Consider the following 72,089-nt stretch of genomic DNA (forward strand, 5'->3'; position numbering starts at 1 on the left):
AGGGGTACTTCCACTAAAAAGGGAATATGGAAAAAGAAAAATCTTGTTCTCTCCAGCTGTTCCATCAACAATTATTCTTTGTCTGGTGGATCACATCTGCTGCACAACGAAACAAAATGCACTCCAAAAAGAGTTGTAGTGGATCCAGGAGGAGCTTTACTTCACAAAGAAATATCTCTTATGAAAAGGCCCCTTTTCTGTGCATACCTAATACATTTATTCTTGTCCTCATGATCCAGTGTCCTGAGGCTTGATGCTTCAGAGATGAGCTGCAATGAACCCTTGGTCATCCCTGTGATTGATTGAAAGCTGTTCTTATTCGTTATTGATAATTTTGCTGTTGTGAGGCCTTTTTTCCCTTTTCATTGTGCAGGGGGGACTTAAGAGAAGAACAAAATTACTTGTCTGGGGATCTGTTCTACGTTTACCTTCACTTGACTAAGATTTGGACATTCCCATTTCAAATTTCTAGTGTCTAATGGGTCCTGAAAACCAATCACTCCAGGGGAGTACATGACTGAGAAGGATCTAAATGTCCCTGAAGTTACACAAGCTGCAGTGGGAAGTACCGCATGACATTAATCAGATTTTCAAAGCATTTTTTTTGCGTCTGAAAAGGCAAAAAGGCTCTCCCAAAAATATCCACAGGATTTTCAAGCAAATTAGGTGCTTTTAAACTGTTAATTTTAACTCAAAGTTAAGCACCTGGTAAGGTTTTTGAGTGACCTTCAGCAGTTTGAGTACGTCCTTGTTTCTTTGGTTCCCAAAATACATTTGGAAAGGCAGTCAAAAATAGATGGTTCCATGCTGAGAGGTGGAACCAGAAATGGGATTTTGTGTGATGTGATAATTCAAATGTCTACAAGGTGGACTTGCTGGGAGAGAAAAATACATTTTAAAGAGTTGAAAAGAAATATTATCTGTAATAATTCTGCATCTGTGTTTGGGAGACATTTTCCTTGTGTTCAATTGCGCAAAAGATGACAAGGAAAGCTTCCAGTGGGATTTTTGGGCTTTTAGTCCATAAGGAGGTGGAACTGGACTGTTCACAGGTTATTTTGCTAGGCAACTCTGATGTTCTACTTCTTTTTTGTTTGGCTTGATAGGGGATGAATCACCGGATTCTGCATCATGTTGAGGTGTGAAACCTCGTGTGCAGCTCCTGTTTGTCTGGCTCCTGCAGCCCCCGTGTCTGAGGCTGAGCCCAGGCAAGGCTGGGATGATGATGAGTTACTGCTGGGACAGCCTGCTCTGTGCCTTGGGCTGCTTCTTTAGGTATAACAGGGCTAAAACTCCCAAGCAATTCTTTCAGAGTTGGAATTTATTACCAGCTGCAAAGAGGAACCGGGTGTCTGTGTTTGTCGCTGAAATAATGAACACATTCCAATAATGTTGGAATGGAGCAGCAGTGATGGCTTGGCTTTCCAGCCAGGGCTGCTTCAGAGCATGAGCTGCCCATAAGGACTGTCCTGAGTAATTAAGTGTCTCTGATGAGCATTGGCATCAGTGTGGCAATGCAGAGACTGCTTTACCTTGCTGTACCCAAAGCTGGGTGTGTGGAGGAGCTGCTCACTGCTGTGCCTGAGCAAGTTCTTTCTGTGCTGTTGTAACACAAATAAAAAGGCAATTTTCTCTCATTTTCCTCTGCTGTTAGGAAGGATGAAAGTTTGACAAGAAAGTCTCACAGATATGTGTGCTTAGCTGAAAGATTTTTAAATGTGGAGTCTGATGAAGGAATAGAGATGGAAGCAAGTTTTGATATAGAAGAAAAGAATTGCTGAGCCAGTTTTACTGGATAACCAAGGAGGCAAAGGGTGTGTTAGTTAGAAGGGGGTTTTATGGCTTAGAACAAAAGATAAACCCACCTTGAACAAGAAGATGTTTTTACCAAACAGAAAGATGGCACAGGCAAACAAGCCTGCCAATGTGGCAAGTAGAAAAAAGGTCTCAGAATTTTCCACTGCAAGAAAACTGAATAACAACTTCTAGCTTAAACTGTAATGTACTGACTTTTAGTGATGGTAGAACAGTAACATGAATATGGTAATTACAGTAGTTATGACAGGCTATAGATAATAGTTAAGGTATGGATTGGTTCTACTATATTAAGATGCTCAGCAAAGAAAAGTATATAATGCACTGTAACCAAAAGTAAAGTATATAATGCATTGTAACAAAAACCAAAGGGTCTCCAGGCCTGCCTGCAGCTGGAGCTGACAGCTGTAGGCACAGCTCTGTCACCCACAGAGTGGGTGCTGTAACCTCTTGGATGGAATAAACTGCATTTTGTATACAATAAACTGCATTTTGTATACAATAAACTGCATTTTGAAGAGCTGCCTGGAGGCCCACATCTCTCATTTTGGCTCTTACACTCTACAAAAATAACCTTGGAAATGCCAGCACCAAGAATGGCAGCATGTTTGGTGCCAGGATGGGTGAGGGATCACACAGTCCCTCCACAGAAGTTCTATTGAGTTTGTTAACCTCCTCTGCATGCCCTTAGCATGCCAAGCTGGAGAGAAGTGCTGGAAATTGGAATGATTATGGATGAAAAGCATCAGTGCCTTGGTAAGAAAATGTAACTCAGATCATGGTGATTTCAAATTAGAGAAGGGGAGCAAGGAACTGCTGTGAGTCTTGTTGTGCTTGATGGAATGTTAAATTCCAGTGAGTTCTCCCCATGTGCTGTGGTTCTAAGCCTCACCAAATTACAATGGTGACTGCACTGTGTTATAAACCCTTTCTTTTTTGTAGTAAATCCTGACTTGCATGAGAGAAAAATTCAGTGGGAACATCAGGATGGAGAGGAACCTTTCTGCTTAACTCCAAACTTCTGCACAAGTTTGCATTAAGGCTTCATCACTCCTTGTGTTTCACCTCTGCTCTTCTGCACTGCTGCCTTTTGTAGCTGGAAGGGGAAAGAAAGGCACAACAAACAGGCACAAGAAAGCCCTGGGAGTGAGGCTAAAACCATTTAAAGGACTTTGCAATGTGCTGCTGATGACCATGGGCTGTGTAACCACCTGTTCTGCACTTGCACACACAAGTTTTAAATGTTTGCTGCTCTGCAATGCTGATGGGCACACAGATAACTGCTCATGCTTCTGCTCCAGTCTGGAAATGCCAAATAGCTGAACATTTAAATAAAATATTTTAAATTTGGAGTGCTCTTGTCACAATATTGACCTTTTATTTGCTCAGCACTACGATTGGGGTGTACCACAAGACAAATGGTCTCTTGTTATGTAAATAAGTGTACAGTCAATAATCACAGCCTGATTTCTATCCCTCTTTCCTCCCTTCCTTTAATAAGAATGTTGCCATTGAAAGGGGGGATTTTATTTCGCCTCCATGGTGCAGAAACTTAATTGCCAGGCAGTCTTATTGAAGGGTTAGGTGAAGAACTGAAATACTATTTTGCTTAATTGTTCAGCGTGGATTGTTATTATTAGCTACTAATATAGAGAAAAAGCTTGCCCTGGTAATAAAATACGTGGTACTGAAGGGACTCTACTTTTGTGTGCATTTTTGCTAGACAGGAGCAAATTATTTAAACAAACATTTGCTTTGAGGTGAAAAAAAAACTTCTTAAACTAGAAATAGCTGTACCACTTAGGTAATAATCCAAGACAAATTAGAGGGTGAAAGGAAGAATAGCTGGGAATCTGTTCTGTGGTTACAGATGAGGCTGTCCAAATGAGATTATAATACAGAATGATACATTCTAGGGAGTTTTATTAATGTGGCAGTGGTGAACTCTTGCTTTTTACTGTCAAATTTCCTAGAGGAGAGCCAAGGAAATGACAGGGAAATTGCTGGAAGTGGATCCATGGCACACCAGGGCTCTGCTGTGCCCCAGAGCTCAGTCCCATGGGACACTCTGGGAATCCGATGTGAGAACTTTGCCATTCCTTGTTTATTTTACAATCAAAGTGTGACACAGATTATCCCAAGGAGCTCCTCCCCAGCCTCCAGAGCTGGACTGTTGCACAAATGGGGACTGGAACCCCAATTCTCCTTTCAGTTCTGGTTTCCATGGCTGAGCTGATAAGAGATGGGACCAGCCAAGTTTATATCCTGGAAGGGGTAAAGAAAACCTGAGTGGCATGGACAAAACAGAGAATGGCTGTTTGGTGGGAGGAATTACATTGCAAAGGACCTAAATGCAGGTTCACCTAAGGAAAAAAGTGTTTTCTCAACAATGGGAACAGTCTGCTTTGTTTAAACTTTCCATTCACACTGCTTCTGTTGGCACTAACAAAACATAAAATGTCCATTATCTGAAGGTATTGCAGTTCTGTAGAAATACAGAGTGGATATTGGCAAACCATGGATGAAATTCTGTTGAAGATCAAGAAAATCAATATGAAGTTTGATTCTTGAATCACAAGCAAATCTGGATATGAATTCCCTGTGAAGGTCTTGGTTACTACGTAGTTATGAAATAGGGAGGCAGATGTTTGTCAAATAATTGTTGAATTCTATTGTGATTCGGTAAGTATCTATTTTATGGAGGAAGTTTTAAATTACATTTCATGATAACAGTAGTTAAAGGTTCATGGAAACAGCGTGGTTAATTTTTACACACATTAATTGGAAAGCATTGTCGTGGAAGCAGTGGATGAACATAATTTCCTTTTCCAAGGGAAAGGGTTGCTGCACTGAGAAAAGAGGTTACAATTATAATGACAAGCAATTGAGATGATTTGAAGAGAATCTATTGAAAGTTAAACATTTCTGAAGTTTCTGTATTTTCCACCCATGAGCTGTGGAAGTGCTTTGTGGGCTTGCCTTTCCTCCATAATTAGCAGCAGGTTACATTGCTTCTGCTTGATAAGCCATTAGTTATTAGTGTGGTGCTAAATTTGCCCTAGTACCAAATGACCCAAAGGGGAAAAGCTGTCTGTTTGATTGCAATAATAATAGCTTTTAACAATTGGATTTACTTAGCTAGATGTTAATTGATCCACTTACAACCTTCTGCAAGAAGAGTTTGTGAATGTTACACAAGACTGGAGAGAACTGCAGGCAAAAATCAGAAGACAGCTGGTGAATTAAGGGTTGTGAACTGCCAAGTTCTGTTGAAGGAAAACTGCATTTCCAAAAGGTCTTTGTCAGTGCTGAGCATTAAAAGAAATCCTGCCAATTCTATCTGGGGATGGAGGTGTGAGCCATCACTTCATTACAGTCACTTGTTTGTTCTCTTGCTCTCCTTGGGGCTGAAGAGTGGAAAGACACTTGGAGGGTGTCCATGATTATGAAATCAATAATTAGAAACTTTAAGGAAAAAAGTTTCTGTGTCAAATAATCTTCCAAGGAAAACAAATGACTGATGTGCTGAAATTTGGCAACTGGGATATCCTCAGCCTTGTGTAAGATGATAAATAGCATTTTAAATAGGCAAGGATTTGCAATTTCCCTTAAGCAGAGCAACATTTTAGCCCAAGAACCACAGGTGTCTGATCCTTTCCCTCTCTTAAAACCTTTCTACTTTATTTAATTGTAACCAGTTTTGATCTGTCCCATTCCAAGTAGAAGAAAAGTCAATCCCCATGAACTGGTGGTCTGTCTGTCTGTCTGTCTGTCTGTCTGTTGGGATATCCATTTAGCTATGGACACACAGCTGGCTGGCTAACACACTCTTCCAGGAGAGAAAAGCAGCTTCTGCATAGCCCTGGCTGATCAGACTCAAGTATATTTCCCAGAAACCTCCTTAGCTATAAGTATTACCAAGAAAAAGTAATTACAGGGGAACTTAAATAAATAATTTGATAGCATGTCTGTAATTCTGAGTGGTACAAGAATTTACAGGGACAGGGAGTATTATTCACCTGTTATCACATGGGGGTGCTTAAGTCTTCATGGGTAATATCATCTGGGTACTTTCTGAAGTAAAGCAAACCCCAAAACTTTATAAAATGGAATTAGATGTGCGTTACAGCACATCTGGTGCTACACCATTGAAATGACAGAGTTCAGAAAGTTTGCCATCCCTGCTGTGCAAACTTTAGACTCTACAATGGCTGTTTCTGAAGCTCCTTTTCTCCATGCTGTGTCCCTGCCCATGGCAGGCAGGTTGGATCTCTGCCCATGGCAGGCAGGTTGGATCTCTCCCTGGCCATTCTGGGAGTCTGGGATTCCATGTCAGAGGAGGCTCCCAGCTTTCCTAAGCAGGATTGATAACAGTGCATGTTTTAAAAGAGGCAGCATTTGTTCCATTTACAGGTCTGAACTGCCCCAGTCAGCACTGAGTCCCTGGGGAAGGCAAAAGCAGGGCTGAGGAGAGGATGCAGCAGAGCAGGGAAAGGGATGGTCCCAGTGCAGAACAAGGAAAGGGATGGTCCCAGTGCAGAATGGGGAAGGGATGGTCCCAGTGCAGAAAGGGGAAAGGGATGGTCCCAGTGCAGAATGGGGAAGGGATGGTCCCAGTGCAGAATGGGGAAGGGATGGTCCCAGTGCAGAGCAGGAAAGGGATGGTCCCAGTGCAGAACAGGGAAGGGATGGTCCCAGTGCAGAATGGGGAAGGGATGGTCCCAGTGCAGAAAGGGGAAAGGGATGGTCCCAGTTCAGAAAGGGGAAAGGGATGGTCCCAGTGCAGAATGGGGAAGGGATGGTCCCAGTGCAGAATGGGGAAGGGATGGTCCCAGTGCAGAAAGGGGAAAGGGATGGTCCCAGTTCAGAAAGAGGAAAGGGATGGTCCCAGTTCAGAAAGGGGAAAGGGATGGTCCCAGTTCAGAAAGGGGAAAGGGATGGTCCCAGTGCAGAATGGGGAAAGGGATGGTCCCAGTTCAGAAAGGGGAAAGGGATGGTCCCAGTTCAGAAAGGGGAAAGGGATGGTCCCAGTGCAGAATGGGGAAAGGGATGGTCCCAGTGCAGAAAGGGGAAAGGGATGGTCCCAGTGCAGAGCAGAGCATGGAAGGGGATGGTCCCAGGGCAGAGCAGGCTCTGCTGTGGTGATTTCCCCACTGGCTGAGTCCTTGAGAATGGCTGATAACAGCTGTTAGAGGAGACACCTGGAATTCCAGGTTACCTGCTAAAGCTTTGTGAATTTAACCCTTTTAGAATTTGATGAGAGCTGGTGGTGCTCACTGTACCCAGTGTGTTGATGGACTGAAAATCTGGCAGTATTATTGCCCTCACTAAGGTTTAATCAGTGTTCTGATTTCACCTGCCTGGCCAAGGCTCTCGGTGTGCACAAGAACAGGGGACTATGATGGGCATAAAATATCTGCAAATGATACTGTACAAATGATACTGTACAAAGCAATGCTGGTCTCATCTTCTGTGTGCTGTGTGTACAGTTATAGACAGTTTCTAGCTCTGACCTTACTCTCAGTGTCTCCAGAACAACAACAATACAAAAATGCATGGACAGATACTGGCTAAAGCATTTGGAAAAGCATTGCCCCTTAGCCGTGCTTCTGTAAGCATTGTTTTCTCCAAAATCTTGATCCACAAATTTCCTAGTTTTGAGAAATCAGATTTTTTATTTTTGATGGAACACTTCTAGTATAGATCTATTTCACCAGAGCTAATGGTAACATTCTTACTGACTTCAGTAAATTCAGGATTTAAGTGCAAGCTGCATCCTACAGATCTCATTTTCTTCCTTAAAACTGCAGTCCACCATTTAAAAACAAGGCTAAGGCTCTGAAAGGGTGATATTGAGAGTAAAAGGGTGATACTGAGAGTAAAAAAACAGCTTACAATGTCTAAACCTCCTATTTTATACCTAATAGTCCTTTTTTGGCAGAGTCAAGAATTATGGTATGCACACATTTAGAGAGTTTAGTATCTTTAATTGGCATTTCTAAAAATAGTTTTATTTGCAGTCATTTTTTTCAGTTTCCTAAAAATATTTTATTCCAACTATATGGTTCTAATGTTATCTTCATTTCTGTGTTTGCTCTTGTTGCTGAGGATGCTCAGTGCTAACATTTGGAGAGTTGCTGGCAAGTCAGTAAATTCTGTTGTTCTGTTGTTCTTCACTCCTGGAGCAGCTCACTGCACCTTCTTAAAGACCTGCTTGCATGTGACTCCACACACTCTTATTTCCTAGGAGGAGAAAATAATTAGAAACCACAATTTTTACTTAGGACACAAATGTTACAGACATCTTTTATGAAAAATCCTTTCTTTAAGATTTTTCCTCCTGAGAAGCTGGGAGGCCTCAGGAGCAAAATGTAAACAATGGTTATCTGCTGCTGTGGGATGCAACAGGTGCATCTGGGATTGGTCTCATGTGGTTGTTTCTAATTAATGGCCAATCACAGTCAGCTGGCTTGGACTGTGACAAGACACAAACCTTTGTTATCATTCTTTCCTATTCTATTCTTAGCCAGCCTTCTGATGAAACCTTTTCTTCTATTCTTTTAGTATAGTTTTAATGTAATATATATCATAAAATAATAAATCAAGCCTTCTGAAACATGGAGTCAGATCCTCATCTCTTCCCCAGTCCAAAAACCCCTGTGAACACTGTCACACACAAACATAGATTCATGTGTACATCCAGCTGAATTTGAATCCATGATTTTCTATTAAATTAAACTGGGAGGCTTGTACATATTTTAGCCTATTCTTCATCCCAAAAGAAAACATCTGGTTTGGGTTTGTTTTCTGCTAAAAGGTGGAGCAAGGGAAGTTACTTTGGGATCTCAGATCTTAAAGGGCCAAATCCATTCCTGGTGCATCATTCTTGAATTGCAGTGAATAATATGCAACTGCTTGAGGCCTTTGGCACGGGCATTCTCTGTTTTGGGTACATAAAGAAGTGGGGACGGATTTGCCTCAGCAGCTCAGAATCTCTGTGGTGACAGCTGGGTGTAGCTCAAGCCTGCACATGCAGAAATCAGGGTCACTTCAGCAGCACAGAGCTCCTGGCTACCAAAGATTTGCTCCAGGCCTGTCAGCCAGCAGAGCACAGAGGGTTTGACTGAGCCTGAGCACCCTGGATGCAAAAAGCTGATTCTCTGAGTGCCACAGGAGTGTGGGAATCTACAAAATCAGAGGGTTTTGGGAAAGCTGCAAGAGGCAGGCCTCAGAGACAGCAGAACTGTGATTAGAGCTAAGCAGCAGCCATGAGATAGGTCAGCAGAAAAGCTATTTAAACTGTAGAAAAGCAAGGACAAATAGAACAATGGTCTATGTATTAACACTTGTCCATAATAATAAGCTGCAGAAAAGTTTATCTAGCAAGATATTAGGGAGTTCTAAGCTTAATAAAGGAGCTTTGTGCATTGTGTTTCAAGGCTTACAAGCAGGTATTGCATTCGAAATAAGCAAGCATTGTTTAACCAAAGGTAGCTGTGCTTACAGTGGTTGGATGGAACTACTGTCAATGTGCTTTTGCTTTGTGTGATTGGTAAAAAAACTTATAAAGTGAGTTGTAACATTAAGTTCTGTGTCTTCTGCCTGGGATGTGAGCTGCTGGCATCTTCCCATTGCCATAACCATGGAATGAGAGTGATGCTGGAAAATCAGCTCGAAGCACGTTCCACAGCAGCCCCATCATGTTTGTGGTTTGTACACAGACCCCAGGCAGTGTCACAGGAGCTTTGAGAGTGATCTCTGCATCTCTGTGAGCTGGGCATGAGCAGGGGCACAGTTCCCATCCTGGGCTGGGATTTGGAGGCTGCTGCTGCTGTTTGCCTGCTCACCCATCCCTGTTCCTGAAACTCCTCAGGTTCCCCCTGGGGAGTGCACACAGGTGTGCGCCTGGGGCAAGGTTCAGGTGCAACAAAAAAGAGCGTGGAAGCTCTTAAGGGACATAAGGACAGTGTTCATGCATGACCTAGCAGATGGGATACACTTTCCAGCTCAAGATGAGACTTTTAATAAAGCTCCCAGAATATTTTGATGAAGTTATGCACATTTCTTATGAGGGACTTTGATAAAATGACTTTAAAAAAACCCCTTGAACTAGGTCAATAATCTTAATTGATATATTATGGCTGCTTTGGGCACCCAGAAAAAGGGGAGAGAGAATGATGCATCTGACTCCATGGATATCAGAGGCTAATTTATTATACTATATTATTCTACACATCTAAAAGTGAATCTGCCAAGCACTCAACTCTGCACAGAACTTCAGAAAAACTCATGACTGTGAGCTGACAGTCCTGACACACACACAAATACACACACACACCTGGCCCTGACAGGCCAAGGAAACAAAACACCCTCACTGTGGGTAAACAATCTCCACATTGCATTCTGCTTTGGCACAAACACAGCAAATGACAAGAATTGTGTTTTCTTTCTCTGATGTTCAGAGAATGTGAAACCCAGAAATATTCTTGGGAAGAATTGTGCCTTGCTTTTCTCTGTGAAGAGAATTGTGGGGTTACAACACATGTTGCTTGACCCCAGTAAGAGAAAATGGTTCATGCTGAGTTGGTGGAACAACAGACTGATGCAGTGACTTTGGTTGGGACCTGTTCTCTTCACTCCTGCAGAGGTAACCCAGAAGAAGGAGTGTGCAATAAGGGCTGAGAGATTTGCTGACAGTGACAAAAACTATGGAGCAGAAGCAATCAATACAATAGAAAAGGGCAATAAAACTCAAAAGGAAGTGGGGAATGGTCAAATAAGTCACTCAAATAAAATAAAATCCAAAAAGAACTACAAAGTACAGACCACAGAATGAAATAAGGAAATAGGAAGCGATAAATTCCTAAAGGATGTGGTCCTACTTTCTGCAGAACTGTGAAAAGAATAAATTAACACTTGGCTCATTGTGTAAAGTTCAATAGGATCATAAAGGTATTGAAGTATCCATTCTTTAAAGGTAACTGCTCATTGTATTAAAGCTCTCTCAAAAGGACAGGACCTAGTAATCTTAGCTGGTCAAAAATAAGATACTAAAGGGGACTCTACTGTACTTTTAATGGAGAGAGCTGCATTAACAAGATTAGAGAAATAAAGAGGACATCTTTTGAAATCCATGAAATAACAGAAGTGAGAAAATTGAAAGATTGAGGAGTGGGCTCTAAAATACTTGGCTACTTCTTTTGCATGAGTTAATTTTGGACTGACTTCTGCACACATGGGAGACAGATTGTGGTTTTATTGCAAAGGGCCTGGGTGCAGGGCCCTGCTGGGATTTGGGGTTTATTGCAAAGGGCCTGGGTGCAGGGCCCTGCTGGGAGCTGCCAAACACAGCTCAGAGCAGGCCCCAGAGAGGGAGAGAGGGGGAGAGAGGGTGAGAGGGTGAGAGAGCAAAAGCATAAGAGAGCGAGGTTCCCATTACAATACAATAAATCATCCTCTGTGTTGAATATTCTGATTCTCACTAACCAATCTAGTACAATATACAAATCCTATAGCATTTACATACAGCCTATAAGAATCATTACATTACCATACTGTGCTACATTTTAAACCCTAAAAACTCCTCTTTGGGCCCCTTCTGCCAAGCTGTAGGGTCTGCTCTGACCCTTGGAGCTGTCTGCAAGCAGAGGGTGTTGTTCCATCAAAAGGGGATTACCTTCAGCTGGCCATGACATTGTTTTCCAGTTGTTCAGTAACTGAGACATCTCAAAGCTTGCTTTCATTTCAATCTCGCTTTTAGGTTCCATATTCTCAAAATCTTTTGCCAGACAATCATATTTATAAGGCTTTCCTGTTTCATCTTCCCCAACAGTGTGGAAATACTGACAGGGGCTTCTTGGGGGGAGTGTGCCTGCACAGGAAATTTGGGTATCTTATTTACTGCTGCCTCCCCTCCTCCAGGTGAGGAGGGAACACTTTACTTCTCCCCTGGAAGGAGAATAATAATTGGCTGATTCTGCAGGCACTATTGCAGCTTCCAAAATCCAGGCATGTTGAATTTTCTCTGGTGCCCTGGTCCCACAGGTTAACATGGACTGCCCAGCCAGGTTTACTGGGTGCTGTGGAATCCCAATTAGACCAAAAACATATTGCAGAACCTAGTTTTGATGAACCAACATAGCAGACTTCATTTACAGTGATTTGTCATCTTGACCTAGTTTGATGTGGACATTTCTTTCCTAAAAATTAATTAAAGCAGAAAAATATTCTGGCTTTATTTTGCCCAGAGGACAGCATATCTTACACAGTTGTGACATTTGACAGTATTTCTTAAACCAAGACTTTTTGCTTACATTACCAACATACTGGACAATTTATTTCATTTCCATGATCATGTTTCTGAGCCTCAGCTATGAAGTCCTCACTCACACGGCAACCTTCTCCTGCCTGTGCTGCACCAAGGCCATCTGGGGAGATCTGTCATACCCATCCCTCTCCTCGCTGCATTCTGGAACCAACACTTCCTCAAAATTATGTTTAGTAATAAGGGGCTTGAGGTGCTTCTGCAAGGATTTACTAACTCTGGTGCTGATTTGAACATTAAGAATATATCCATTTAGATTGCTGAATGCTAATAGCACTGCACAGTGAGGAGAAATGGAGGTTGGAGTTTATTATCCCAGCAGGAACACTGCCTTTTACCCACGCTGATGAGAGAGTGAGGATGCTATAAAGAGTTATAGGACAAAAGAACAGGCATCTTCTTTCATGTCCTGGTAATTTAGAAAGATAAAAATGACAATCTGAAAAAACTATCAATTTCAAAAGCTTAATTGCCATTTTAGTTCTGTAGGCTATAATGTAGTGTGGCCTGTAATTATTTTAAGAGAACAATTGTGTATTTTCCCCTTGCTTTTGGGTGCTCAGTTTCACAGCTCCCATACTGAGCATTTTACAGACTGTGAGGGACATTCTGGTAAATGTGTGAACATTTCAGCCTGGTGAGTCTGGACATACACTGAGCACATAAAGAGCACTCAAAATGGTCAGGCTTTGAAAGGGACATAAAAACATAATGGCTCCAAATGAAATTGTTGCTTTAGAAACAAGTCAAATGCTGCACCAATACCCAAATATGTCCAAGCAAGCCAAAATGACACAGCACATTCCCTGCTGTGTTTTATCTAACATTTGAAGGGAGGGGCATTCCAAACCTCTTGCATGATCTTACCAGGTGCATTTCATCTCCTTCAATCCACTGGGTCCAACCACGGCCCTCCTTCTCTCCATTCTGCACACAGAGCAGCTTATCTCCATCCCAAGACACGGTGGTCTGACAAAACAGACATGTTTGGGATTACTGTCATATTCTCTGATATTGTGATTAGTTTCTGTGAAGCAAAACTTATCTCTAATTATGAGTGTATATCTCAGGAAAAGAATGATTGGATAGTGTTGTACCACTTAGGATAATTACCTAAGAAATGAGTTGAATAGAAAATTGCTGCCATAAACTGGAGGGATGAGATAAAGCAAGAAAAAATACCATCAAAACCATTGTGTAAAACACACTCCTCTCTCCCTGCTGAAAAATGCAGCAGCAGAAGGGCCCTTCTGCCTAACACTGTATGTGCAAAAGGAGCTGAAAAGTTAAGATACAGCCTGGTTTTGAATGATTCCCCAGCTACTCTACCTGAGAACAATTCCCATTTCCTGTGGATGAACAAAGCTTTTGAACACAGAGCTGCTTTTCCTCATTCTCAATCTGCCTTCCTTCACCCAGCAGAGTGGTTTGGAAGGGTCAGCAAGTTGGGAACTTTGCAGCATCCTGCAAAAAAGGTTGGGGGACTTCTCCAGCCAGGACTGGCAGAACAAGCCAAGAGTCAGGTGCAGTAATCAATACTGCAATAATCAATTCACCAATATTGTGTGAATATTGGTGCTGTCCTGGGGGTTCAGGAAAACCTGATTTAAACAATTCCTTCCCTGTATGACAGTGCAGCCTGTTCCTCTGGTCAGCACTTACTGACAATTTGCCTTTCCCATCTCCCTGAGACAAAGAGAAGCAATGCTCTGTAAAACATTTACAGAGGGAAGAGTGGTGACAGTTTGTGCTCCATGAGGATAGTTTAACATTAATATTAGCACATGGCCTGTAAATCAGCTTGTTTGAAGGCACTCTGAGGACTAAACAGGGAATTGATGTCTACCTTGTAAAAGGCTTGAGCAGTCAGATATGGAGAGATGAAGAATTCTGATCTGTCATTAAAGGACACTTCCTGCATCCATCCTGTGTAGTTCCTAAGAGAGGAAGTCAGCCTACATTCTTCCTTCTGGTAATTAAGCCCAGTTCAACACTCAAGATCTACCCAGTCCTATTTATTTAATCTGTGTATGTCACAAACAATTAATTCTTAAATGACACCCGTGACAGACACTGTCTTTGCATGAGTGCAGGCAGCAGCCTCCTCCCCTGGGAAGCTTTAGACTAAAGCAGCATGGAAAATGAATCACTCCAGAGTGCCAGGATAGAGAATCATGGGCAAGGCAATGGGATTGATCCCCTCAGTCTGTCTGCACCACATGGGGGCTCTGACAAACAAACTCACGTGTCCTTGCTAAAAATCTCTCTAATTTAGAAAATGCATTCACAAATGCTTCTGTTCTCTTTTGTAAAGTGATATATTTAAACCAAGCAGTAGATACATTTCATGAAACCATATCTTTTTAATGCAAAAAATGCTAATGCAGGAAGGAACAACATATTTGGGTAAAACTGTTGTTAATGTGGTCACCATAAACTAAATCCTCTCCCATGTCTGAATCTGCACACATCCACTGAAGGGATGGAAGATAACAAATAATAGGAGTCAAAGTGAATAATGTTTAATTTATAAATTAACAGTTACAAATTTCTGATTCTAAAAAACAAATGTAACAATGAATGGTGTGTTGTAGATGTGAGGGATACTGTGGAATGAAGCATTTGTATGTGGAACTTTGCTCAGTAACTCCACTTATTTGTATCCCCTGAGTATTAGCTCAGCATAGTTTTATCTTTATTCTAGCTTAATAGTTAAATTTGGTGGGTTTAGATGTGAATTCAGAGGCAAAACACCATGATAAAGTAGGACCCAACTTTATTGGTCCTAATGCTCAAAGTCAGTTGAGAGTGTTACATTGATTTAGTACACTTGGGGGAAATAGAGAAATATTTGTAGCAGCACAAGGAAATGCTAACTTTTTAGCCTCCAAGGGTGACTGAAATTGTTTCATCTCAGAAAACAACACACTTTTTTCCTCAGGATTTTTTTGTTTTTCCAGTCAAGATTAGAAATTGCTTTTTGCAATTTGCTGATAACCACAAAGAGTCTAAACCCACAGACATTGACCAAGCTGTCTTATCAGACAATATTCTCAGGTATCCTCTGCCTTCCCTTTGACAAATATAAAATAGTGAGGGATATGAGTAAACCACACAATTCCTGATTTCTGTATGTAGCTGTTTTGCTCTGAAGGTTATAAAGGGTAGAATACATTGCAAGAGAACATAATGTAATTTTCTTTGTTAGCAGGAACAACCACTTTAATCAGTGGCATCTGTATCCTTTCCTTGGGTCAAACTGTAATGTCTCAATGACTCTTTCATTAAACTAGTACACAAAATATAAAATTCTCTTTTAACTCAGATTAAAACACATCCTGCCACCTCAAATACCTCTACCGAGACACACAGGGAGCGTTAGCTGAGGCTGAACTGCTCCAACATCCCACCCTCTACAACACCTAAACCAGAGCAACACTTGCTTTACAACAGTCCCAAATATTGCAATCAGAACATAAAAACAACGCTCCAGAAATACTGTAGGGCAAATGTTGTATGTATAATCTCTCTTGCTGTATCAGAGAGCAAGGATTTATTTTTGAGGATTGGATCAGGACCTTGCCATGGTATAATCAGGGGCTTGCAGACTGCTCTGTGTGACCCTCTGGCTCTCCTGGCACATGCTCCCAAGATAAACAAACACTTCACCTTTTATGTAAAGCTGCTTTCCCAGCAAAATGTGCCTTTGTGAGGAACCTTGTTTGCCCCCATTTTGGTAATAGCATTACCCAAGGGCTGCCTGGTTACAGAGCTGCTGCCACCTGCCCAGCAGGACTGAAAATCCTGCCCAGGGTGGGCACGGGGCAGCCCAGGCACTCAGCTCCTGCCCCTCATCCTGCTCCACAGGCAGGCAAACCCAGGGGACACTGCAGAGCTTCCAGTGGCAGAACCAACCAGCTGGAAATGGAGCATTTCTCTAAAACTGAACTCTGCATTTTTGAGCACCTTGTGCTACTTGATAATACATCACAGCCATTGTTTATTCCTTTCAACTACACAGTACATAATCTAGTTCACCATAAACAAGCTTGACTCTTGCTTGCTTTCCACCTGCCCACACTTAACCCTAAGATGAACAGTTCCTGGGTCATGTGCATGTAAATCTGTAGGAAAATTCAACAGAGAATGGTGATGGGTGCAATTAGTCAGCAGTTCTAATAATACTAAATATTATTAGTCACTATAGTCTAATATTATTATTAGCCACTTATAGTGACTAATTATTATTTTAGCATTACATTATATTTAATAAAATTTTATTTATTATTTTGTTATTTAGCATTTTATTATATTTATTAACATATTATTATCTTAATAATAAATATATTTAATTAATATATTCAACAGATAATTAATATAAATATAAGTATTATTATATATTAATTAGTCACTTATAGTGACTAATTATTATAATATATAACTATATTATAATGATATTACTATAGCCTAATATTATTAGTCCCTATAGTCTAATACTATTAGTCACCAGCATCAATAATACTAAAGGAATGCCAGAAAAGGGGATGGAGTGAGGTAAAAACCTGGGAGTCTTGCCTCAATTTAACTCTTCCCAAAAAATCCAACCACCAGCACTGCACAATTTTCACATTATGTACACTTTGTTCTTGAGGTGTAATACTAGAGAATGGAGCTCTTCTGGAGAGTGGAAAAGCCTCTGAAGCCTGAGAACACAAAAAATGTTCAAATTTTCTTGACTTTTATGGTATGGTTTCTGTAGTCTTTCACTTTTTTGTACTTTGATATTCTCCTTTTATTACTTAGGCATCCACATACTTTTGTTAGTGATTTAATCTCTGTGTTATGAAGTTTTAAATTCATATGCATAGCACTGCCTAAATCTTTCTGAATATTAAAGGTGGAGGAAATGATAATTAAAGTATTCTCATTACTGTTTTCAGTTATGAGACAAGGTAACCCCTAAACAAATTCTACATATCTGCTATTTCTTTAGTAGCAGCAGCTGTAGTGAAATGTTGCACAATTTCAGCTCCCAGTGGCAAATCCTCCTGATACACAGGCAGAGACGGTGACTTTTGTAATTTACTGAAACAGTCATCAAACATGTGAGCAGAGTCCTTTGCATTTCCCATTGAGGTCCAAGTGCAAAGACATTTGGTGCTGGCTCTGCACAATATTTCTCATTCCCCTGCTGGCAATTCCTGTGAGCCTGCCTGGCTCAGGGGCTGCAGCTGAGGGTGCAGAATGGATTTTACAGATGAATGGAAGAAAATAACTTTTATCCAAGTAGTTCATGAACGTTTTTTGTTAATGCTACATAGATTTTTTGACACGTTGCCTTTACAAGTATGAATTGCAGCTCCCACCTTTCATCAAAAATATGATATTGATTTCTATCTGTAGCACAAACACAGCAGCATCAGTTCTATTTTTCTGCTGCTTTCCTCAGTGCTGTCTCTATATTTGGAGCACCAAATGACTGCAAAGCCAGACATGCACCACACTCCCTGCTCCATCTTCACCCAGTAAATCTCTGCTTGGGAGAATGACAGCATATTTTACAGATGTAATTATGACCTAAGAAGGATTTAAAAATGGAAAAGAATTTTTTTTTTAGGTAAGATGAAACAGAAAAATCCAATTTGAGCTGTGTCTTGTAAATAACAGCAAAGAAAATATCCTAGAACTTTTGGTCAAACACAGCCATGTCTTCAGCGAGGTATTTAACAACTTCTCAAGATAAACCATTTCATCTGTACTAAGTATCAAAGTGATACAAAAACCTCTTGTAAGCAGTTTTTTGGGAAAAATAAAATGAAGTGTGCATAGAATAAACTGATGTTGATGTCCCAGACAAAGTGCAATAGCAGTGAGAGGGAATTCTGCCACGTGGTCGCTCCCTATGGCCTCTGTGCAGAAAGCTGCTCCAGGGACTACAGCCATGGGCAGCTTTGTCCCCACCCCCTGAAACCCCTTTCGTCAAAAGAGATTAATTCTGCATAAGATAAATGAATTAATAGTCTAAGATAAAGCAATTCAGTCTTTCACATCTGTATCTGGAAGTTCAGCAGCAGAAACTACTGAGAAAACAACAACAAACCCGACAGAACAATGCCTGGAAGGATTCCTGGAATCCTTTATCTCCAGATCCTGGTGCTGGCCAAAGGCTGAAGCTATTCAGCCACACTGTAGCTCAGCCATGGCAAAGTGTCCTTTGCTTCTGTCACTGTCAGCATCACTGCTGGAAAAGGGGCTTAGGATTGGATTGAAAAAAATCAGATGAAAAGTAAGCTGTAGTCAGATAGGATCAGATCCTAAATGTTCCAATTACTTGTTTTGAATCCTTGCTCATATGAACAACAGAGCAAAGCCAAGAGGTGTTCCAGGGTGTAGGAAAGTGAAGGTGCAAAGCTCTGGGCTATGCAGCTGACAGTGTGTGGGGGAGGAGAAGAATCAATACTTTACACAGTGCATACTATTTTATTTCTTAGGAATGGTGGCTTTTTTTCTTATTGAAATAAAATTGTATACAAGCAATACAAAAATAGGAAAACTTGTGTACATCCCATGCCAGAAAAAAGAGTAAAAGCCATCACATCCAATTCACTCTGTGCAACGATCAGAATCGATTCTAAGACACTTAGTGTTTAAATTAATGGCTGTAAATGATTTATCCCCTGTGTAATTTTGGCAAGATACAATTGTACACAACACTAATGGTTTGTCATTCAAAATTGGATTTGTTAAGTCTGGTTCTCAGCTTTTCAGCACATTCTGATTGCTCTTTCTCCATTCATAGCTCCCAGAGCTTTCAGAGTTCACAAAAAGTGAAATGCTAAACCTATCCAAACCCACTTTCCCTGCAGAGCTTGCTTGTGCTAGCAGCAGTTCTGTGAATAACCAGCTCCAAAGCTTCTAATCAGCCTCGTGGTTTAGACAGGAATCCAGCCCTGCAAAATGTGAAATTTATGACATTTATATGGGCAAAGATTCCATTTGCTATCACCGTGTAAATGTGCTGAGCACATCACTTCCAGGCAGGGACTCATGGCCAAGGAGCAAGGCAGGGGAAAGGAAACTGCTGCTCCTCACTGAGGCACACACAGAAGGACCAGAGTCCATTCTGACACAGCCTGAGATGGGCCCAGCATGGACTTCTGCTCTCTGAAGCCTCAGAGCATTGACTGGAGGACTTTTCTCCATCTTTTTTTGACAGCAGATTCTAAAGGGCCAGAAATACCAACAGAAAACTATCATAAATTTGACCTCTTTTAAATTACACCTCCCTCCCCTCCAAAATAAAAAAAATAAATAAATAAAAATCAGGGATTATGCCAAGGAGGAGCTAGGGACATTACAGTACTGTAAAGAGACAGGAGGCACTGAATGTGAGAGAAGACCAGCCCAGCAACAGTAATTCTAGAATAATGCTTGTTCCACCAAAATATATGAGAAAATACTTATAAGCCCAAAAGGGCAGCACTGGAAGGGTAAAGAAATAAAATCAGCTAAACTAGAAAGCTAAATCAGAGGGATCAAATAAAGACATATTGCTGATCTGGCATCTTACTAGACAGGCACTATTTATTTTGAATCTTCTCATTCTGTGGGAGTTCCCTTGTGTAATTCCATGCACTGGAATGTTGTTTGTTGGTTGTTGTTTTTCTGGCAGAAAAGTCTTAATTCCCAAGCCTGCTCAGAACTAGATTAACAGCTGTGAATTCCATTTGTGTAACAGAGCAACCTGCCTAAATAGTTAAATAAGCTTCACAAACCATGTGATTTTGTAATAGGGCTTTATTCTGACCTTGCAGTGGTATAAATCAAGTTATGGCCAGAACAACTACCTCCACTGCAGTTTTCTTGAGTACAAACCCGAGAGGAATCAGGGTCACATCAGGAACCTTTGTTAATTAAAACAGAGCCATGATCAGTTTTGAGCAACTTCCCTCCCTCCAGGAGGACATGGCACACTCAGGTGTCTGTGAACAGTTCTTGTGGGGCTGTTTCAAACACTAAATGACATTTCACATGGTAAGAAGTATTCTAGATCTGATGTGGGAATTCCACAACTCCCAAATCCTCCTCACCCTACCCCACCCCAGCAAGTCTTAACTAGGACTACAAGTTCTGTTAGTTCAATAAAGGAAACCTAAACACCCACTTGATAACTTATTAATGGTTATATCTCCCTTGTATTCAGCTTTAGATAACCAAATGGTTAAGATGTATTATTTCCCACATTCAGTTTCAAATTCTTGCAGTTTTCTCTGTTTCCCAGTTCCCTGCCTTTGTCATTTCATTTCCTGCTTCAATGGAAGAAGAAAATTACTGTATCAGAGAGCACAAGGCTCTGAGTTACCAAAGCACCTCTCATATGCTTGGACAAATACTCAGTTATAACACAATTCTTCTCATCTATCCGAGAAATTCTGCTCTTCTATATTTACAACATAAAATCTTTCTTGATCTTTTAACACATCACTTGCTTTTAGTTTCTGTCAAAAGAGATTAATTCTGCATAAGACAGATTAATTAATAGTCTAAGATAAAGCAATTCAGTCTTTCAAATGCCTGAACAGCAGAGAATAATTACAATGCAAAAGTTTTCTCTGACTTCAGCAGCAGAATCATTAGAAAGCTAAAAATTTTAGGAAAGGGATTTTTGCATCTGAGCTACCCAACTTTCAATCTGCTTTGATTCATTGGATGCAAAGACTTGCAATGTGAAACTTCAGCCTTTGTTTCAGCATTTTAAGGTTTTTCAGTTAACTTTTTCATAATTGCTTTACTAAACACTAAGTAAATGACACTGTGAAGGCTTATGTGCCTTGTTCCTTTGTGCTATATTCACACTGTAGGTGTTTCACACTGTAGGTGTTTCACCAGCCTCACTGGTTATCACTGACAGTGGAAAAAGGGAAGCACAACTATAAAGAGAGGTATTTATTATGGTGATAAATGAGAGATACTTTCAGAGACAGTTTTGGATTAATTTTTTCAATAGGGTCTTCCTCTTGCATGCACAGTAAATATTTCCACAGTAATGTTTATATACAAGAAACAAAGTTTCATACTTAGAGCAACACCTGAGATGCTAAATTAATCACAATTTGAGATTGTAGAAATTCTCTTTAAAATTGAGATTTCATGATGAGACTGGAGCTTCACTGAGAATTAAGACAGCAGGATCAAAGACTCAGTGTGAGAAATACCAAAGCCAGAGCTCTCCATTTAACTTTAAATTTCTGTCTTGTACCTTCTCCATCTGATAATGTGTTGCCAATTAAAACTATGAACAAACTCTTCAAAGCAGTAGAAGCTTAACTACATGCTCCAATTCACATCATGTGAGAAAAATGTAACACAAATTAATGTTCTAAACTTCCTTCTACACCATCTAATGCACACCTTGGAACATTTGCAAGGAATGAAAGATGCTCCTGAACTTTCATTTTACATTTGTACTTGAAGATGCCCAGTTTTTAACAACCCTGCATAGTTAAGTATGTTTGAAGTTGCAGAAAGATCTTTTTCACAAAATTGCCAAGTGAATAGATTTAACTTTTATCCAGGAGATCCAATCCTGGGTGGAAAGCCCTAGGAGCAATGATACCAGCTGTCATTTGTGATCTCTCCTGTGCTCAACCATCCCCATCTTTGGTTTTGCAGAACACAGAAACTGCACCTTGACCTAAACTGCAGGGCTTTAGTGTTTCCAAAGTTGCAAATTTTCACTTCCCAACAGAAACAACATCCTAAAGGACCTGATGTCATCAGTTGCTGTTCCCTCTATCCCTGCAGTGAACAGTCACCCAAAAATATGCACATGCAAGAAAGCCAGGCTGAGGGTCAGCAGAAGAACAAACTGAAATTGCTAAAGTTTATCCTTCTCAATGAACTCTCTGATCATGAAAGTTCAGACAGGCTCCCAGGAGTGACCAAATACAAAAATGAGAAAAACCCTAACTGCAAAGGGGGAGAGGGCTTGCACTATCACAAGACTGTCAAGTTCATAATGTCAAAACTCCAACATCAAAAATAAGTATCTGCAAAACGTTTTAGCATTTTCTGCTCATGGACAGCATTGATTTGGAATTACTGTAGTTACACTCTACTCTGACTGGCTCAGAAATATGTTTTACAACTGAAAGGTGAACACAATTTCAGTGAATTACACACAGGATGTAACCTGTCCACTGTGCTGATATTATTTTTACAGATACGTTAACTCTAGCTAGATGACATATTCCTCATTAAAAGAAAAAACAATCTATATGTCTAGAAAGGATTAATTCTAAGGTTATTTTTGTTAGTCTCCTGATGATTGCTCTGCTGTATAGATTAATGTTTAATGTGTAATTTGTCTTATCCATGTTACTTTGTACTGCTCACGTATCGAGCTCCTTGGATAAAACTTGCCCCATGGTCTGCTCAGTCCACAATATAAATAACAATAATTGATTCACAACCTTTCCCATTACACAGGCTGGCTATTAATGATTAAGCCTTTTATGGCATGCAGTTCCACAGGCTCTGCATGAACAAATGGAGCACCAAGAATGATATTTAACATTTGCTTTTATGGTGGTTTTCTTTGTAACACCACACAGGGAGTGGTCCAGTTCATCTTATAAACTCCATGACTCTTCTCTCACAAGACTCCTTCTGCACTGTTGGAGTCATTTTGCTGCTTAACAGCTGCAAATTTTGCCTGACATTATGGTTATCAGATTTGGACCGACATCACTTTAGCAAGACAGCTTCTTGTACTGTTATTTCATTGACAAAACAGAGGTGTCATGTAGAAAAGAAATATTTAATGAGAAAATTGAACTCTAAAGTGTGATGTGCTGCTACAAGGTAAATGGAGCACCAGTGGTCAGTGACCTGGACTGTCCAGCTGGAGACACAGAGACACACAGAGATCTCTGGGGGGTTTTGTGGAATTACATCCCTAAATCCTTCCTAAAAAACCCAGTCAGAGACAGTGACTACCCCTGGTTTTTTGGGGTTTTTGTCTGTTTGTTTGGAACAGGCAGGAAGCTGCTGTTACCTTCTGCTTCCAAGGCTGAATAGGCATTTCCCACCAAACAGTAAACAGAGAAATGTTTGAGTAACCTTTGAAAGTAGGCTGAACTAGCTTCTATGCCAAATCAATCAGCTGTTGTAGGGACTGTAATTCTCTCTCTCTAGTTTCTCCTTTCTGGTTTAACATTTTGAATCCTTCCCTTATCACTCAATTTAGCAAAATAGGGTAGAGAATTTTGGTTTATTAAAAATAATAAAATATTACTTCTTTACACCATGCAGAGGATGGTTTAGTTCTCCTTCAGATGGGAATTAATGGTATTCAAGTACAGCTAATGCTTACACATGGACAGATATGTGCACACACAAACCTTTGGAGCAGATGTTTTGATGGTAATTTAATCACCTCAGTCTTAAATCTTTTCTTGGGCTCCTAACTGTTCAGTGAATCCAGACCTCAATATCCTAATTAAGAGCATTCCAGGAACCAAAATCACAAGATGCCGTGGGGGCACTGTCCTCAACACAAATGCATCTGCTCCTCCCTTCTGTGAATGTTGGATTCTGCACTCTCATCAAACTTGCACCCTCTGGAACAAGGACCACAGAGGGATTTGCTGAGGCACTCAGTAGCCAACCATTCTTTTTCTCTGGTTTTCACATTTTTTCTCTTTCCTGCCACTATCAGAGCAAAAGCAAATTTGCAAATCTTAGTGTGAGAGAAAACTATTGTTTTTAAATAGCACTATCTTTCTCAGAATGTAAACCTATTAATTCTCTTTTATGAGATTTCTCCTCTAGAGTCTCTTCTGAGATAATTTTCTTTTATTTGTCAACTTCCTAACTGTAGAATATTGCCAGTGTCATGCTGCCAAACTAATAGGTGAGAACTTGCTATTCTCAAGTTTTTCCTCTGTAAATTGATATTTATCAGTCCTAAATTAAAAAGCAAAAAGAGCTCATAAAACAGAGCTATTGTAAAACAAAGTCCCCAGTGTTTGCTTATTCATTTCAGTAAGATTTGTTCCAGTGGGCTAATTAAGTGTGGACTCTAATAAGAACACCCAGGCAATCTTTAAGCACTTGGCCATTCTCACACAGGAGCAGTGCCTGACCTTGCAATCAGTGGATTTCCTCTACTGTAAAACCTTACTCATTAAAGAGGTTCTGGAAGTGACCCTGGGTGTCTTTCTGACTAACAAACATCCCAGTATAAAAGAGCACAGCTTCACTGAGATTATTATTCACTGATTGATGAAATTGATTTGTGATCCTGATTAAAATTAGCATTCCTGTAATCTAAAGGCACGCTCCAAACTGTAGGAACCTCTTGGCAAACTGAGAAGTACAGAAATAATTTCAGGAATAGCCACCAGGATGGTTAAAAGATGTGTTCTGTGAAAGGCCTCAGGTTATCAATAATCATTTTGTTCATTGTTGAAGTTCTACTTCTTACCATGCACTTGCGATCATCCACCCCAGATAAATCCTCCTCAAACTCCTTTCCTACATCAAATTCCATGATGTAGTTTCTAAAAGTGCTTAGTGTTTTAATGATCATATGATCCCCGTTCTGAAGGATTTCTTTGTCAGGCTTTAGCAAGTTTGCTATTTTTCTTACAGCAACATTTACATCTGAAAAAGAAAAAAGAGTTTTTTTTATCCAGAAAGTCTTCACAAGGAGAAGCTTGCTGCTTCTAGGGAGAACTGAAATGAACAAAGATAAATAGATGTCCAAATATTTCAAACCAGCCTTCCCATCCAGAAAAAGGATGTAACCTAATTCTTATAACTTAAATAACTTAATGTTTCAGTTTTCCAATTATGTGAAATCTATAAAAAAATACCATTTGTATTTGACAGTTAATAAGGCCTCTAATATTTCTATAGAGATACTAACACAACATCAAATACAAACATACAAAATTGCATTAAGTACTACACTGAATCTTTATTAAATATGAAAATTTTGCTGCTTTTCAAATTATAGGAGATTCTTTTATGTTTGGAATCCACCACATACCTCCTCAAGCTATGTAGTTTAATGTCTGTTAATGTAAGCTTCAAAATGCTAAAAGGTAGAGGCTGCTTAAGGCAAAACAATTTTGCTTAAGGCAATCCTTAAAGTGCGTTTCTGAAAAAAATACTTCTCACAAAAATGACTTATGACTGTACAAGAAAAAATAGATTCACATAAAGAATAAGAAAGGTGGCATTGATTATTCATTCAAGAAGTTTGAAGGGAACCTTACCCAGTGCTTTCAGATACTCCTCAAAATTGTCATTGCTGACCATTTTCCAGTACCCATTGAAGTCTGCAGGCATCCCTGCTCCAGGTGAATGTCAAAATCACGGGCTCAGAACCGTGGGTTGATTCTGCACCCCACAACTCACGGCCTTGCTTTGTAGCAAGTTGGGATTCTGGTTTCTTTTATCTCTTTTTTATACCATGCAGCTATGCAAGTCCTTCTAATCCGATTATTGCTGAAGTGCTGCTTTTAAATCCTTCTACAAGGCTGAGCCTTTGAGATTTCTAACATGACAGCAGGATGACTTGATTTAAAACAAATGAAATATTCACCTTTCATATCTCTGTGTAAGGAAAATCCGTTTTAACCATATTACTCTTCATTCTTCCTGCCTCTCAGAAAAAAAAAAAAATACAAGCCATTCAAACAGTTTTAGTTTGAGATATTAGCCAAGCTATAAATTTTGGGATATTAGCCAAAGTTATAAAAATGCTTATCTTGTGTCTTTTTTGAGCCAAATTCTTCTTCTTGAACAGGTTTCAGCTACTTCATGCTTTCTTTCAAGAAAACAATCATACAGACCATTTCAGTCAAAGCCATTTGTGTCTGGTATTCCTTTAAGTTGTTCCACAAGCTCCTGAATCCTAAAGAACCACCCGTGGAAGCCACTTGGCCAGCTGGGGGCTCAGAAGCACCACTTAGGTGGAAACTTGTACTGGGAAGAAGTGGTTACTGTGTACAGTGATAAATGCTGCATGAATGCTTGCAGTTGAGGAGCTCTGGAACACAGTTTTACACTTTATAGAGTTCTGGATTCTCTGAAAGTGACTCCTGTCAGAAATAAAACACTCAATCAGCATAACAGGCAACCTGCAGAGAGGAGCATGGGTTTTCCCCACTAACATCAGAGTTCAAGTACTGAGCCTCACAGATGTTTGCATATGGTACAACTGAAGCCCCTACTGGATATTTTATCTACTTTGGGGCTTTGGCAAGTCCTTGCTCTTGAGAAGACTCTGGAACAGAGAAGAAAAGAAACCCACTTGTCTTAGGTTGCAATGCAATCAGTAACCAGAAGTGTGTCTTCTATCACCGTCTGTTACAACCAGGTGGGGCAGTTTTCTTTCTCTCTCCCCCAGCCAACGCTCCCTGCAGGAGATCTCTGCTGTCCATGGCCACTGAGTGTCCCTGCAGGGCTGATCCAATGCCAGCATCCCATGGGGAGATGCTCCGCCCAGGGGAGGAGCCAAGCATTCCTGCCTGGATCCAATCTGAGCCTGGCACAGCACAGCAGCCTTTGCCCCCTGCACTGCCAGAGGAGCAGCTTTCTGCTGCCCTGCATGGCCAGAGGGAGCCCAGGCCCATCTGCAGCAGCCCTGGAGCTGCAGAGGAAAACTCCCCCCTTGTGCAGGATCCCTGCTGCAGCAGAGCCACAGCTGGCACTGCAGGAGGGCTGAGCCCCCCTGGCATGGGGCTGGGACACCTCCCTGGCACACAGGGGGACAGCTCCTATTCTCACTCTGGCAGTGTTTTCATACTACTACATTTTATTTTAATTTTCCTATTAAGTTGTAGTTTTTAGGGTTTTTTAAAATTTATTATTTTTATATATTAGTAAAGAACTGTTATTCCTATCCTCCTATCTTTGCCTGAGAGCCCCTTAATTTCAAATTTATAGCAATTCAGAGGGAGGGAGTTTACATTTTCCATTCCCAGGGAGGCTCCTGCCTTACTCAGCACACTTTCAAACCAAGACACAGCTTTAAATGTGGGGATGAGGACTGTCTGTCATTTGAGAACCCGGAGCCTTAAAAGTGGCAGAAGTAGCATGTGCATTTTTAAGTGCTTGCATTGAAGCAAGATTAATTTCCATGTCTTGGCCAAATTGCCAAAAATCAAAAAAGTTATTCTGGGCCTTATAAAGTCAAAGTTTAGAAGTAATACATATTTAAACATATCTCTCTCTCTCAAGTTATGGTTCATTGTATTTTGCTGGTTTAGAACAGTAAGGATTGAAGAATTACAAGTTAGGAAAGTACTATATTTGACCCTTAAATAATATTTATTACTGAAATTATTGAAATATTACGAATATTTATTGTGAAGATCTTGCTTTTATTTTCACAAAGAAGCTGTTCAATTTCAAGAAATCTTGGACTTTCCCTTCATTATTAATAAGAAACAACTTTCTCACGAGATTTACATGACACAGTGCAGGAATCAGTCCCTCAGAGGGTTTAGTGCTGTGTTTTGCAGCCTGAGGGGCTGCAGCAGCTGCCCCTGGTTCGTGCGCTCGCTCTCAGCTGTGTAAACGTTGTGCTGTGCAATGTAGGCAATGACAGAGTCTGGCATCAGATATTTCACACTCAGCCCTCTGCACAGGGCAGAGCGGATCTGTGTTGAACTGATTTCATTCTGGATCCACTCCCTCACTAGGAAAATATTGTGCTGAAATTTAGATAGAAGCTCTGATTCCTGGATGAGCTGGGATGGATCAGAGCCAGCCCGGCTGATGCAGACCAAACCAAACTTCCCCACTATTTCTTTGATGTCTTCTTCCTTCCAGAGATTGGGTGTCTTAAATGTCTGTAGAAAATCAGCCCCACAGAGCAGCTTCAATTCTGGTAGAACTGGAAAGACAAAAGGAAATAACAGATGTCTTATCCTTTCTCCACCTTCTAGGAAGTTTATACTTAAAATCAGTTTTAACTCATCACTTTAGATTTTTTTAAAATTATTTTTTAAATTATTTACCTTTACTCCAGGCTTTTTTTCAGAAAGTTGCAAGAAAAATTCAGTTTAGGTTTTTATATGTCTGGTCACAACTACTTTATGACCTACTTCATCGTCATTCAAAACATATTGAATATTATCTGTACACAGTTAAAGAAGAATTTTTACTCCACTCACGCAATCCAAAAAGGGGAAGAAGGAAATAAAAATAAATAATTTAGCACAAAGATTAGACTTGGTTGAACCTGGCTACTCCACACCATCTTGCCCTGCTGTTCTTTACTGTCTCTATTTCTTATTTGCTGTTCACTGCCTAAGCCCCAGCACAGAACTCTTTCCTCAAACTTCTTCCACAGCACTCATCATTACTGTTGTATAAACATTGACCAGGTAGTTTCACAGCCTTGTATGCATGTGAAATGAAGAGGAAACGAGGGCTGCCTTCACTTTACACTCGTTTGATGGTTAGCACATCTGCAAGTCTTCTACCTTAAAAGAGAGATCCAGAATGTAAGAAACATTCCAGTGATGATGTGTCAAAAGTGTGATTTCTTTCCTCCACCAACTATAAAGATACAACTCCTTAACAACCAGCAACAACTGAAATGTATTATTGATGTCCAAGAGGTGCTACAACACTAGAGGGAAAAGGCAATGTACCAGAAATCCAGCAGCATCCTGGCAAGCCACAGGGCTAGGGAAGATGATTAGATGGGGAACTGAAAACTGACATTGTTTCCAGAGCCTGCAGTGCCTCTACTGCCAACAGGAGCTTTTCTGGTCAGCAAACATCCACATGGCAGCATCACTACTGTGCTATCCATACACTCTGTCCATTGTCTAACACTAGAAGTAGAATTCAAAGCAATCCCTGTATTTTTTATTAATGTATTCTGTGCTTTGCCAAACAAGCAGGGCCACGATGTACATCTCTGACAGAGCTAAAGAGTTGCTTATAAAATCAAGAATTAATACAACTCCAGGGTCTCTTATCTGTGTGGGAGCTATTACAGAACAACTGCCCCAGCAGTTATGTTGGCATTTGGCATGGCTTTTGGCACGCAGCTCCAACCCTCAAAACTCACCAGCTACTATGTTCAATTTTCTCACTACTAATCTGGTAAAGTTGTAGAGTTTTCAATGATAAACACAGCACCATGTTTACAGTCGTGAACCAACCTGGTTGCTGGCAAGAAAGGGAGTCCACTGTAGAACTTTCTGTGGGAAGTTTGTTTCTTGTGAACTCCTTGGACTGGAACCTTCTGAGTGCTTCATTATAATGGTGCCTGCATTTAAAATAAAGGCTCCTGTGTGAGGTAATACTCAGACATGCAACAAAGTGATTACCTGGCACTTTCCCCTTCTAGAACAGGGTCTACTTTTCTGCCCTTTGGATTGGAATATAATTTTTCTGGAATTTGGCACATTCGTGCTGCCATGAGATTAGTATCAATGTAGTTACATTTTGTGAATTCACACGTGATCTCCTTAATGGCATCCTGGTTTGTAAATTTTTGAAATTCTACTGTTATGGCAATTTTGGTAGCTACTACATTTAAAACATAGAGGAGGTTTTTTTGCCTCAAACAGGACTAAATCTCACTTCAATCACTAGCTCTGATTTTTTGGGCACATAAAACCCCTCATGATAGTGTTTTTGTAACATGTGCTCTGTTTTGAGGAGGAGACATTCTTGTTCTCTCTCCTCCTCTTCTCCATAAAAATATGTTCCCTGAGTTTTCACCTTGCTGTTTTCCTGTTTATTTTAATTAGAAGAATCACAATTCAAAGTAACTAAAAACACTCATAAGATTTTTGACATCTGCTGTGCTTCTAATTTTACTGAGTCCAGATCCAGGAAGGCAGGCAAGGATCTCTTTGCATGTTTTTCCAGGTTTCTGCTACTTTATCCTTTATCACTCCTTATCCCTGGGCCCCCCTGCAATAATGGTATTGCTACCTCATAGCAGTGGCCTTTTCTTTCCAAATCACAAAACCTTGCTTGTTTAGAACAGTCCCTGCCTTGCACCATCCTGAGCCAGGCCTAAGCATTGCTCACATTTGCACAAGCCAACATTCCACTGGCCAGGAAAACTGCACAGCCAAGAGGTGAGGCACATATGGCAGCACAGAGTGGGTACCAGGAGCTGGGTCTGTGCCTTCCCACACACCCAATTTTAACCCTGCCTTGCTGTAAACAGGCTGCTGCTATGTATAGCCAAGCACACCGACTGTGTGTCGTGCTCTGACATTCTTGGGCCAGGATTCAAAAACAAGAACGTTTGGCAGAGAGCTCCCTGCAGGACCAACGTTACAAACACTGCAAAATCTGAGCTGCCTGGGTCTGCTCAGCAGCTCAAGGGCTGGAGCAAGTGGGGCTGCATTAGTTTAGACACAGCAAAAAGGACAAACCCATCTGCCAGCTTCTCAAGCATTTTCTGAACTGTGTATGAAGCTTTGAGTAACTACAGAGCTAAATCACAAGCACAACTCAACAGAAGTTGGGTAATGCAGATCTTTGCCAATTTTTAATTACTGTGTGGTATAGCTGCATGCCAATCAAATCCACAGGAGCAATGAATGCAGTCCTTTGCCTACTGACAATACTTCTTCCTTGTCTAGGAATACTCATCAACAGCAGCTAAATGGAAAACAGCTCTATTATGTTCCCTCCTCCTCTCTAAGAAAAGCCTTGGGAGAGTCTCCAAGATTTCCATACTCATTTAATAGCACTGCCATAAGTGGGATTTGAGCTTTGCTGCTTTAAATTCTTTTGTGTCACAGCTACTTGGGATCCTCTGCAAAATCCACAGGTTTTGATGAAATGTGACATTTTTATTGCACTCAGTTAAAACAAGTACTGTAGGAAAAGGCCACTTATGTGTTTTAGGACTAAATGTTCTACTGCAGGTAAGTGTACAGCTCAAACTACTGATAAGAAGAGACATTTAGGTACAATAATGATTTCCTGTGCCTTGCAATGGGAAAATCTCTTTCTATTGGTAGTGAAGTTTCCTACCTGAGGGAGCTTATTGTGAAGGCAGCAGTTAGTCCTTGGTTTTTTGAGGAGTGAAGAACCTACAGATTAACTCTGAATGAATGTGAAGAACAACAACTCTACAATAAACCATTACCCATTTATACTTAGTAAGGATCTGCTCTTTTTAAATTTTTTTTCACCTGTGACAATTAAAATACAGTGTAAAGCACAAACACCTGCATTTCATCAAAATGCTGCTTACCCATTCGAAGGACAAGGTTCAGCACTGGATTATGGCACTGGCTCAGCTCATTAATACACATCAACATTTGTGGACAAAACAAGATTTAAGCTCGTTTCTCTCCTTAACAAGCATCCATTTTAACATTTTGTGGATTTCCTAATATAACTAGAGGTTCACTTTTTAGGCAGATGAGAAGTCTGGCTGTTCATACCACATTCCCTGAGCAGAAAATTATTCATATAGGGTTTACTTACTGGATTTCTTATCCTGAAGAACTCTGAAGTGGATTTATGATTTACAAACCCTGTCTTGCAGGCAGTACTCACTTCACTTGGAGCTGTGCAAGACCAAAGTAGGAGCACCTGATCTGTAAGATCTGAGACTGCTTCTCTGGAGGAAAATGGTTTGACTGCACTGAAGTTTAGGACAAAAGCCCCACAACCAGGCCATATTGTAGGACAGCATTTGGTGACTTCTCTAACTGGGACATACAGTTATGATCAGAGAAAGAATAGAGTTTTCTGCAAAGATAGAAAACCTCCCACCCTGATCCTGCTCTGCTGCCTGGAGGGAAGGGGCAAAAGGAGCAACTGGATGTCTGTGTTCCTTCAAGGAAGCAAATAAAAGCAGATCTAAAAGGCTCTGCTTTGGCTTCTAAGTTTCCAATGAATTCTTATGGATGCTTTTGTAAGGTAACAGGTCTGGCTTTTAACTGCTTTCACAAAGACCTACAAGAGCTTTTGGGGCAGCTGTTGGTGAGCACAATCTAGAGCCTTGAACACCTGTTTCCACTTAGAAAGTCCCCTAGAAAATGGGGATAAAAATGAAGAATCAATGATAGCTCTTACAGCACATTTGCTGTAGACTTCCATGAAGGTTTCCAGTTTAATGGTATCTGTTACCTTCTGTAGCACCTTTTCCAAAGAGCAGTAACCACAAGAAGTTTGTGTTTTCACTCCCTGCCCCATATGCATTTATTACCATATGGAAAGGACATGTTTCAAGGTCCTTACATCAAGTTTTGGACTACTTGTTTAATTTCTCCTTCTAGCACAAAATCAAAGCAAACTCAGATTTTGAAGAAAACATCAGCAGTTATGGGCTTGGGCTTAATTTACCATTAGTGTTAATAAGAAAACTTTACAAGGATGTGTGAACAGATAAACCTGGAGGCATAATACTGCTACCATAGCTAACCTGGAACAGAGATGCTCCTGAAGAGCAGCACCATTTGTGAACTCTCTTACTTTCTGATCACAAGCTCTCTATCACCTGCTTAGAGACTTACACCCAAGAAAGGTAACATGGGAGGCAGGAACTTTTCCTGCAGAACCCAGCCGTGGCCTTCATTTCGCAGAGGTTTTCCACATGCATCCAACTACCTGAAGGACATGAGGGCAGGACCATGGTAATTGCAGAGGTCTGAGGGAAGCAAATGAAAGATTCCTTGTGGAGAGTCCTGACTTGCCTGGCTGTTTTAGAGGAGCAGGTTCTGTGCGTTGACACGGCAGATTTTTGGCAGTCAGTAATTTCATAAAGACAGGAAGAAGATAGTGTAATCACCTTAACACTTTCACTGTCTCTGTCCAGGTGTCCTGCTGGCTCTCCCAGGGATCCACACGGATCCAGTCAGACGTCTCCAGGGCCAGTCTGGCCATCGCCACCCGGTGCCTTGCTGACACCAAGCCTTGCTTCCCATAGCTATCACCAACAGGAGACATTATGCCTTCAATCACCTGGTATCTTCCTTTGGGAAAAAAGAAAAGGAAAATATGAAAATTAAGTCCTCTTCACAGAGTCTTGAAAATTTAGGGTGGATAGGGCCTTGGGAGCTCACCTAGTCCAACCTCTTCAAAGGGTACCATCATGGTTAAGGGCAAAGGTTTGAGATGCTATGGACAACTTGATTTGGGTTTTGTTATTAATCCATTCCCAGCAATTACAAAATTAAAATGAAAATGTTTTGTTTCTCTGTGAATTGCTCACAATTACTATCATGTTTATCCTAATAAATGACCCAAAAAGGAAAGCTGAGTAAACAGACAATTTTAAACCATGTAGACAGAGTAATAATTGATGTTGCACACTATCAAAATTGTTAGATGGAATTAATTTTCATAGTCCAGTTAGTACAGTTGATACAGCCAGAGCAAAGAATGACTTAACTGACCACTCCTTTGTTCTTAGCTATCTGATCATTGTTATTTATCAGAATCAATGTGCCTTCCTTTGCTTTAAAGCAAGAATTACAGCACATTACTGCAGCTGTGATAGATGTGCTTCAGACAAATCAGGAGATTGAAGCACAAAGATGGGGCTAATGGAGTCTAAAACAAGACTTGGAGCACTGTGCTCCACACATCAGCTCAGCAGCCACTAAATGCCTTTCTATGTGGCTGACTGTGTTAAATACATTTGATAATATGCCCCTGGTTTTCTACCCCTGTAACACAACATACCACAACAGACTGGTTAGATTTTGCAGTTCTGGCCCCAAACCAGGAAACAAAAATAAAGCACCACCACAAGCTGCAAGCCTTGAGAAACTGAGAGGAGAGGAAGAGTGTTTCAGCTGAACAGAAATGAACAAAATTATTTCTAACGTAGCACATGCATTTTAAATAACTATGATAAATGTGCTACTGAGGAGGGGAAGAAATCCTTGTCCTTTTTTCTAATTCAATTATTTTAACAGAGAAACTTCAATGCAGCATGCTACCTTTATTGCTTTGTAAGGAAAACAGCACCCCTGACATTTCTGATACTGGTACATGACAATTTAATATTCCAACACGAAAATGTCACTCTAGCAATGTCACATTTATTTTGATGTAATAAAATTTTCAAAAGAACTTCATTGAATTGGACTTAAAAAACCAGCAGTAAGATTCAATGAGATTTATATCCTCTTAAGATGTCAGTTCAAACCATCCTCTATTTTAAAATATTCTCATTACAGGCAAAATGAGCAAGATAAAATTTTCCAGCATCATGCAAAGATGTGTATATAATTAAGTCCATCTCTTGATTTGAAATTGGAAATAATTCCACTTGATTTATGAACAACAATTATTCTCTCATACTATGGTATTATACAGTGCTATAACAAGTTGTCATTTAAAGGGAAAGAAATTGCAGTTTAAATTCATTTCTCGTTTAAAGGGAAGGAAACTTTTTTTCAAACTGCAGTTTGAATTCACTACTACGTTAACCTTATTAAAAGGTTTTTCCTACACGATGATTTTATTTGCTATGTTTCACTTTCTTTACATTTCTATGGATATAAGTTCTTGCCTTATAACTTAAATGAATATATTAAATGAAAAAAATCACATTTCTGTGAGCTCATGCTAACCAAGCATATGGGTCTGCCACATCCTTGTGAGATGGAAAGATTTCAGTCTCTCATCTGCCCTTGAGCTGCATGAATGAAATGAGATAAGAGCTTCTGGTGCCATATCAGCTTGTTCCCAAGCAGAAATGAAACCAACTGGAAGAGAAAAAGCAAGGTTGGTAACACTTCAAAGAGTGAAACACAGGAATGGCTTGAGGAGATTCACAATGGAGTAACCAGCACTGTGCAAACAGGATGCACGAGAGCCTTCCAAACAGAAACACAAGCTTTAGCTGTCAAAATATAGGAAATAATTTTATTACTGGCTCTAAATAACTTCTTTCCAATTCAGCAATTTAGAAGTTCACTTGTTCAAATATGCCCCTCAGTTTTGGCAGGTGTGTGAAGACAAAATAATTAAATTCTGTCACCTCGGGCTTTTATTAATGTCCATTGCAATTCTCTTCTCTCTCCCATAAATTATTACAGGTTGTTTCATACCTTCCTTGGTCCAGAATTACCTTCAAATTCTATTTCTTTGGAATTCTATTTGTTTTCACCATGTAGTTTGTTATTATTACTTGTCCTAAATATGTGTAAAAGTCCTCCAGGCCCTCAAGTGGCTTTGTTTTTCAAAATAAACCTACCAAAAAAAAATTCCTCTTGCTATGAACTGGCATTTTCTAAGAACTGTTTAGGAGAAGCGGCTAGTGCTCAGAAAACTAAATATAACAAAAGGAATGAAACAAAGACTGTCCCTCAAACATGTTAAAGGAGATTATTAAAGAAAATAGGTATTTAGTTTTCTGTCATCAAGGTGTCACTGTAAATTGTCACAAACACTAACATTAATTGTAATGCTTAATTAGCTTATTAATACTAAAGCAAATTTATCAAATGCCAATTCATACAAAATTGTTTGTGTATTTTGGTGAGGCTTCTAAAGATTAATTTCTTCTGGTATAAAGTCTGTAATTCACTGGGAGAAATTATGCCAGAAGTCAGTAACAAAAGTAAATAACCACTACAGAAAAGCAAATAAATGAAACACTTCCAGGCATTTAACTCTTGCTCACTACTCATTTTCCTCTCAGTATCAAGGAAAATGCTCCAAGAGAAGCTCTGCAGCTTCCTGGTGTTACCCTACCAGTGAACAGGAGAAGCTGGAGGAAGGCAGCCAGCTGAGATGAGCAGTGGTGTGGCCTCGGCAGCACACACAGGAGGCACCAACCTGAGACCATGGGAAGTGGGATACTGAAAGGGACATACCTGGTCAGGTCATGGCCAGAAGAGTGTGCTCATGGGAGTCAGTATGCTAATGGCATGCTAATGGGATGCTAATGAACTGTTCTAGATTAGGTCATGTTTCTGGCTCTTGTTCTCAGTTAGTTTGGAACCTGTCACGTTCAAGGTCGTGTTCCCAGCTCATGTTGGGGACTGGACCCTCACCCTCAGAACACCCCTGTATCTTGTTATGCTCCTCACACCCCCCTGTCTTTAGATCTTGCTCCTCAGATCATGAGCTTTCTGCCTTTGTTATATTGCTAATAAAGTTCTTTATTTTTGGGCAAGTCCATTGTTCCTGTCCCTCTGTTTTTGCCACGTTCCCCCAGGCTGCACCAGACTTGGGGTTGCAGAAAGCCAGACTGTGATAGAACCCAGTAATGGTGCCCCATTTTCCCCAGTTTTCATAAGATAATAACTCATTATCCTTCACCTTCCCCTGGCATTTGTCTTGCCACAGATAAAACATCTTGTCTTTCACACCCCCCTCCTTTGACCTGCATAGCTTTTAGTCTCACCTGGAAATTTGGGGATGTATCCTCCACTGTCAACACTTGGGAAACAAGATTAAAAATAGATAGATTGATTCTAGTTCTATTTCTTTGGTCTTTAAGGTCAAATGAGGAATACAGTCACAGAGAAGTAAAAGTACTTGATATTAGGTATTCATACTCTAAAGGCATCTGCCACAGTTTCAAAAAACAATTTTAAAACAAGGGACTGAGTATTGGAAAATTTTAGCTTTGTCTGAGGATGTGTAAAGTGCCAGATTCAAAAGAGTAGACAGAAAATCCAGGTAAAGAGAATGATTTGAGTCATTCAGGCACACACAGCTATGTGTGTTGTATTTAAAAGGCAGCATGACAAGATTTATTGGCTGATATTAACAGAAAAAGGATGAATTACTTGACATGTGGCAATGAAACTGCACTTAAAGAAACCCAATAAAATGTCTTACTTAAAATAGGGATGTATGAAAAATAAGATTAGGCAGCATTTAGAAACTGACGTGACGTACAAAAAGCTGGCAGACAGAATTACTGGAGATGTCAGTCAGGATGCACATCAGGGACAGTCACACCATTCATGGCACTGAAACCTGCCTCTGAACTCACAGAATCCTGGAACTGCTGAGGTTGGAAAAGCCCTCTGAGATAACTGAGTCCAACCAGGAACTCAGCACTAGAACATGTCCCCAAGTGCCACATCCACACGTGCTTGGAACACTTCCAGGGTTGGTGACTGAACTCCAGCCAAGCCACGGCCCAACTCATCATTTCAGCCTGATTTGTGATGGAGCAGCACTACTGAAGCAGCAGGAGGATGAAGCCATTCCCAAGCCTGTCGGAACTCAGAGCATCCCTCTGGGTGTCCAGAGCTGCCAGGACCCTGCCAGGGGGCTCAGAGACCCTGGCACACAGCCCAGAACACCTGTGGGTTTGATTGTGACCCGTGGAGCAAATTACCAGCTGTGTATGAGGACCTGAAAGCCACAAAAGTTTAGGTGGCATGATAATAAAGTTATCACGGGGTGAAAATGTGGATTTTAGGATTTTTGGTATGGGAGTTATGGGGACAAGATGGAGGAACTTGGGTGTGTCCAGCCTTTCTTCATCTTCTTGTTCTCCATTTTCTGCAGTGATGTTGGCACTTTGGGATTGGTTTAGAGTAGAAGCTCACTGTCTAACACAGGTGATGGGTATTGGGAATTAAGTGTAAATATGTTATATGTAGTTTGTAGTATAAAAAGACAACACCACCTCAGGGGTCACAGTGCCTGTGGCTGCCCTGCTGAGCAGATCTCGGCTGGGCAGAAAGAAAATTTTGTAAATAAGAATTAATAAACAACCTCAAGACCAAAAACTGAAGAGCTCTGACTCATTCTTCAGATGCGTGGGCCAAAACAGAGACCTTTCACACATCTTGGGGCAGAAATTAACAACCAAAAACCTGAGACCAAGCCTAGGAAACACCTCCCTCACACTAATGAATTAATTCCTCACTCATTTCAGGCATCCAGTGCGGATGTCAGCTCCAAAGAGCATTGTTCCCTCTAAAAGGGAATCACTGCTGCTTCAAGTCAGACAACTCCTGTTCTCCAGCCCCTCCATCAGCTCCCAGGCTGTAGCTGCTGCTTCTTCTCAGCAAATAAGCTCCAATTTCTCCTCTCCTTCCCTGCTAACCACAGAAGTGGAAACAGGGCTGAAATCATGAGAGAATGACCAATAAATTTGCTGGGTAGGAATGGTTCTGCTATAAAAGAGGCATCCAGAATCAGTCATTTTTATAGCATGCTGCTATAAAATGCTTGAGAAACTTCCCTGTCGAGGAGGGGCCACAGGTGGGGTTTGAGCACCCACACACCCACCACAGAGCAAAAACACATCCAGCTGCTCCTGGAGCTCCTGAAGGTGCAGCCACCTCTGCTCAGGATGGGTAAAGCTGCTGCAGGCAAACTGAGGGCTCTGACTTTGCTGCCACGCTGGGTGAAGCTTTCAGAAAGTGCAAAGACAATGCTGTAAGCAAGCCAGACACCAAAGAAGGGATTATCCAATGCAGAAAGTCCTTGTACTTGTAAGGCTTCACAAATGAAAATAAGAAGCCAAAAGGCAAGTCGCACCCAACACAGAACTAGGCATTGACATCAGGTATAATATAATGCACAATTTCCAGTTCAACCTTTCAAAATTTCATTTTTAATATGATTATTACTAGATTTTAAGCAAACTGCCCTGAATAAGGGGTGGAGTCTTTCTAAACTGACCCTGGGGCAGACCAGACATTAAATTGATTCAGACAGAATAATAATTAATTTCCCAGTTCAGTCCTTCTTTAAAGGCAAAGAGAAATGTTACTGGACTACAATTTATGACTTAAACAGAATTACCAGTTGGTCTCATATTACCTTTCTACTCTGTGCATATCTGGACAGCAGAATAATTTATAAAATTACAGTGAAAAAAGTAAATTAAAATCTCTTTTTAACCCTTTATTTCTAGTCCTGCAGGAGAAACAAAATAATGTTAGTTCTAGGAAAACCGACTTGTAGAGGCTGCTCTCAGAGCCAGCTCTGTAATTCCTCCTCATGACAGTCAAAGCCTCCTCACAGGATATTCTGAGTGTGCAACTGCTGCTTTTACTGCACACTGGTTATCAGTGGGTTCCCAGGTTCTCTCCCCCTGCTCAATTTGACAGCCAAATTCCTTTTACTATTATTTGCAGCTTAGGTTCCTACTGAACCACCTCCCTGGAATCTTGTCTGTCAGATTCCAATAAATAATGATTCCCTCCCAACCACTTCCAGAAACATAACTGCATATATTAGCTGCAGATGGAAAAAACATAAAAAATCCCTGAGCAACTAAGGAGCTGCTCAAGCTTAGAGTTCAAGGCTTTCCAGTGGCATTTCTGATTCTTTCTTAAATTCCTGATGTTACCACCTTGCTCTTTTGTTGCCAAAACATTCTAGCCTGTGGCATCTCGCTTTTCTGATCTTTTTTTAGGACAGATGAAGTGCCTCTTAGTGAAGACAGATAATGAATAATTAACATTTCATCTTTTTCCAATTTCCCCCGGCTGTCAAAACTGCTACACCTGAACCCTTCTTCACATTGAAGCACATTGTATCAGAAAAGCACAGAATTAGAACATAAAAGATCTTCCTAAGTTTCAAAATAATTAACCATATTATTTCACAAGGTTCAGCCAGTGCCATGAGCAGGATCCTCAAACTGCTGATAAAACTTTTACTCTCTTTGCATGAGCACTCATTGCTGATACACTGAGGTAATGCCAGACTTTCTATATTGAATATCCCATGAAATCTTTACATTAATATCTGTGAAGAATATTAAATGAACCCAGCTGTAAAGTAAGAGCTGATTTCAGTGAGTATTAAAACTCACTTTTGAGTTTTTCCCAGGCCTCACTGACCTGTCTGGTGCAGGTGGTCTCTGGCCAGCTCAAACAAACGCATGTGCATGTTGGTGGTGGGGTTAAAGGAGCCACAGGCCAGGAGGATGACAGGGATCCTGCTCCTCATCCTGACAGCAAAACATTACAGCTCCTTCCTGAAGAAAAAAAAATTAAAAGACAAACTTGAGAAAGAGGAGTCTGCCCTTAGTTCCTGAACTAAAAGGAGCTGTTTCCAGGGCTGGGTGTTCCTGGAGTACCAGTGCAGTGTGCAGATATCAGTCCTGTCCCAGCATTCAGCCCCTGCTCAGGAACACAGCTGCTCCTGGGTGTTAATTAGGAAAACACCAACACATTCTGCTTCCCCACACACAGACACGGCTACAACATACTTCTAGAAATTTACATTCCTATGTCTAAATCCTGACAAATTTTTTTACCTCTTTTTAATTTTTAACTTGCTTTTATTAGAGAGAAAGGTCTTGTTCTGTCTTTGTAGCCATTGACAATGTTGGAATCCGCAGGCCTGCTACAAAAGCAATTTTTTTTTTTTTAAATAACTTCTTTCAATGAACCTTTGCAACATGTGACAAATCCTCAGGTGCAACACCCAATCCTGCAGCGTGACTTCCTGGGAGCTGGGCAGGCAGCACTGGGGGCTGGCAAACGCTTCCTGCCAGGTTATCAGCATGGGCATGGGTGGCTCCTCTGCTGGACGGCAGAGCAATGGGCAGGGCACCTGCAGAGGGAGCACAGCTGTGTCAGGAAATCTGCACGGCATTAAAAAGCTGTGAGGAGCCTTGCAGGGGTGTTTACAAAAAACCCTCTCATGATTTGGTTAAACTGTCAGTCATCTACTAAAAATGTAGCAAAAATCAGTTTAAATCCACTGTGCTTGGAGCTATTTACTTGCATAACTCTTTTTAAAACTAATCCAGAATACAACTGGCACGATAAAAACAAGTGTGTCCCACATCCATGCCTGCAAATCCAAAGTCTTTTCCTAGAATTTGAAATGTCTACATTGCTCACACCTGTGTATCATACAAACACCACTCTCCTCCCTTCCCTGGCCTCCAGCCCCCTCATCAAACAGAATCTTCCTGCAGGAGACACCTGCATCCCAAACTTCAGAACCCAGTCCTGGGATAACAGACCAAACCCAGCACAGATTGTGTGTTCTCATCAGCCAAATCTCATTCTCCTTCTGCACTGCAGCTGTAGCTCAGAGCCCACTTCTTGTAGTTACCAGTTCTTACAGTCCCTTTCTCCCTCTCCCCTTTCTCTGACCTAGAAAAAATTCATAATAATGGTTAAATCCATGCCAAGTCCATGTTTTATAGCTGCCAACCTGATCAGTTCATTTATGGAGGATTTACAACCTGAACCATGGAACAGCACTCAGTGCACCAAGTAACAAGTGTTAATATTGTCACTTGTGACTTTTTGAACCTTTGACATTCGAACCTTTTTACTGAGAAAATCCTTTGAAGCATTAAGTGCTATCTGTACCTCCAACATCTAGTAATGAATACAATTGTTTCATAATGTTTTTATCCTATTTTCCTCATTTCTCATCATACTAAGGGAGACATACTGGGGAGAAAACACTTGCTGGCTGTAGAGCCACTGAAAGACAGCAGCAGTTTTATGGCCTGTGATGGGAGCAGCTGCAGGAGAGCACCCTGCTCTCTCCTCTGCTTTACTGTCCCTGTGCAGACACAAAACCTCACACACGAAAACTGTATGCAAAATGTATAGCTTCTTTATTCAGAAAAAAACCAAAACTGTTCTTTTGTTCAGTATCAGCAATTCTGTAAATGCATCTCCATTGGATGGGGGAAGGTGTTTCTGCCCTGAAACTGAGCAAAACATCAGCACCTGGATGGAGCTCTCATTGCTGGCTCACAGCCCTCCTGTGCTCCCTCCTGTTCTGATCAAGGGCAGTTCATATTTCCAGAGCTGTTCCTTTATTTGCCATCTCAACTGAATAATTGCTTTTGCTTTGCTTTTAATTCTACAGACTATTCCTCACCTGAAACAAAGGTGTTGGACAGTTTTGTTGCAGCTCTTACTCATTTATACCCCAGAAACTCCAGGGAAAGACTTCAACCTGACATACTGACAATGGAAATTCAAAAATCAAACCACCACCACGACCAAAAAACCCAAACAACACAAAACCAAAAAAGAAAACAGAGGAAAAAAAACCCCACAACAAACCAAGATTTTACTTATAGAAAATAAATATGTAATGAAAAAGCATCTCACAAGATATTATACATCTAGAAAATCATAAACACCCTATATATACATAAATGTATATTTATTTATATATATATTTATTTATATATATATTTAAATTTAAACACACTATATATACATATATATTTATTTTTATATATATTTAAATATATAGGATGTTTGTATTTGTTTATACATTTTAATTTTTATGTTTGTTTATATATTCCAACGTTATGTTTATGTTTGTTTATATGTTTAAGTGTATATTTACTTATTTTAAAATCAGTGTTTTTATTTTTACTATCCCCAAATATGGTGCACCCTACACCTATTTAACAGGTCCAAGACAACTTTTAGTATTTGAAACAAAACTTTCTGAGTCAGTTGCTATCTCAGCTGGTATTAATTACCTGGGGGGCTTCAAATCATTAGAACACCTTAATCAAAGTAACAGGAAAAAAAGGGAGTAAACTGATTTTTCAGCTAAGCTCCCTTGAGCAATCAAACCCTGGGGGAAGTTTAGACACAGAGTCTGTGTGCCCTGCTCTGGGCCCGTGTTCCAGCAGCCCTGGGCAAGCAGAGCATTCCCAAATATCCCAGTCTGCAGCTTGGGAAGCTTCCAACAACAGGGACATGGTGTGGCAATGCAGAAAAGGGCACTCACCTCCAGATGGGGAGGCCACACTCAAGCTATAGGAAAAAGGTTTGATGATGGACAAAGCATCATGATTTTCATTAGATGGTTCCTGCAAGTTCTGTCCCTGGTGCCTGTATTCCTACAATATGTCAATAACAGATGATGTTACAGATGACCACACTTAAGCTCTGCTGAAAGTCAGTAATTAGAGCCATATCTGATTAATTATCAGCAGCAGAATGGAGTGCTGAGCAGCACAGTCTGATTCATGAGCTGTTAAATTAGTAAACTGGAGAACAAGGCACTGATACGTGCATGCTGTGAGTCACTCACCCTTGAGGGAAACATTTCTGCAAAAAGCACAAATAAACCAAATCCTAGCACAGGATTAAAGCATTATCTCCTCCTGTGAGGGGGAATCTAGATTAATTTAGATGAAATTTAGATTTAAACAAGTTCAAAGCTGCCCAATTCCATTCTTTTACTGGGCCACATTCACTTCATATAAATTCGTGCAGATACAATGAGACCAAGTGACACTAAAAGTATTAGAGTTGTGAGACAGATTTTGAAAGTCAGGACATAAAACTACATTAGTAGCTGACCCAAATCATAGCAAACCACAGCACACAAATATCCCTAAAAATTTGATTGGATATGAGAGCTTCTCATGCTGTTAATAATAATAATAATAATAATTCTCTGCTGCCAATAATTCTCTCCTCCACAACAGTGACAAATATTTACCTGTATATCCCCACCTTCCCTTTAATAATGAAATAAATATGTACCTGGGTGAGGAAAAATGGAGAATGCATAATCTGGAGCAGTATTTAATTTACTCATCAAGAAGTTACTCACTTCAGCCACAAAGGATTTTACAAGGACATATATATCATACACAGCCCAATATGATGCTGTAACCCTCCAAAACAGCTTTTTCAGGGCCTTATAATAATAAGTCAAATTATTATTATTAAATTCCAGTGATTCAGGTGGACCCCATCTGTTTGACTTTCACTGCAAGCCATGACAGGATGCATAATTTCCTATCAAATTCACTGTATCAGAACCATGAAGCTACTCCTTCCAATCCCCACACCAGAATTTTAGTCAGAGAACACAAGTCCCACTGCAGCTTCAGAGAAATCCCAAGATTTGCTCCCCTCCTCAGATCAGTATTCACCAGAGCAGCAACTCATCCAAGCCTATAAAAACATCTGGGCTTTTTCACATCTGGGCTTTTTCACATCTAACACAGAAGATGGCTCGAACCACAGCAAATGCTGCCTTTGACAGTGCACAGGGGGGTTTGCCGGAGACAGACGATTTGCTCACCTTGGGGACCAAATTTTCCCAGCAAAACAAAACACCTCATAGAAAACTGCCTGTGGCCCAAATTAAAAGTGCCCTGGTGGCAGCCAAGCCAGAGAAAGCAGCCTCAGCAGAAGTGTCTCCTCCCCTCCTTTTGAAGATTATAATTCTTCAAATCACAGCACACTTCACTCATGCCATTCCTTTATTTCAGGCTGTATTCCCTTCCACAGAAGAACCAACCAAACCTCTCCATCAGTTACATCTCTAAAACCTAAACATGACTTAGGGCTCCATTTGCTTGGAATGAGTTTTTTCTTCTGAATGAAACTACTTCTCTGTTTTCAGTTTCCAATCCCAACTCTTTCTGCTCCACTGCTGCACAGATGCAGCAGTCTCAAGTGCCCAAAGGAGAAAATTCACCACAAAAATCACTCACTGACAAAGCACAAGAAATATAAATAATAAGTTGAGCACAGGACTCATGCAGTCTGAAACACATGCAAATATTGAACCTCCAGTTAATAATGAACACAGCATTGCCTTCAACAATTTTTTACTCTGAAAAATTTGAGCAGAATTATTGCTTAGCACAAGGTTACAAAGATTATATGCTCAACACACACAAAACAGAGTCTGAATTCAAGTGAACAACACATTTTTTTAGCCTGTGAGTTGCTGCAAGTTTGTAACTAGAATTCCGCAGTGGGGCACAGGAGTGTTTGATCCCAGAGTCCAGCCACTAAATTATCCGCAGAGATACTCCCATGATAATATCCTAGTGTTTTTCTGAGTATTCTTAAGAATATTATATGTTATTAACATTCTTAATCATCCTGCAAAATAATCACACTTACAGGCTGCCCATTGCCTGAACAGCAACAAGGAATACAACAATTCAGCAACATGGAAATCTGAAAACACTATTCCTTCACATCAACAGCAAACTACCCTATTTTTAACATCCCTATTTGTGCATTTACTAAATATTCTGAGGTTATTTTTTCTGCTGTCTTTAAACAGCAAATATGTAGATACAACCAAAGCATAACATCCTTAATGTTATTTTTCTGTATCAGGGAAAATAGTGAAATAATCCCATTTTGTACAAAAGGCATTAATTATATTCTAAAGTTCTATTGTCAAGTGCTCATAAAACACTTGCAAAACTTAGGCATAGAGCTCTGCAGCAGTTTCATCTGGTGATAAGGCCAGTGATACTCCACTAACCCAGAACCATGCAGAAAATAAGTAAAAAAGGAGCAGACTGGCCAACAGCTCGTAGCCAGTGTTTGCTGGGTAGTGCAGGATCTCACTGGCCTCACACAACACCCCTCCCTGCACAATTTTGCAGCATTTCCACAACTCAAGAGAATATGATCATCTCCTATATCTTGTATTTCCTGCAGTATGATCTTTATAATTACTGCTCCAATAATCCTAGTGATCACTCAATATCTGACACTCGACTCCCTTCCTATTCTTTGTGCCCATATCACACTAATAAATAAGCTTTTTCTTCTTCTACAGAAGAATTGTCTAAACTATTCTGAGTCCTCCTTCTGTTTGCATGTACAAGTCAGTCACCCACAATGCACAATATACTGATTTACAGAGAAAGAGGATTCACACAGAACTGCAGCTCTGGGAGCCTATTTTTAAGCAAACAAACTGCTGATTTAGTGAAAGCACCAACTTATATGTCAAAACAAACTCTTGCTAAAACTTCAAGAGTTCCTGTTGAGAAGGCATTCAGAGTGATTTTTTCGTCTATCAACACTTCTGTAATTTTCTTTCAACTAGTAAAACACACTTAGCATATCCTAAGGCAAATCTCAGAAACTGAGCTCACACACAAATGGAAGATAAATTTAAGTAGTAAAGAAAACATCTTCAATCAGCTCTTATAAAGCTGGTTTTACAAGGCAGCAAGCTAATGAAACCCCTAGCAGTGCTACTGCAGAACACTCAAATGCAAAATAATTATATATAGCACCCACAGCATGAGACAGGATTTCCAGAACACAGAGCAAGACATGCCTGTGCCACATCACTGGGCTGCATGACATTTCCTATGTTTTTGAAGTTCCCCATTATACTTTGTGACAAATTTCTTCATTTCTGCTAATTATTGTTCAGAAAAACGCACAGTGCTTGGTGAGAGGGTGATATCCACACCAGCATTTGAGTGGTAATTGCACACCCTGTTATAAATGAGAAGCTTGACTAGGCCAATATTCAAGCAGCAATCGATTTATTAATTAATATGGTAAAGTATGAGCAGTACAGCGCTGGGTACAGTGGGGGAAGTTTTCCCTCCAACTGCACACCCATAGCTGAGGCTTACAGGTATTTATGGGGGCACTCATCAGCTTTCTCAGCAGTTTCTATTCCCAATTTTTACTCATCAGCAGTTTCTATTCCAAATTTTTACATCACAATTCCACACACTATTGTGATTTAGTTCTTCTCAGGATGTATCCCAAAAGGAGCATCCCCAGATGGTGGGGGTCCAGTTTCTGAAAGAAGAAAGACAAATCCCATTTGGTGGAGTCCACCTCCCCAGATGTGTGTCCACCTTTTAATGACAAGGACTATAAATCTCATAACAGTGATGTCCAGCTTCCCTTGGTCAAAACTATAAATCCTTGAGCTGATGTTCATCTTCCTTTCTCAAGCTGTTTTTCTCTGCTTTATTAAGGTGTGAGATAAGCATATTTCCTTTATATATATTCCAAAGCTGTAGTTTCAAAGATACAAGCAATATTCTAAAATTATACTTCAAAAGGTTATTATTGCAGAACACTTTAAAGAATAACTACAAGCAAAAAGCAGCATCCTTAATGCTTTAATTCCAATGCTCCCAAATCAACCAAGGTTAATTGCAAACAAAAGATAGGTTCAAAGGCCTTTTTCCATGCTTTACTTTCCTCTGTTATTATTAGAATTCACAACTGTCCCACTCTTGGTCTCCACACATGTCCCAATCACAAATACACACATTGCCTGAAAGTACCTGACACCAAACACAGCTTTGTATTTCATAACCCTCAGCTAAACCTTCATTTACCTTAAGCAGTAAAACTTTTAGAGTAGCTATTCTGAATATCAGAGTAAAATAGCATTGAACTGAAGTATCTAAAACTCAACAGTTGACATATTGTAGTCCCCCTTTCTTAACAAACCCAAGAAAATGCATAAAGTATAAAATTACCTCAGGTCAATATTAAAGTTTATTTGGAGAAATGGAAATGTATCATTTTTTTTTACTGATTTCTGAAACAAGACAATGCTCTCAATCTTGGAGAATGGGTCTCAGTCCCCCTACCCTGTAGGGACTCAAAACTCACCAGGAATTTCTGCAGTTACTGTGGGAACACCTTATTTTAGCCATAACTCCTATTTTTCACATAGGAGCACACAGGGGAAGGCACAGTCGGGCTGGGACACAGGCAGGGCTCCAGTGGCACCTGGGCCTTGACAGCTCCACCTGCGACTGAAACACTGCAGCAATTAAATCCTCAAAAACCATCCCTGCAGTTTGACTCATTAAATTACTTTAAAAGTTGCAAGCTCAAATTCCCCTCTGATGGGACTGCCACTTGTTGTGTCCTCCGTGCTCCCCACACACAGCTCTGCACTTCTCAAAGGTCTCTGAGGTCATCTCAGTGCTAATTAGGTTGTCACAGACAGGCTAAATTCTGAAATTCGCATTTCTGAAGTTAAAGGCACGAAGGCAGTTTACACACAGTGGAACCAGACTTCAATAGCAAACAGCACCTGGAAAATGAGCTCACATGGACCCTATTGCTACAAAGCTTAAAGAAAACAAACACCGTGCATTGTTAATAAAATCAAACAGCAGCTGCTGCACCCTCTTAAAGCCGGGGAAAAAGACGAGAAAGTTACGCGGCGAAAGATTGAAATAAACAAAAAGTAACCATATCTGCTGTTGTCCTCTTTAAAACCCTCACTGCACTTGGCTAGGTGCTGGGGGAGGGAGGGGGGAGAAGGGAAAAAAAGCATTCTGTTTTAAACACACGCACACAAACACACACACACACACACATATATATAATATATATATATAATAGATGTCTATATGGTGGTGGATAAGCGTTTATCGGGAGCGATGCGTGGCCAGCCCAGCAGCCGCGGCTTTGAGGCCTACCCGCAATACCCGCAATGCCCGCAATGCCCTCAGCGCCCGCCCCGCGCCGCGCTCCCGCCCGAGCCCGCAGCTGCTCCCGACTCCCGCCGGGGTCCGGCCGCCTCCTCCCCTCCTCCCCTCCTCCCGTCCGTGTGTCCGTCCGTCCGTGCTTCCTTCCGTGCTTACCGCAGGACAAGCGGGGCCCCGCGGTTGGCAGCGCTGCCCCCGGCTCCCGGGGCAGGCTCGGGCCGGCCCCGCGCGGCCGGGCCTCCCCCAGCGCCGCTGCCCAGCGGCAGCCGTGCCTCCTTCCACGGCTGTGTGTTCTTATTGTCACCTGAGGGTGACCTCTACAGCAATGAGTGTGTTCTTATTGTCACCTGAGGGTGACCTCCACAGCAGTCAGTGTGTTTTTACTGTCACCTGAGGGTGACCTCCACAGCAGTCAGTGTGTTTTTACTGTCACCTGAGGGTGACCTCCACAGCAGTCAGTGTGTTTTTACTGTCACCTGAAGGTGATCTCCACAGCGGCAGCCTTGCCTCCCTCCACAGCAGTGTGAAATACAAAGCTGTGTTTAATGTCAGGTACATACAGGCAACGTGTGTATTTGTGATTGTGGTATGTGTGGAAACCGACCATGGGACAGTTATAAAGATGAATTCTAATAATAACTGAGAAAAATAAAGCATGGAAGAAGGCCTTTGCTCCTATCCTTTGTTTGCAATTAACCTTTATAAGTCTTAAGTTAATTTAGAAGCATTTGAATTAAAGCTTTAAGGATGCTTCTTTTTGACAGGAACTTTCTGCTTGTAAGCCTTAAAGAGTTTTGCAAAAAAACTTTTTGAATTATAATTTTGGAATATTACTTGTAGTAAGGATCTTTTGAAACTATAGCTTTAGAATATATAAAAAGGAGACATGCAGCTTGAGAAAGGAAGATGGACATCAGTCAAGGACTAATAGGTTTGACCAAGGGAAGCTGGACATTGCTGTTACGAGATTTATAGTCCTTGCAATCAAAAGGTGGACCCATATCTGGAAACTGAACTTCACCAGTTGGGATTCATCTTTCTTCTTTCGGACACTGGACCCCCACCATCTGGGGATGCTCCTTTTGGGATACATCCTGAGAAAAACTAAATCACAATAGTGTGTGGAATTGTGATGTAAAAATTTGGAATAGAAACTGCTGATGAGTAAAAATTGGAATAGAAACTGCTGAGAAAGCTGATGAGTGCCCCTATAAATACCTGTAAGCCTCAGCTATGGGTGTGCAGTTGGAGGGAAAACTTCCCCCACTGCACCCAGCGCTGTATTGCTCATACTTTACCATATTAATTAATAAATTGATTGCTGCTTGAATATTGGCCTAGTCAAACTTCTTATTTATAGCAGCAGTGAGTGTGTTTTTATTGTCACCTGAGGGTGACCTCCCAAACTTTTGGTTTCCTGCTGTTACTGAGGGTGGGCCCTGTGTCAGCTTGTGAGGCACAGAATAATGAACCTGTGGGAAAATTCACTGGAGGTTTGTGTCTGAAAAGGATACAGAGGAGTCCTGTAACTTCGTTGAAATAAAGGGAGAGGCCCTGGGGCATTTCCCATGGGATCTTTCACATGGCTGGGGGACACAGCTCCATTTTTGCCCTAATTTCCCGTCCTCATCACCCTCTTGCTCTCCCCATCGGCTGGGGTTCTCACAAGGCACCTCCTGCATCCCCTACTCTACGTCCCTCTCTACTATGTACCCTCCTTTCTTTTGTTCTTTTATTAACAAAACTCTGGTCATAACTCTCTTAAGACTTTGTTCTTTCTCTTTAAGTTCAGGAATTTACCATTCCTTGGCTGAGCAGCAGTCTGTGCCAATTTGTACCATTTTCTAGAACTGATAGTCTCTTCCATCACCTCCCCATGTGTGAGTCCGTGGCCGTGCCTACAAGGAGTTTCACACAGTGTGTTTGCAAAGACACAGTCACCTTACTCTTCATGAAGCTCAGCTTTCTCTGTGTCCAATGGCCTCACAAAGTCATCTCCTTCTCCATCAGCTATGGAACGTTTTGCAAAATATGCCAATGTAATGAAAAGTGTGTTAAATATATTTTGTGAAGTCCAGAGAGTTTTAAATAATGTGCTTCTTTAATTTTTAGGCATATAAAATCCAGTTTCCTGAGACGTCAAAATGTCAGACATTAGGTTTAGAGTTCACCACAAACAACCTGGTTTTTGTAGTGATGAAAGGAAATACAAGTTTTCCTCTGGTCTGATATCATGGTGAATAATAAATAGGATTGTGGAATGCGTTTTTAAGCTCTACCGTGTGAAATACACATGCAAATGATGAAGCTTCACTCCTGCACAGAGGCCATGAGATGTACTTCACTTTTTTTTGTCCATTTCAGATCTTTTGTTGCCCTTGCTTTCTGAAAGCTGACCAAGACATGGTTTTGGCAGTGGGGTTTTGGTTCCAGACTGGGAGCGGAGTTTGCACTTTTGAGGTTTAACTTCAGGGGGATAAAGTGGCAGTGTGGGAAATGCTGAAATTGAACAGAAATAGTGTGTGGATGTGTATTTCTCCATGACATTTCCATGCTTGTCTTTGGTCCTGCTCGGTTCACATCAAGTTTCATTTTTCAACAACTTGCAATTTGAGATATTAGGGAACTATTATTGTTAGTGCCAGGGTGACTTTTGTCTTTTTTTTAAAGAGGGAGAGTGTTGGACAAAGACTACTCAAGCAATTTCTTATACTATAAGGAGTCCAGGCCATAGATGCTTAACTTTTAAAACTGTGGGATTATATAATGATGAAAAATCAGATTAGCAGTTTTGAAATGAACTAATGTGTATATAAATAATCTTTCTTACCAAAGGATCTAGAACTTAGTAGAATAAGCAATTCCCCAACTCCCTTTGACAGACAAAAGTCCATTTTAAAAAACTTTATTACACTGTCATCCTGTGCATAATGGACCACTTATTTTGGCTGACCACACTTACTAAACATATAAAGCCTTTCCTGAAAAGTAGTAGCTCCTCTTCCTAGAGTTTGAATTCCTGTTACATATTCTGTCAATATTTAAGATTCCTTAGAAAAGGAAACATTTCATTTATAGACAAGACCAATCCAAAGGTTAAATTTTGTGCATTGGGTTGAAAAACTAAAGATGACCTGGTGAGTGGGCACAAATTAATGAGAATCCATTGATCCCAGTGGGAGCTGAGGTTCTGTCCTTCACCAGTTTTGTTGTAAACTGCATCACAGGTGTGCACTTCTGGCTTGCTGCCTTTAAACATAAGGTTTCCACTTCACATTCGTGTTTTTAAGAAAATATTTTATAAATAAATTGCTTTAGAACTGAGAATAATTTGCTGAAGGTAGCAAACAGAGTCCTGGGTGTGATGCTGAGCTGAGTTCTCCATGAGCCCTCTGGAAGTGGGGGAAATTGCAAACCATGCCTGAGGTACAGTGGTGTAAAGGGATGATATAAGATTCCTTATAAAAGGAAACATTTCATTTATAGAAAAGACAACCAATCCAAAGGTTAAATTTTGTGCATCAGGTTGAAAAACTAAGGATGACCTGGTGAGTGGGCACAAATTAATGAGGTTACACTGGTCCCAGTGGGAGCTGAGGCTCTGTCCTTCACCAGTTTTGTTGTAAACTGCATCACAGGTGTGCACTTCTGGCTTGCTGCCTTTAAACATAAGGTTTCCACTTTGCATTAGTTTTTAAGAAAATATTTCATAAATAAAATGCTTTAGAACTGAAAATAATTTGCTGAAGGTAGCAGAGAGCTGGGTGTGATCCTAAGCTGAGTTCTCCATGAGCCCTCTGGAAGTGGGGGAAATTGCAAACCATGCCTGAGGTACAGTGGTGTAAAGGGATGATGTGGGCACCAGACATGAAGGTGTACAAGAGCTGAAGCACTGAGATGCTTCTCTGCAAGGGAATTAAAAATGACCACAGAAAGTTCCCCAGCAACATGAAAGATGGGCTAATTAAAATCTGTCTTCCAGCAACCAAATAAAGACAAGGTTACTGGTACAGAATCAGGTCATGTTCTGACCATCACCTAAAGAGAATGGTAATCACTGGACTGGCTTCTATTCTTTATCACAGAATTATTTTCATTGGTTTCTGGCCTACTTTCAGGGGAAATTTGGAGCAAGATGTTATTCTGTTACTCTTATACTAGTATTAAGTAAAATGTAAATCAGACTACCCATGTCAAGGTGTGAAACTATAAGTGTGGAATTCCAAACCAAAGTTGTTCCAGATGTTGTGAAGAAAATTTGGCATTTAATGCAGTTCTTGAGATGCAAAACTCCCAGAGTCTTAGACAGTTTGTGCACACTGAAGCTGTAGTATTAGGACTTGTAATTGTAAATTAATAAATAATCTTTTAGTTCTTGGCATCTGCAGTTCACGTCTAACGATAATTCTGTTGGGATGAGATGGAGAAGAGAGACATGATAGGAGTGTTCATTAACCTTTCCCCTCCATAGCAGAGTTAGAGAGCATTACCTTGAAGCTTTGCTGATATTCCCCTGGCTTCATCTGTACACAAGTAAAGGAAATACACAACCTTTATCTTGAACTTACCTAAGTGCTGCAGTTACAGCTACTTTGAACATTACATCGAATATCACAAATACGGATAGGCAAGAAAATGTTGATTTCCTGCAAATGAAAATCATTCTGTTGGTTGAGTGCTGTTGGAATTAAAGGCAAACATTAGCAAATCCAGTATTGCAGAGGCAAGCAGGAGGAATCCAAAGGCTAAACTGCAGTACAGAAACAAAGCAAAGCAGGCTCCGGTGTGCAGATTCCTCTGAAGCCACAGAAGATAAATGAGCTGAGGAGATAGAGACAGGGCAGAATACAAAGCTTTGTCTGAAAGTCAAAAAATAAACCCAAACCAACTTAAAAAGGCTCAAAGAACAATCATAGAACTTTTTAACTTGGCTGCGAGGAAGGCTTATCTAGAAGATAAAATACAAACACAGAAAGGGAGATAAACAAAATTTTTCACTTGTTTTAGGTTCCATGACCATCAAAACAGTCTTTGTTTTTTTTGTCACAGGTGAACAGAATGAAATGTTTGGTTCATTTCTTTCTGTTTTTAGAGAGTCTATCGGACATGCCTTTTAAATTGCTTTGGGTTCTTTTTTTCTCCCTCTCCTTAATCCTCCACTGTTTGTAAAGTTATGTCAATATGTATCAATTGTTTGTGTCATTTCACTTACTTGCTTGTATTTTAAATTTTAGTGGAGCTAAAATAGTGTGTTTTGTTTGCATAATGCTTCTGATGACATTCTATATTACCTTTCCAGCACAGTAAGTGGAATTACTGGCTGATAAAATCTTACAGTTGTTTGGTATTTTAATCACAATTTAAAACAATTTGCAGGGTTGTGTTTGGAGGAAGCAACAATAACAACAACATATAACAAGTCCAAGAGAAATTTTGTAAGATCATTAAAAAATCTATTTCTTAATATAAGAAATTTGATATTGTTTTTTCAAGTGCATTTTATGAAAGTATTTGGTGCCATTTGTGCGTTCTGTGGGATTTCTGTTAGTGAATATTAGCATGGTGTTGTGTTCTTCTGTAACCTACCGAATTTACCTGCAGGTATTTCTAATAATTGTACTGAAAACCACAGCACCATTTTTGTCAAATGTCAGCTTTCCTATACCTAAAGCTTCTGTATCATAGGAAGTTTGAGATCTAATAGTTCTGCTGAGCTGAAAGTGAGAGTAATCCCATTACCAAAAGGAAACCATTCTTGTTTTCTTGGTATGACTCTGTTTTAATTCAGAAAGGACCAAGACAAAAAAATACTGCTGCTGTAATCTGTGATAGATTTGTGCAGCAAAGGTGCTGTAACATGCCCAGCTGGAACGTGGGTAGCCAGCAGAGTCAGAACTTCTCTCTGTGCTCTTGTCCAACACTGGCACTTGCTGGATCTCCGTGTGCCCTGTGCTGATGATTTAAATTAAATTGCATTTAGATCAAATGTGGCAGGAGTCAATATGGAAATGTATCACGGTGGCGTGTTTGTTCTGGTAACTTTCTGACTGCAGAGTGCTCACTGATCCCTTGCACAGGCAGGGCACAGAGAAAGGACATGAGTCCAGGACTGAAATGCATTTGGGTTTATATAAAATTCGGTATCTGACACATTTTCCTTTGGAAAAAATATGGAGAGGATTTTGTGTTCTTTCAATGCAGACCAAAGACTAATTTCAAACCTTGAAGGTTTGTTGTGAACCAGAGCTGGCATTTTTTGGGGAGCTCTGTAAATTTAAGAATAGCTTCTCTATAACACTGAATTGTGGTGTAATGTAGAAAAACTGAGTATAATATATGGCTTTCATTATTGCTTTTCTGAGAGGAATTGCTGCAAAGGCACATCATTTCCCCACTCTCAGAAATGGAGGTACTCCAGTCTGATTCTGCTGCCACAGCCACACAGGCTTGCTGAAATACTCAAGTTTGTTGCTATTTTCTGATAGCAAACCATACTTACAGGTTTTTTCCCCCCATGTCACCTCCTTTTCCTCTCCTGGAATTGTCAGGAGGAAATTGAGGGAATTTTTCCTGTCCTAGAACTGATCTCCAGTGAGTACAGTGGGATTTATGTGGACAAACAAAGTGGTTGGGAGAGTGTGGGGTTTGTGTTTAGGGGAGGAGGCACTGCAGGGTCGCTGTTCCCACAGGAATTCCCTCTGTGTCCCACAGTGCTGGTGCTGTGGCTCTCAGCAATGTCACCAGGCCATGGCAGATGCCTGCCTTCCCTGGGTACCTGCTGCTGCATCCTCCTCAAGGACTATTGAGGTACAACATGGCTTGAATTTCAAAAATAAATAAATTACTTTTTTTGTTCTTATTTGTACACTTTTTTTAAGACATGTGATGTGGGAACCCAGCACATCCCTGTGGCTGTCCAGGATGGCCAGGACCCTGCCAGGGGGCTCAGAGACCCTGGCACAGAGCCCAAAACACCTGTGGGTTTGATTATGACCCATGGAGCAAACTACCAACCTTATCTGAAGATCAGCAAGCCACAACAGTTTAGGTAGAATAATAGTGGAGTTATCAAAGGTGGAAAAGTAGATTTTAGGGTTTTGGTATGGGGGTTCAGGGGACAAGATGGAGGGAACTGGGTGTGTCCAGCCTTTCTCCTTCTTCTTCTTGGCCTCCATCTTCTGCTGTGATGGTGGCACTGACAGATTGGTTTAGAGTAGAAGCTCACTGTCTAACATAGGTGACAGGTATTGGAAAGTAATTGTAAACATTGTACAGGTAGATTTTAGTATAAAGACATAACACTACCCTGGGGGCAGGCAGAGTGCCTGGAACTGTCCTGCTGGACGGACCTGGGCAGGGCAGGAGAAAGAATTTTATATATAAGATACAATAAACAACCTTGAGACCAAGAAATGAAGAGCCCTGACTCCTTCTTCAAGCACTGGGCTGGGAAAAGAGACTTTTAACATTCTCGGGGTTGCAGTGGCCCAAAAAGACCCCGAGAATGTGATATTGTACTTTAGAGAGTAAAAATTCAATGTACCACAAACATCACATTTTACCCATTTTTTTATCAGTTTTTCTGTTATCTTTGTCAGCTAGATGATTTCTTTCTGTCATCCCTCACCAGTTTAGTTTATAGCAACTCAGCTAAAAGATTATTTAATCTGTTTTATATAACTTCAAAATGATACAATGAGGCATAGTCATAATGCTTAAAATCTTGATTTCAGTACCAATTAATATAAAGGATCTTTTACAAAGCCGTATTGTGCAATACAAAGCATCAAAGCTTCCATCCATCTTTATTGTTCCTCATTTAGGCCCACATCCATGCTTGCATGCCAGATGGCAGCTGCAGAGGAGTTTCAAGTTCTAGCAGCAATGGATGGGAAGATAAGTGCCTCTTGAGAAGGGAAAGCCAGATTGCAGATTCCTTTCAATTGCACCTGATGACTTATTGCCAGTCACTAATTGGTTTGCCCATACACAGGCAATTCAGAATCCAGCAGCAGTGCCTGACTTTGTCTGGAGCTCTGTTCTTCCTGCAGAGATCACTGCTGAAATAAACCCTTGCAGAGAAAAATATTTTCTATTAAGCTGTGAGAAAAGCAGACATAAGGTTGGGGTTTTTAAAATTTTTTTGTTTGTTTTGGGGGGTTGTTTGGTTTTCGTTTTGGTTTGTTTTGGTTTGGTTTACTTTTCATAACTGCTGTGTCAGGATTTTTTCCTTCAGGAGAGCCACAAAATCTTGTGTAACAGTCATTGTTACCTATTACTGCAAAATAGTGTAGCTGGTTGTGATGTGCTAACTGTTGCCAATACGTGCATATTTACAAAAGAGAGAGAAATGATAAGTAGAGCTTTGTCTATTTTTCATTAAAGATACTAATATTTCCATAAAAATCTTCCTTTCCCACATATTTCTGAGTGCATTTTCATTTTAGTCCTGGATGGGGCATTTGACTTAATTTGACAGCATCCAGAGAGCCAGCTATGAAAACCACAGGATAATTCAGAAACAAGGAACTGCTGGTTATTTTCACCACTTGGAGGCCATGGAGGCTGAAGTGTCTCTGGGGCTGCAGAGCAGTGTTGGTGATTGCCATTGCTGTTGATGAAAGACAAAAGCTGTGTGCAATGGTACAGCCTACAGCCCAGCTTGGAATAAACCCTTTAAAAGGTGAAGTATCCACTTAGGAAAGAGCATTGCTCATGCAGTGAAATGTCAGTAATTTTCCAGCTAATGCAGGACCAGCATTATCTCCTGAACTCGGCAGTGGAAAGCATTGTCTCTAGATGTGTTTTACTGAATGCAATGACAACATAACAGTTATGTGGGAGCAGAAAAAACCCCAGCTGTCTGTGTTATAAATGATTATTAGTTCTCCTGAATCAAAAAACAAGGAAGAACAGGCTCTGTAATTAAGATCTCCAGTGTCCCTTGTCTTTGTTGCCCATGTGTCTGTGATCACAACCCCAACAAAACCAGCATGTCAGGGCTGTAACACCACACAAGTGGGTAAAGAGCACATCTTAATGTTAAATAAACATATAGTAAATAAACCACTGGGAATTAATGGTACTTACCAAAGGTATTCTCAACAAAGAAGGGTGTGAAAGAGTGGAAATATTCCCAAGTACAGCAGAACCACATTAAACATGTGGTGAGATCACTGGGGATCACCCAACACTTCAACTGGACCGTGAATTGAATTCATATCTTGTAAGTTATTGTTTGCTTCAGAAAATCACTAAATTGACTTTGCCTGTCAAGGGCCCCATCAGTAAAATGTGGAATAAAATCACAGACCAGCATCCAATCACAAATGAAGTTGTTTAACACTTGGATAGCTGTGTAGTCAAACTCACAGTCCTCAGGGAAATGAAATTCAGACATTTTGAATGTGTTATAAAGCAAAGAGTGTAGATTCCTAAAAATCCTAGTCCAGGTCTTTTCAGTGTTTTACTTTGGTTTTGCTCCAGACCTAAAGGAGAATGGGGTACTTGCAGTGGCCCCACCTCTAGAACTGAACCAATGGGTTTGTAGCTGACATGACTTGAAATTCTTTCTCGAGATGGGAAGAAATTCTGTTGCTCATCAGCATCCACAGGGTGGTTTTGTGCAAAAAACACTTACTTAGCAGAACACTCACTTTTGGGTTTGACGGCAGCAAGGAAGAGTCATTTATCCAATACAGGGCATGTCTGCAGCTATTTCCTCAAGCAGAATTTAACAAATGCTGGGGATCCCCTGGGTTTGTGTGAGTGAGTGACTGCTGTGATAGTGCACCCTCAGAATGGGGCTCTGGGAACAGTGCACTCGTCTGGGATCTCTGCAGAGTGATCAGTGCAGTGGGGTCTGTCATGGCTGTGGCAAAACTCTGACCTTGTTTGATAAATGCCTCTCAAAACATTGCTGTGTACTGGTGGATAAAAATTTTTGGGGTGCTTTGTGTTCTTAAACCCTCTGAGGGAAAACAGCTGCCAAGTACAGGGAAAAGTCTGTTACAGTTTGAACACGTTTAAAGATGAAACTCAAATATTTGGAGGAATGGCTGCAAAGACAGCAAAAATTAAAGTAAGGTGCAAAAAGGTGTCTGGAATGGTTTTCAACTTTGTAGGGATCTGAAGATAAACACTTCCTAAGAATAAGAATGGTGAAGTAATACCAGAGTCTGTATCTGAAATCTCTTAAAATGTTAAATTGAACATTATCAGGTTTTTTCCATGACAAGATTTATGTCAGCCTGTATATGTTACAAGGTAGTGTAACAGATAAGATTATCTATGGAGCTGTGTCCAGCTGGGACTTTTGCCTCAGCAGCATTTCCAGAGGGCATCATTCTCAGGCCATGGGAAACAGGAAGGGGAGCACCTGGTCAGGTCGTGGTGAGAACAACATGGTCATGGGAGTCAGATTGTCAATGGAACTATTCTGGATTATTATTCTTGCTCTCAGTTAGTTCAGAAGGTATTACAAATCAGGTTGTGTTGGCGACTGGATCCTTGCCTTCAGATACCCCTGGACCTGGCTGCATTTGCCATGCCCACAGGTCTTTGGATCTTGCCCCTCAGATGGTGAGGTTTCTTCATATGTTATTTTGCTATTAAAGATCTTTATTTTTGGGCAAGTTCATCACACCCATTCCTCTATTTTATGCCATGCTTTCCCTGGTCAAGCAGGATTTGGGATCACAGCAAGCTGGACTGCAGTAATTATCAGATAGAAGCAACCCCTCACCAGATTTGGTTGGTGACAAACCTACATTTGTGACTTTACAAATCACTAGAAAAGTAACAGATGCTTTACTTCAGGGCATTGCTGTTTCACTTGTGAGGGATTTGGCTTTGGTTATAGTCAGAGGAAATTCAGAGGCACTATTGGGCCAGTAGTGCAGTTGTGTCAAAGTGACAAAAATAATTTGTATGGGAATTTATTGCTCTTGAAGATGCTGGCTTAAATGGCATAATATACAACAAATTCACCTTTAGACATGCAGCCTCCAAACATGGAAAAGTAGTTTGGTTACTGTACAGCTAAGAGAGGATTTTTACCAAAGGAGAAAAATTACTGCTCTTTCTCCTTGAGATCGAATGCCATTCTTGAAAATTTTAGAGATTGTTTTGTTCAGTTTTATTTTTCATTCTGGGCTGAATTCAATGGGGTTGTGAGACCTAGATCAGTGAGTTTGTGCTTGAAACCACCCAGGCTGATTGACCTTCATTAGAAGTGTTTGGTGAGAATGGAGGTGCTGGAGATGCTAATTTTTTGGTGAGATGAAACATCCTACATTTGAGAATAAGCCCTCTGTTAAGATCTTCTCTTCCTAAGCTGGCAGTGATGGGGTGACAACTCTGCATGAGCAGAGGGGACCTTCCTGCACTTACTGCTCTGCCACAGAGACACTTGTGTGTGGATTTTTTTAGACTTTTGTTAAACTTGGTTTTAAATCCTGTAGCCACCAGGTTTATTTGTTAGTGTGACACATCACACACATCTCTGCAAATACAGCAGTGAGTGATTTATTTGGGAGGTCAAACCTGCCACAGAAGGTGCTGTCTCCCTGAGAGGTTCAAGGTGCTTTTCAATGAATCATTGCTCTAATAAATCATATTGTATATACACTGGCATATCCAAGTCAGGATATTAATTCCCAAGCAGTGCCTGTCATGAATATGGAGTTTAAAAGACCTGAGATGAATAAAGCATATGGCCTTTACATTTCAAGACCGTATCTGTAATTCACTGTACTTTCTTCTTGATACACAGACAAAGGTGAATTAGTTCCAGACAAAAATGCATCAATGCTCTATTGAATAGTCAATTATTAAACATGTAATGGGATCTCTGGTTATCAAGGCATGCTCAGTATGTGCACAGAGTACATAATTTGCCCCAGAATAGAGCAGAATTGTCTATTTTGAAAAAAAAAATCCAGGCAAAATTATATTAATATGGAATTAAAACAAGCTAATGCTTCTGCTGTACAATAAATGGGCTTATCTGACTTCATTAACCATGCCAAGGAGCTAATTTCAGAGTCTTATTATATGTACAAACCTAGAAAAAATAGCAGTAAACAACATTTCCTTGCCCTCAAGAAATAGTCTATGCAATTTACAATGTTCTGTTTTGTGGAGAAATAATGTTTTTGACAAGCATACGTGAAGGTAAATGTTCTCACAAAAATGTCCTGGCAACACTGTGACTTGCTTGAATAAAATAATAAAGGAAGTTATTGCTGAACAATGAGGAAAATACTTAATGAATGTCACCTGCATGAGGTTTTAAGTATTTTTCATTTCCCTAAATTTTGTTCAAGAGAAAAAGTATTTGGCTGTTTGATTGTTGACATTGTCATCACACTAGAAACATTGTTCAGGCTGTGGTTGTTTGTTATTTTACTGCAATCATGTACCATGATTGCTGCATTGGACCATTAATCTATTGCATTTTTTTGATTTGCATTAGGAAAGCTGCAGATTTATTGCAGTGTGTGAAAGGTACCATTTAAATCAACAGACAGGTGGGGTTTAGGAAAACTTCATTCTCAGTTGTATTAAAAGTAATTATGAATATAGTCGATTGCGATATTCCTGTATATATTTTCATGGTTTATTAAAAAAGAAAAAAAAGTATTTTCTGCTCTGTGACTTCCAAAAATACTTTTTTCTAATATTTTTTGTGGCATAAGTAATTACAGTTATTTTCATGCTCTAATAAAAACTGTAAAATCTCCCTTTAGTGAGATTCACAGTTTGCCATTAATTTATTTTCAGAAAACACCTGGACAGTATGTGAGATGATACCCATTTATTACTGATACTTCATGTATATTAAACAGGAAGGATGAGTGATGGAGACTTTATATGTCTAAACTGATATATCCAACATAAGGGAAAAAGCAGAAATTATATAAATGTAAGATATTGCGGTGATTTCTTGGCTAAAAAGATGACAAAGACAAGTTAATTTTTCTGCATAAAAGGAGAGGCACAGAGAGGCAGAAATTCAGAAGTGAAAACTGTCTGTATGTTGCTTTCAAAGGTACCTTTTCATCTAGAAATTGGAATTTCTGTTGGAATTGGAATGCAAAAGATAGTTCTTGATTCTGCAATCCATAATTCTTTAGGGGATTCTTGTCAATTCTTACTGCAGGATTGTTCTTTTGTGAGAGATGCTTAAGGCCAGAATGATTTTATGTGTAAAAAAATTTCTTAGCTGAATTACTTGATGCAGAAGAAAAGTTTGCAATGGAGGTGGGATTGCATTTCTCCATTTCTGCATAGGGTGTGTAAATGCATCTGAAGGTGGGTGATGCAGGGGGAGTTCTGTCGCAGACATCTTTTTATGAAAATCCTTTCCTTAGGATTTTTCCTCCTGAGAAGCTGGGAGGCCTCAGGAACAAAATGCAAACAATGGTTATCTGCTGCTGTGGAATGCAACAGGTGCATCTGTGATTGGTCTCATGTGGTTGTTTCTAATTAACGGCCAATCACAGTCAGCTGGCTCGGACACAGTGTCTGAGCCATGAACCTTTATTTCATTCCTTTCTATTCTTAGCTTAGCTAGCCTTCTGAGATGAAACATTTTCTTCTACTCTTTTAGTATAGTTTTAATGTAATATATGTAATAAAATAATAAATCAAGCCTTCTGAAACATGGAGTCAGATCCTCATCTCTTCCCTCATCCTGGGACCCCTGTGAACACTGTCACAGAGTTCTGCTGCAGTACAGCACAGGGAGCACAGGCTGGGACTGTAAAAGCTGAGTCTCGTGTTTCTCTGGGGGGCTCCAGTCACACTCAGCCTTTGGAAATGGTTACCTGCAGTATCTGACACCTTGTGAGAACTTATTGAAGTTAACTCAAAGAGAGCAGACTTTAAGAAAATATTTTAACAAGAATTTAGCAAATGAGTGCAGTTAAAATTCCCAGTCCACATCCTCAACAAGCAGCACACCATCCTAACCCCATCAGTGCATCAGAGCCCCAGCAGAGCTCTGAGCAGGAATCTCTGTCCCTGCCCACTGGTCCTGCAGGGATTCTGTGGGGGGAGCTGCCATTAACAGAGATCAACTCTGTCAGAGCTCAGCGCATCCCTCTGGGTGTCCAGAGTTGCCAGGACCCTGCCAGGGGGCTCAGAGACCCTGGCACACAGCCCAGAACACCTGTGGGTTTGATTGTGACCCATGGAGCAAATTACCTACCAGTTTCTGTGCATTCCCCCCATGGTGGTGTTTGTTGGTAGCAGTGTGACTCCAGCACAGAGCCCTTGGAGTTGCATCAGTGACCAGTTCAGTGCCAGCTGCAGGACTGATTGTTTTTTGCAATTTAATACTGTAAACCTCAGTGGAAACAATGAGAGATTTCTTTGCAAGATAAAAGTTATGAACCGTCAAGGTAAAGCATGGCACTGAATAAAGAACTGGTTAAAAATGTATGAGGAGAGCAGGGTGGAATCCTGCCTGTCTTTGGAGGAAGGATTACTTGCATGTGCAGAAAGGTTAAAACATTGGTGTCTTTAACCTCTAATAGTTGTTTATGAATACAAGATATACAGCTAAACAGAAAGGACTGGTCTCTTTCAGAAAGGAAGTCAGACAGTAAACCAGTAGAAAAGAGGAGCAAAAATAACCCTGAAAACTTGAATGAATGTTGACACTGAAGTGCAGGGAGTGAGTTTGGTACTGCCATTTTTAGAACTCAATTTCTTTGCAATTTGCAGGAAATGGCACAATGAACAGGATTGAAGAAGGAAAAGCATGTCTGATGTTCTTACATAGCTAATGGACTTTACTTAAGAGAAGTATTAAACTCCAAAATATACTCAGAAAAAAAAATTTAAAAGAAAGAATTAATAGCTAGAAAATGTAATACTTGACTTCAATCTTTTAACATCTGAAATAAGGCTTCTTAACCCAAGAACACTTCAACCATCTATGGATATGGTATTCCTAGAAACAGGTATATTAAAGGAGGGTTAGGTTAAAAGAAAACATAATTAACATTCCCTTTCTTCCTCAGCCCATGCACAGCAGCTCTGAATTATGAGCAGGCAGTAAATGTTCTCTTTTACAGTTCTCTGCAGCAAAGGTGCAGCTGCTCGTATCTCTGAAATTGCTTCATGGAACTGAATTCACATTTCCTACTAATTTGGCTTTCTTTAATCATGAATAATTACATTCAAAGAAGTAGTAGGAAAGGTGGTTTTCTTTTTTGCCAAGACTTGCAATTCAGTGAGGTTAATGACATTGGCACTGCTTTATTCAAGAAATGAATTTGCCCTTAAGTTAGAATAAGAATTCTTCAAAAGGCATGCTTCAAAAAACCTGGGTAACTTTTTCTGCTATCAATCACTGGCACTTGTTACAGAGAAACTGATGGTCTTAAAAATGTGTGTCAGCTTTCCATTCATATGGGGTAAGGATTTACTTCTTGAAAACAAAGTGAAGGAGGAGGAAAAGGATACAGATTCTATTAAGTTGGATTAGTCTAAAGCACCTAAATAAATTTAGAAGGCCAGAGTTTGGGTGATTTGGCCATGGTAAAATAGGATTTTTTTTAAAGAATAGAACCCCAAATTTATGTCTCAGGCCGAGCCTGTAGGACTTTCCATGCCCTGCAGAAGTTCTGTAGCTGTCTGGTATCAGGCTTCACTGTAGGATGGTGACATTCTGGTGCCATCAGGATTAGGAAAAATGCTTTTTTTTCACATTTTCCTCTGAAGAATTTCTTTAGCAAATGATAGAAATATTTTTGAACAGCATAACTATAATTTCTTATAGTAATTCTGAAGAGGGATTTTTAAAATTCCTTCTGTAAAAGAAGCTGTGTCAGGATGAGCTTGGAAGCAGGAAGGAATCTCAGAAAATATAATGCAGCTATTGTAAAATGTGACTGCCCTTGTCTTGTCAAAGAAAGGGCTTAAATAGGTTTGATGAGCAGATCCAGAAGTACAGAACACAATAAAGAATAACCAAGTCATATCATTCCTTTTAGCAGTAATAAGTCAATGAATTCTTGATCCATGCAATCCAATACTCTCCCTGAGCTGTGCCATGCACCATACTTAAATCAATACTGAAAAGGGAGAGAAACTATGAAAAGTTAAAGCAACTGATATAAAAATTAGTAGGAAATTGTATCAGATTTTTAGGATGAAATTTATTGGTAGGTACTTCCTACAAATGTATCATTCTGCAGCTTTATCTACTGCCTACCAAACCGAACTATCTAAAAAATGTAAATCTGTTCATGCATCTGTGACAATAAAAAAGAAACCAAAAAAATTTCAAATATTATAAATGCCTCTGTAGAGTCTGTAATGGAATATATGTCAGTATAAATCAGTGAAATCCTTGTTAGCACTGAAATGGTGCCAGAAGTGTACCCTTCACAGAAAGTCCAGTGAGTGATCATTTACTCCTCAGATACACTTACTGGATTAGCAGGGAAATGACAGCTTGATTTTTCACACTTTTAGAATAGAATTGGCTTTAGTGGTATTTTAAATGAAACATTGGCACTGCTAATAAGAAATCCATACAATTGCTCCAAAAAGCCTGGAACTAAAGGAAATCCAAAGCGGGGAAAAGCCAGATTTCACACACTGGAGAACAGAGCACTAATAAGCTGCTTCTGAGAAAAGACTGAATAAGTGAGAAATATAGGTTTGCAAAAATGCATTTACTTTCTAAGGAGGGAGGTGTTCATGTGGTGTTTAGCCTGCATTTCCCTGTCAAATAGGGAAGAGCTCAGCTGACATTCCTGCTGTGGGTTCCTGTGTCAGGGTCTGGGGCTTGGCCCTTTATGGCTCTGCTTTGGTGCTCCAAAAATGAAGTCCCCCGTGGGCCACTTATGTGCTGTTCTCTAATCCACTTCTGGTGTTTGAATTGGAAATATATGATATTAAAATTGAGCAAACACCTGCTGTTGCCCAAGCAAGCAGGACAAAAAATAATGATAATTTTTTTTTTTGTTATATATTTGCATTTCCCACAGATACTCATGCAGCTCAGTGTGAGGGCAGGAGCTGGCCTTGCTGATATGCTGTGGTAATGTATGAAGAGGAAGGCAAAGTGAGAGGACAAGGTCAATCTGCCCTGAAAATAGAGAGAGCTCCTAAGACACCAGCAAACTTAGCAATTCTTTGTGTTCAATGTGTGGTCTTCCACTTTTTCTCTCCAGATCTGATGTCAGAAGCCTTTTTCTTGCACAAGAGTCACAGATGTACTTCTCCCTCTATCACAAGTTCCACCAGACAGGTAATATGTTGTGCTCCTAGTAAATGTGTGTGAGAACGTGTGTGCTGTTAATGACTTCATATTCAGTTGACACTGGAAAGTTCCCATTCCTGTAACAAAGGAGTTGGCAGAAGTGGCACAATCCTGCCATAAGAGCTGTAGCTATATTCATCTCTTCCTTTTTGAGCTATTTAATATAATTTCCCTATCTGAATCTGAAAAGCTGGAATATGCTAGTTTTCCTGCCTCATCCATCCAAATTCTCACTTATGTTTACAAACACAAACCGGCCCAACAAGCGGCGTCACTGGGGGAATTTGCTTACCCCTCTGTTGTGTGCCCCCAGCCATTTCTGGCTGGAAATATTCCCTTTTGCCTTGGGTGTTTTCCTGCTGCACCTCCCTGAATGCTGCTCCACAGGCTGAGAACAGCTGGCTGAGCACACCAGGATCAGAGGCTGGACTAGGGGGATGCACAGGGCCGAGCTCCCAGCGCTGCTATTGGCATTTGTCTGATCTCAGATCCAACTGCAGATCTTCTGCCTCAGTCTTGGAGCTTTTTGCAAGCGTTATTCCAAAGGCCATCCCTCAGCAATTTGCTGGAGCAGCTGTGATAAATGAGGGGAAGGACCTTTTTAGAACAAGGACTGGAAAAGTCTGGTTGTACTTAAAGTCTATTGCAGGGTTTTAAAGTCAGGATTTCTTCACTACATAATGTGTTGTTTGGGTTATTTCTGGCTGAAAACATACAGAATATCCTGAAAAATTACTCAAAAGTAAAAGGACGGGTGACGTATGCTAACCTGTACTTTTGATTAATGTATGTGAAATTAAAATACTATGAATATTTAAATATATTAGATTTCTACAAAGATGGAGGCAAAAATTAGCTATTCTTAGTAATTCTAAGGATGTTCCTGTATTTAGTTATATTTGCCCATTCTAAATTTTGGAGATACTGTAAGAACCATGTTATTTTATCTAATGAAGAAATACTACTCTGATCCATGGGAACTAATAATATTAATCATGGCATAAAAGGAGGAAGGACTTCCCACCTGTAAAGTATTTTGTCTTCTGCAAATAAGAGCTTATTTCAGCTTGCCTTTTGGGACCTTTGTTAAGATATTTTCAATTCTCTTTCTTTGAAAATACATATTGTTCTCAACTTCCTTCATGCATCACTGTGCCTTTCTCCCTCTCCCCGAGAGCTGTGTTGAGACTAAGTCTCTTCTGATACCAAAGAGATGAAGGAGAAGCAGACAAGGCACTCTCATAAATACATAATGAGGTGGCCTGCAGAAGGGAGCAGCCTATGTTGGAAAATACAAGAAATGTTCCAGCTTTACACCAAAAAAAAAAAAAAAAAAAAAAAAAAAGAAACACAAAAGCTGCAGCAAATACTGCGTTCAGTGTGTGTAATTTTCAGTTTCTTGAGGAAATTTGTGTTATCTCAGTGGCAACAGTAAATTGCTGCAGCTTTGCTCCTCTGGTTCAGAGGAGCCATCCTGGCTCTTCCCTGAGCTCTCTGGATTCGGGGTGATTTGCATTGCCGCGGTAGCTCAGGCCATTGGGCTGTGGCAGCAAATCTGATCTCTCATATCTCTGATGTCAGAATGAATCTGGCATCATCTCACTGATGTGAGGTTGTCCTGCTGCAGCTGAAACCAGAAGTTGCTTCTTGAGTGGTTTTCATTGTATTGGGTGTTTGCTTCTTGGTTGGTTTTCACTGTATTGAGTGTACAGAGCTCCCTGTATGGCTTGTGCTGCTTTAGGGGAACAACAAATGGTAACACAAAGCTGTGTACTTTAATGAACATAGATTGTGTCTTACAGATTCTGAAATAATGCTCATTCAAAAACTACAGCACTTAGATTTTTAAAAGGTTAAAAAAGTTTCACAGAGGCAGGTTCTGCTCTCAGAAGTGCAACTCGCCTTCAGGTTAGAGCCTGGGTGCTGCAGAGCCACCTCAGCACACCCAGCTGCTCATCCCTGCTCTGTGCCCTGTCCCTGTCCTTCCCTCCCATCTCTTCTCTCATTCCTGTGCACAGCTCACTGGGCCAGCCCTTCTGGGGAGAAGCTGAGACTTTAATTTGCACTCCATGTGTGCCACCTCTGCCATGTCAGGAAGGATTTTCCATCTGAACAGCTGGTGGCAGGGAACAGAGCTCCACTTACTGCAACATCAGGCATTTGTTTGCTGCTGCTTTTCACTAGGCTGTGTCAAAATACTCTGAATGACAGAGAGGTGGGAATGCTGAGCTCCAGCAGCTCCACATGTAGTAAACCCAGGGTTGGGTGGGTGGAGTGGGGACCCCAGAGTGCAGACTACAGCCTCAGGAGGCTGGAGCTCTCTGCAAGGGTCTGAGTCCTCACCAGAACTGTGGGGGTGCATTGGGACTGACAGTAAAATTCTCATTCCTTATGATGCCTTAGGATGTCAGCTTTTATATTTTTCATGTATTTGTAATCCTGCAGTTCTTTAGTGTGTAACTCTAAACTCCACACACAGTGTGAGCTGCTGCTTTCCCATTTTGGGCAGACACAACAATTCCTCTCCAGGCCTGGCAATCAAGGACACCTCACTGCCTCAGGCCTTGAGAGATGGAAACAAAAATGAGTTGGGGGGGGGGAGCAAATTTGGGGTACATGGCTTCATTACCTGAAGCTGGAATTGGAAGATTGACTTCAATATGCAAATGGACCAAACTTACCAAAGCGTGAAAACCTGTGACCCATGGTCCATTTTTGGATGCAGCCCCTGGGGGGTTTGTCTGCCCTAAATGTACCTGAAGGCCCTTCAATAAACAGAACTGTTTTTTATTGCCTTAATTTTGTCTGGCCTCTGTTTTTAGGTAGCCCCAAAAGGCATCACTTAAGGCAGGGAAATGGATCCCTGTGTCTGGTCCTACCAGTGCCCACACACCGACAGAACACAATGGAAACTTCCTGTCTTTGAGAACTGCGACAGAAAATTCTGATACTTTGAGGTGATGCAAGTGAAGTTTGACAGAGAAAACACACTCGAGTTGGAAATTAGGATCCTTAACCATGGAAAATAGTCTCTGGAGTTATCACAAACGCAGAAATAGATGCCTTTATTTTTATATCACTAAGTAACTCACGCCTCGTGTTCCTTTTGATAATTGTTGACGATGTCAACTCCTGATTCCTCTGACAGAAAAATGTTGAAGACCAGATGGGACTGATGAAAGCCATCCTCCAGATCACAGAGTATAATTCAGCAATTGGAGCTAAATGTTGATAATCCATAGGTGGTTTGTGTCAAATTAAAACCAATCATCTTGTCATATCTGCCTTTGCTGGATAACATTGAAATTATCCATTTGCATTCTGGGTTTTTTTTTTTAATCTGAAAGTGGAGGAAGGTGATATGAAAGGCTAACAGGACAGATGACAGAATATCCTGTAGTTGCCCTTAATAGCTGTGGGTAAGAGAGACTTTGAATCCCTGTTCAGATTACCATTGTCTTCTCTATTCCCTCAGTGTGGGATGCAGCAGGATCAGTCCAACCCTAAATCTTGGTAGCTCTAAGGATCCTCAGGGTGCTTCTTCTACTTTCTAACTGTATATTTCACCTTCTCATGCCAGTCTGCCTTAGCATTCTCCCCCAGGTATACAGGGTTTAACTTTTTCACCACCTCACGAAAATCCCCACATTTTTATGCTTGAAGAAATCTGGGGGAGAAAAAAAAAGCACAAATAAAGGGCAGCTGGACACAGAATCAGAATAGTTTGGGTTGAAAGGGACCCTTAAAGGTATCTAGTTCATTCCCCTGCAGTGAACAGGGACATCTTAAATTAGACCATGTTGTTCAGAGCACTGGCTTGAATTCTGTCAGGGATGGGGTATCCATCACTTTTCTGGGTAACCTGTTCCCCTGTCTCACCAGCCTTATTGTAAAAATGTCTTCCTTGTATCGAGTCTAAATCTACCCTCCCTTAAGTTAAAAACTCTCCTTTCTCCTGTTGCTTGTTCCAGGTCTCTCTGGAGAAGTTCTTTCTACAGCTAATGACTGTGAGGATGCTTCTTGGTAGCAATACTGTCTTCTCTCTACTACCCTCTCCAGTCCAAAGTGCAATCAATTAACTTCTAATTTGGAAGTGCTCTCTGGCTGGGTATATTTTCCAAGTCAGTGTAAAACAACTTATCCAAACCAATATGGAAAATGAAAGGCTCACTGGGAAAACATTTAAGTTTCTAATGTTTCTGCTTGTTGAGTTGGTAGAAGTTGGGGGTTTTATGTGAAACATCAGCATGAAAAGTATTATGCTCATAACACATTCTCAAAAAGCTAGTAAACTTCCAGAGGTATCCAAAGCAACCTACTTTGAAAAATGTAAGTGATGAAAAACTAAAAGAAAATATAGATAGAAAGGGAGCCTGGCCTTACTAAGGTATCTGGGAATTAGATGAATTAAGCATGTCATCAGCAGGATTACTTCATTCACTTGGGCTTGCTTTGTGCCCTCTAACCTCTTAAATGGTTGTAAGCCATTAACACATCAGCTTTGAACTGGTCATTGATTCAATTTTACCTCTGAAGTGTATCAAAGACCAGTTAATAATGAACGGGTTGAAGTCAAGAAGTATCTCAAGTCTTCCTATCTTTCAAAAATCTCTCTCCTTCCTCACTCACCTCTCTGTGCTTAGTGATTCAAACTGACAATGACAGGAATTGAAATAACTCGAACTTTGCTATTATTGTAGCATTCCAAGCCTGACTTAAATGGTTTTACTGTGTTTCTTGCTGAGAGAGGCCCTCTTGAAAGAATTAGGGTAGTGTTCTTTTGAATGTCAAATCAATACCAATAACCTGTAGAGCTCTTGAGCTCATGCAGGCTATGACAAAATCTGGTTTATTCTTGGTGACTTGTTCTTAACAATCCATAGTTCATAAAGAATCTCTGTCCTGAGCACAGAGAATTTTTCACAGGTGAAACCTACTCATTATATGTTTTAGAGTGGTTAGATGTTCCCATATAGCTCTGGATGTTAGAGTATCTACAGAAAGTGATTGCATTTTAAGTTTAGCAGTGGTGGTTCCTTTCAAGTCACTTTATCACAGAGCACTTCCTACAGCAGAGTCATGGGTCCACTGGTGATGAAACTGCTATCTATGGCTGGCTGTGGGTAGTGTCAGCTGAATATGCTGGGAGAAGAAAATTACTGAGGAAAAAAATTAATGGTATTCCAAACCTCAATTTAAGTGGGGCCCTGTTCATTTAAAAAATAATTTAGGTGATAAAACTTAACATCAATAGGTACGATTGTATCGAGATAAATCATAACAACACCTATTTGAGTGATCTTACAAATATCTCCATGGTGTTTCTGCAGCTTCAGAAAATCTGCAGGCAGATTGTTGTGAGGGTGAACTAGAAGCTTGAGGATTATTTTTGTAAAAGTGTCTGTTCCCCATGCAGTTACATGTGCTACTTTCTGTACTGGAGCAGTGGCAGTTCCTTTGATATTTGGATAGGAAAAGTGTGGTCATTTGTGGGTGCTTTGCTGGATCACTGTGTAAACAGTAGAACAGGTTTGTTTTTGCAATAAAGATGGCACTTAAATATGCAATTTTGACCCTGGAAACCATGATGTGTGCAGCATTGTGTGAGATGCTCCTCACTGGTTGCGATCAGATCCTGCCTGTGATGGTGTTCACCAGCCTCACTGTTTTCCCATCTATAAGACATTCTTCCAAAAGGATGAAGCTGACAATCTTCTGCCTTTGCAGTGCTGCACTTTCTGGTACAGCAAGGTTCAGTGATGTTAAAGGCAGTTCACACTCTGCCACAGTGTGCACTGGGGTTATTGGGCAGTCACTCATGTTACTGTCCTATGCTTAAATCTCTGCCTTGGTCCTGCCAGAAATCTGTCTCTTGTTACTGCTGCTGTGTCCCCCTACTGCTGATAGGGTGGAGAATAACCAAAAAGGTATGGTCACAAAAGTTAGAGTTACAAGCAATGCATGAAATCATGACTTTGACCCTGATGATATGCAAAATCTCTAGGTTTTGAATGGAAGAACAATCAAGGCTTCAGAGGTAAATGGAATAACTCGACATATAATTCCATCGAGTGCAGGTTTTATCAGACTGATTTAATAAATTGATAAGATAGCTGACTTCTTGAACAAGGGGAATACAATGAACCTAATCTGTCTAAATTTAAGCAAAGTTTTCAACAAAGTTCCTCAAGGGAAATTATTCTTAAGGAATGAGAATGTGGGGATGAATTAAAAAACAATGAGGTGGATAAAAAGCCTGGTCAAGTAGAAGCTTTGGTGAATTCTATGGAAGGGAAAGTTCCCAGAATGAAGAGAAGTTACCAGTGCTGCTTCTAAAGGTTTGGTCTGGAGAGCAGCCCTGGCTAATATTTCAATTAGTGACCTTGTTACAAGAACAAAGTAGGTACAATTATAAAATTTGTGTCTGACATGAAGTCAGAAAGTGTTACCAATTTTGGATGAGGACTGGGTCATAATTTAGGAAGGATTAGATAGCCTTAAGGGAATAATTATTTCTGAATTATGAT

At 40.5% G+C, this 72,089-nt stretch overlaps 2 protein-coding genes across 3 annotated transcripts; both read right to left on the bottom strand.

Moving 5' to 3' along the window:
- Nucleotides 1-7,971: 7,971 nt before the first annotated feature.
- On the bottom strand, nt 7,972-25,495 carry RBP1 (retinol binding protein 1). The gene is made up of 4 exons (XM_058812438.1): nt 25,423-25,495; nt 24,627-24,805; nt 13,007-13,108; nt 7,972-8,058 (listed from the first exon to the last, which is right to left on the bottom strand). Exons 1-4 carry the CDS (start codon nt 25,493-25,495, stop codon nt 8,005-8,007), a joined length of 408 nt encoding a protein of 135 aa, XP_058668421.1. The 3' UTR covers nt 7,972-8,004.
- Nucleotides 25,496-27,475: 1,980 nt separating this feature from the next.
- On the bottom strand, nt 27,476-48,598 carry NMNAT3 (nicotinamide nucleotide adenylyltransferase 3). Of its 2 annotated transcripts, XM_058812380.1 has the most exons (6): nt 42,815-42,906; nt 40,482-40,645; nt 39,928-40,064; nt 32,940-33,123; nt 29,332-29,438; nt 27,476-28,049 (listed from the first exon to the last, which is right to left on the bottom strand). In XM_058812380.1, exons 3-6 carry the CDS (start codon nt 40,034-40,036, stop codon nt 27,640-27,642), a joined length of 810 nt encoding a protein of 269 aa, XP_058668363.1. In that variant the 5' UTR covers nt 40,037-40,064; nt 40,482-40,645; nt 42,815-42,906; the 3' UTR covers nt 27,476-27,639. The 2 variants fall into 2 exon arrangements, with proteins under 2 accessions (XP_058668363.1, XP_058668362.1); XM_058812379.1 differs by lacking the exons at nt 40,482-40,645; nt 42,815-42,906 and adding an exon at nt 48,438-48,598.
- Between the last annotated feature and the right edge of the window lie 23,491 nt (nt 48,599-72,089).

Source organism: Ammospiza caudacuta, chromosome 11 (assembly GCF_027887145.1).
Source record: "Ammospiza caudacuta isolate bAmmCau1 chromosome 11, bAmmCau1.pri, whole genome shotgun sequence".
NCBI lineage: Eukaryota > Metazoa > Chordata > Aves > Passeriformes > Passerellidae > Ammospiza > Ammospiza caudacuta.

Coding starts and splice junctions, on each gene's coding strand:
- RBP1 (XM_058812438.1), bottom strand. CDS start 25,495: ATGCCTGCAGACTTCAATGGGTACTGGAAAATGGTCAGCAATGACAAT. Junction 13,109..24,626: donor TGGATGATCGCAAGTGCATG/GTAAGAAGTAGA, acceptor CTGTTTTGTCAG/ACCACCGTGTCTTGGGATGG. Junction 8,059..13,006: donor AAGGAGATGAAATGCACCTG/GTAAGATCATGC, acceptor TTCTCCTCCTAG/GAAATAAGAGTGTGTGGAGT.
- NMNAT3 (XM_058812379.1), bottom strand. CDS start 40,036: ATGAGGAGCAGGATCCCTGTCATCCTCCTGGCCTGTGGCTCCTTTAAC. Junction 33,124..39,927: donor AGACCACCTGCACCAGACAG/GTCAGTGAGGCC, acceptor TTTTTCCCAAAG/GAAGATACCAGGTGATTGAA. Junction 28,050..29,331: donor CCTTTCTTGCCAGCAACCAG/GTTGGTTCACGA, acceptor TTGTCTTTCCAG/TTCTACCAGAATTGAAGCTG.